Source organism: Solanum verrucosum, unplaced genomic scaffold (genome assembly GCF_900185275.1).
Source record: "Solanum verrucosum unplaced genomic scaffold, falcon-dt-bn FXZP01000101.1, whole genome shotgun sequence".
Lineage (NCBI taxonomy): Eukaryota > Viridiplantae > Streptophyta > Magnoliopsida > Solanales > Solanaceae > Solanum > Solanum verrucosum.
Window position 1 is genome coordinate 1046940 of NW_026020111.1, and position 72089 is coordinate 1119028.

At 33.6% G+C, this 72089-nt stretch overlaps 3 protein-coding genes and 1 non-coding gene across 4 annotated transcripts; 2 read left to right on the forward strand and 2 right to left on the reverse strand.

Annotated features, from left to right (window-relative positions):
* The first annotated feature begins 20054 nt into the window (after nt 1-20054).
* Nucleotides 20055-24451, forward strand: LOC125825418 (uncharacterized protein At4g13200, chloroplastic). The gene is made up of 3 exons (XM_049504760.1): nt 20055-20283; nt 23521-23675; nt 24050-24451. The coding sequence occupies exons 1-3, from the start codon at nt 20103-20105 to the stop codon at nt 24254-24256; spliced, it is 543 nt and encodes a 180-aa protein (XP_049360717.1). The 5' UTR covers nt 20055-20102; the 3' UTR covers nt 24257-24451.
* An 84-nt stretch (nt 24452-24535) lies between these two features.
* LOC125825419 (guanine nucleotide-binding protein-like NSN1) lies at nt 24536-31834 on the reverse strand. The gene is made up of 9 exons (XM_049504761.1): nt 31746-31834; nt 31428-31672; nt 28088-28217; nt 27792-27965; nt 27125-27348; nt 26076-26343; nt 25807-25986; nt 25472-25683; nt 24536-25176 (listed from the first exon to the last, which is right to left on the reverse strand). Exons 1-9 carry the CDS (start codon nt 31762-31764, stop codon nt 24802-24804), a joined length of 1827 nt encoding a protein of 608 aa, XP_049360718.1. The 5' UTR covers nt 31765-31834; the 3' UTR covers nt 24536-24801.
* Nucleotides 31835-31955: 121 nt separating this feature from the next.
* TRNAM-CAU (transfer RNA methionine (anticodon CAU)) lies at nt 31956-32041 on the reverse strand. The gene is given in 2 exon segments: nt 31956-31991; nt 32004-32041. It is a non-coding gene; the product is annotated as a tRNA-Met (tRNA).
* Nucleotides 32042-43804: 11763 nt separating this feature from the next.
* Nucleotides 43805-57647, forward strand: LOC125825528 (uncharacterized). Its single transcript, XM_049504853.1, has 9 exons — nt 43805-43896; nt 46371-46565; nt 46892-47215; nt 47375-47588; nt 48494-48640; nt 48735-48856; nt 52978-53182; nt 54568-54821; nt 57330-57647. The coding sequence occupies exons 2-9, from the start codon at nt 46459-46461 to the stop codon at nt 57496-57498; spliced, it is 1542 nt and encodes a 513-aa protein (XP_049360810.1). The 5' UTR covers nt 43805-43896; nt 46371-46458; the 3' UTR covers nt 57499-57647.
* The last annotated feature ends 14442 nt before the right edge of the window (nt 57648-72089 follow it).

Consider the following 72089-nt stretch of genomic DNA (forward strand, 5'->3'; position numbering starts at 1 on the left):
GTCATTGCATTCAGTTAGCTCAGTATTCAGTATCTATATCATGTTAAGATTATATCATTGCTTATTTGCTTTGTTCAGTTATATGTTATTTCAGCTTTATTCTATCATGCATGCTCAGTACTTTTCAAGTATTGACGGATACTTTGCGCTACATCTTCTTGTGATGTAGGTTCAGGTTCTCAGTATCTAGATCACGCTTAGATTGATTCCCGATTGTCAGTTCAGCAACATCAGTGGTGAGTCCTCATTCTTTGAGGACCAGTGACATGTTTATCTTTTCAGTACTTTTAGTCCTTTAGTTTCAGTTTTGCTAGATCTTGTTGGGGCATGTCCCAACATTTCTAGTTAGTTTAGAGGCTTATTTCAGAAATAGTTAGATTCAGCTTAGTATTGAGTTAATATCTTCTTTGTATTAAACTCATCAGTTTTCATTTATCTTAGTTATAGTATATGGGTATTCCCCGTCTTTTCATTTTATTTATGTTTTAGCTTCCGCATCAGTTTATTATCTTTAGTATGCTCGTGATCATGCCAGCAGGGTTAGCTTGGGATCACTTATGGTCCGAGGTCCCGTGTCCTCGTCTTGAGGGTAGTTCGGGGCGTGACAACCCGATCTATTCAACAAGCCACAATCACAATCACAAAGTACATTCTCATAATCATACAATCAAGTCATGATTCATCGCATTTATCATTCATCTATCATAATGTACAATTAGTGTGATCAATAGTACAATATTCGCATACATACACTTATTATAATGAAGCAAGAACAAACATACATCATACAATATGAAATCACAACCATTACCTACCTCGAAACAAGCTTGAATCCCCAAAGAAACTTGATTATTTCCTTTTCAGATTCGTTCTGCTTGTTCTTGGTCTACAAATAATTAATATAATACGGGAATCAATAAGCAATAACTAACTACCCGAATTACCATCAATCCTATCAACCCTAGATCAAACCCATAATTCCAATATCCAAATTAGGGGCTTTTCCACCATAATTATCATATCAAAACCCTTCATCATCGATAATTACCCATTAGATTACATTCTACGGATCGAAAAACGGATTTAAGGAGTTAAAATCCTACTTCTAGCCTTAAGAATGGTGGAAAACTATCAAGAATCGCCTAGGGTTTGTCTTCTTACTCTCAAGAATGAAAATTGCAGAATAAAGACTTTTTGGGGTTTATGTCTGACTTAAATCGCGATTGTCCCGCGACAGTGGTACCACCCCACTACAGCGGCCCTGCCCTGGGGCACAAATTCACATCATAGCGGCTTGCATAGAACAGTGAGCTAATTTAATAATTCCAATACCCCCATTTCACAACACACCTTCAACCAATGACACTCAGAAACTACCCGTTCACCCCAAGATCAATTTCGAGAGTTCTACTCACCCGAATTCAATTCCATAAAGTCGTACGGGTTCCTTAACATCTTAGATATATATTCATGTGATCAAAATCATAATTAAATCACCCAATTGTTACCAATTTCCCTAGACCTTATTGACTCCGATTTCATCTAAATTTGGACTAGGTTGGGAAATTCCAAGTTACTACGAAAAAGTTTTCCGGCCCAAAAAATTTCACCGTTGGCTTTTCTATAACGACGGGTACAGGTCATTATAATAGATACCAATTTACCCATCACTCGTCCCCGAGTGAAAAACTTAGGAAAAATAGGTTAAGGAAGGAATGGAGTAGTACCAAAATCGACGAACAATTGGGTATACTTGTCTCGCATGTCCTTCTCGGTTTCCCAAGTAGCTTCCTCAACTGGACGATGTTTCCATTGAACTTTCACGGACTTAATCTCCTTGGTCCTCAGTTTACGCACATCACGATCAAGAATTGCAACTGATTCCTCTTCATATTGGAGGTCTTTGTCTAACACAATTGAGTCCCATTTTATGATGTAATCCCCGTCACCATGATATCTCCTCAGCATGGACACATAAAATACCAGATGAAATTCTGATAGGTTAGGAGGTAAATCCAATCTATAAGCCACTGGCCCTACACATTCAAGAACCTCAAAAGGACCAATGTATCGCGGACTTAGTTTGCCCTTCTTGCCAAATCCCAGCACCCTTTTCATGGGTGATACCTTAAGAAGAACATTATCACCAGTCTGAAATGTCATATCTCTTACCTTATGATCTGCATACATTTTATGTCTACTCTGGGTTGCTAAAAGCTTAGCTTGAATACTCATCACCTTATCTTAAGCATTCTTTACTAAATCAACCCCCAAATTTTTCACATCTCCAGCCTCAAACCATCATATGGGTGATCTACATCCCCTCCCATAAAGTGCCTCAAACGGTGCCATATCTATGCTGGAGCGATAACTATTATTATAGGAGAACTCACACAAAGATAAGAATTTATCCCAATGCCCTCCAAAATCAATCACACATGCCTTCAACATGTCTTCTAACACTTGAATAGTCCTCTCTGATTGTCCATCCGTATGTGGATGGAAGGATGTACTAAAAGTGAGTTGTGTGCCCAATTTATCATGTAACTTCCTCTAAAACTTGGATGTGAATTGGGTACTACGGTCTGAGATGAAAGAAAGGGGAACCCCATGCAACTTCACTATCTCTTTCACATAAACCTTAGCCAATTGTTCAGCATTATAATTTATTCTTACCGGAATAAAATGGGCTGATTTAGTCAATCTGTCCACCACTACCCAAATAGAATCAAACTTCCCCAAAGTCAACCACAAAGTCCATAGCTATTATTTCCCACTTCCATTCCAGAATTGGCATTCTTTGAAGCAAATATGTAGGCCTTTGATGTTCATACTTTACTTGTTGGCAATTCTGACACATAACCACAAACTCCGCTATATCCTTCTTCATCCCCGGCCACCAATAATCCGCTTCAAATCTCGGTACATCTTGGTCACACCCGGATGAATGGAATATTGCGAACTATGAGATTCTGTCAACAGTTTCTGAATCAAGTCATCAACTCGAGGAACACAATTCCTTTCTTTAAAACTGAGCACACCTTCTGCATCAAGAGTAGTCTCTTGTGCCTTACCAATCACTGTCTTCATTCTAAGTCCATTCAAATTTTCATCCTCAAACTGTTTGGCATTGATCTCCTCAATGAACGTGGCCCTTATTTCAATGTTAAGTAACACCCCACCTCTTTCTGAGATGCCCAACTGCATGAACTTAGATTCCAAGGTCTAAATTTCATTAGTCAAGGGTCCCTTGGATACACTCAAGCAAGCTAAACTATCCATACTCACTGTTTTTTTACTCAAAACGTCTGCCACCACATTAGCCTTGCCCGGATGGTACTGAATGGTCACGTCATAATCCGTGAGTAACTCTATCCACCTTCGTTGTCTCAAATTAAGATCATTTTGATTGAACACATGTTGCAAACTACGATGATCAATAAACACCTCACACTTAACACCATAAAGGTAATGTCGTCAAATCTTAAGAGCAAATACTACTGTTGCCAACTCCAAATCATGTGTTGGATAGTTTCTCTCATACACCTTTAACTGACGCAATGCATAAGCCATAACATTCTTATCCTGCATCAACACAACATCCAAACCAGAATGTGAAGCATCACAATAAACAATAAAATATTTACCCTCAACCGGTAATGCTAGAATAGGTGCGGTGGTCAAAAGAGTCTTGAGCTTTTGGAAGCTCTTCTCACATTTTTTTAGTCCATTTAAATGGTATCTCTTTTTTGGTCAAATTTGTCAAGTGAGTGACAATAGAAGTAAAGTTTTTCATAAATCGACGATAATAGCTAACGAGCCCCACAAAACTCCTAACTTCTGTCACAAAGCTAGGTCGAACCCAATTCTTAACCGCCTCAATCTTTTGGGGATCTACCATTACCTCTTCTTTTGAAACTACATGCCCCAAAAATGCAACCGAAGTCAACCAAAATTCACATTTATAAAATTTAGCATACAACCTTTGTTTGCCAAGAACACCCAGAACAATACGAAGATGATCGGCATGCTCTTCCTCACTTTTTGAATAGACCAAAATGTTGTCAATAAAGACTATAACAAACGAATCAAGAAATGGCTTGAACACGCCATTCATTAAACTAATGAAAGTTGCAGGCGCATTAGTCAACCCAAAAGACATAACTAGGAACTCGTAGTGCCCATAACGGGTTCTAAACGCCGTCTTGGGCACATCCCCAGGCCTAATCTTTAACTGATGGTAACCAGACCTTAGATCAATCTTAGAGAAAATTGATGCACCTTGCAATTGGTCAAAAAGATCATCTATCCTCGGCAATGGGTACTTGCTTTGAATGGTGACCCTATTCAATTGTCGGTATTCTATACACATCCTTATACTACCATCATTTTTCTTAACAAACAAAACTGGAGAACCCCACGGGGAAGCACTCGGACAAATAAATCATTTATCAAGAAGTTCTTGGATTTGATCCTTAAGCTCTCATAATTCTGTAGGAGCCATGCAATATGGAGGGATAGAAATGGGACGAGTATCAGGTTCTAAATCAATGCAGAAATCTATCTCTATCCGGAGGCATACCAGGCAATTCATTAGGAAACACTTCTCTAAATTCTGACACCACAAGAATAGACTCAATAGATGGAGACTCAACCTCAACATCCCGAATATGAGCCAAATAAGCCAAACAACCCTACCTTACCAGTTTCCTAGCCCAAATTGAGGATATGATCTTAGTTTGCTTAGGCTTGTACACCCCTTCCCATTCTAATTTTCTCTTCCCAGAATTTCTAGAGTTACAGACTTAGTATTACAATTAAGCACAGCATAATTACAATTAAGCACAGCATAATAGGGGGACAACCAAGTCATGCCTAAGATTATATCAAAGTCAATCATCTCTAAAATCACCAAATCAGCCCAAGTCTGAAAACCCATAAATAAAATAGGACAAGCACGATGACATGGGTAACTATGACAGACTTTCCAACTGGGGTAGAAATATGGATGAGGGCATCAAGTATATCACAATGATAGCAAATTCTGAGGCAAACTGCACGGATACAAAAGAATAAGTAGAACCCGGATCAAATAACACATTAGCCATCCAGTCACAAACAAGAATAGTACATGTGATCACTGCGTCAAACGCCTCTACCTCGGTCTTGCCTGGAAAGGCATAACACTGAGCTCTGTCATCTTGACGGGAGACTTCACTGCCTGGATGCACAGCACCTCTGCCTGCGTTATCATTTCCCCTACCTTTGCGGCCTCGCTGATTTCCTCCTCGCCGACCTTGTGGACGCCCTCGACCATTATTATCATTTCTCGCGGGTACCACTGCTCTAGATTGTTGTTGCACAGATTCCAATATGCGCAGGTGGGGACAATCTTTCCTCATATGCCCAGGTTCTCCATAGTTGTAACATGTACAATCAAAAGATGGCTTGTTGCCCGCCAAAGGTGCAGCTCCCTAGCTATCATGAATCAAATTTTGAGGTGGAGTTCTGGAGTAATTACAAGTAGAGACGGGTATAGCGGACTGAATTGGATTGGTTGCAAGTGTCGGCCTTCCTGACCCCTTGGAGTAAGAACCTTGAAAGTTGCCCGAGTTATTGGCCCACTTTGCCAATGCCTTAGCATGACTGTCTCGCTTCACCCCCTCCACTTTCTTCACAAAGTCTGTTACCTCATTGAAGCTTTTCCCTGCAGAGGTCATATGAACAGATAATACTTGCAACTCAGAATTTAGTCCCTTAATAAATAAAAGGATCCTTTCCTCCTCCGTAGTCACCAATGGTGTAGCATATCTAGACAAAGCATGGAACTTGGCCTCGTAAGCAGCCACAGACATACCATCTTGTTCCAAAGCCATGAACTCATCCTTCTTGAGATCCGTCAAAGTTCGAGGCACATACTTCTCTAAGAACAGAGCATGAAACTGGGTCCAAGTAAGTGGGGGTAAAATTGAAAATCTGCATTCAACATAAGCTCTCCACCACTGCTTAGCCTCACCTTAAAGTTAAAAGGTCACAAACTCAACTCCATGATGATGGACAATTCTCAACTTATGAAGTCTCTCATAGCAATCTAGGATGAACTCATATGCATCCTCACTCTCAGAACCATGGAACACAAGTAGTTTCAACTTCAAGAACTTAATCAACATCTCATGCTTATTACCAGTCATAACATGATCTAACAACGGATGGAAGAAAGCACAATTACCTATATTTCCACTCACCTTGGGGACAGTGATAGCAATAGGGGGATTGGCGGGGGCTTTTTGCTTGAACAGAGGGAAGCACTACAGGACCAACCAATCCTTTCAAGAACGACATGATCTGTTGAGCTAACACTGGGTCTAGGGGAGGAATACATGTAGCTCAGCCTGCACCTCTTCCTTTTGTCCAACATTCTCCTCAACCTCCACATTCTCTTCTACCTCTTCATGGTGCACAGGAGGGGCCTTATTTCTGTGAGCATCTCAAACCAATGCTTCATCCCTAGTAGGCGTCACCTTTCCTCGACCTCTACCCCTAGCTCTTCTTCTACCCCTGCCTTGATCGCGACCTCTCACTGCAAATTCCACAGCTGGAGCATTGATGGGAGCTACGGGCTTGACGCCGTTGAACCTAGTGTTAACCATTTGCTGACAGAAGAGTGAAGGAGGTTAGATATCAATTTAAATCGTCAGACACCAATTGGAATCAAGCAATAGCACGAAATAAGACAAAATAAAGTAGAGAGATTTCCTAAAGTCCTACAGCCTCTCGAAGAAAAGTACAGACGTCTCCGTACCATTCCACAAGACTCTACTAGACTCATTTTGGTATATTGAGATCAATGAACCTAGGTTCTAATACCAACTTTGTCACGACCCAAATCGTCGTTATTGGCACCCACACTAACCCTCCGGTGGGAGAACTATTAATACTAATTAGCTAACCAAAGAACCAAACAAATAAGGCATTTAAAGTTACGAAAGCAAGTTTAAATGTTAAGGAAAAGATACGGACCTCCCATAAACTCCAACAAAGGACTAACAACCAAAACTAACATTGCGGAAGTAATACCTAGAACTTGAAAGTCAATATACCAAAATTCTAACAAGATCCATAAGTCTAAACAAGAAGGGTACAACCCCAACTAAATATAAGACTAACTAAAGTACTAGTCTAAGTCTGAAATGTGGACATAGACAGAAAGAGAACTTATGGAAGCCCGTAAGAACTGGCTCACCCTTGAATTCAAACGATCACAGATCTTCTAAGCACTATTTGTCAATGGCCGTCTGAAGATGCCATGTACTCAACAAAGAAAGAGCAAATACAGTATCAGTACACAACCACAGTGTACTGGTAGGATCACGCGGCTATCCCACTAAGTGCAACATACATAAGCCATTACAACATAAGAATAACATGCATACACCGAACATATATAATATCAATATCATTTAAGAATAACGATCAAGTTCACAATTCTCAATTACAAAGTTATGTCTAGTCAATGATCCTCTCATGGAACCCAAACCCAAACTGTTAGCATACCGGTACGTGGTATCCAATCCAATATTTATGTCGAAACGTGGCAACCGATCCCATAGTTATGTCGGAACGTGGCAATCAATCCAAGTTAGTGTGTCGAAACGCAACACCCAATCCATTCAAAAAGCCACAATCACAATCACAAAGTACATTCTCATAATCATACAATCAAGTCATGATTCATGGCATTCATCATTCATCTATCATCATGTACAATTAGTGTGATTAATAGTGTAACATTCGCATACATACACTTATTATAATGAAGCAAGCAAACATACATCACACAACATGAAATCACAACCATCACCTACCTCGAAACAAGCTTGAATCCCCTAAGAAACTTGATTCTTCCCTTTCCGGATTCGTTATGCTTTTTCTTGGTCTATAAACAATTAATATAATACGGGCATCAATAAACAATAACTAATTACCCGAATTACCAACAATCCTATCAACCCTAGATCAAACTCATGATCCCAATATCCAAATTATGGCTTTTTCTACCATAATTCCCAGATCAAAACCCTTTCTCATCGATAATTACCCATTAGATTACGTTCTACGGATCGAAAAATGAATTCGGAGAGTTAAAACCTTACCATTAGCCTTAAAAATGGTGGAAAACTGTTAAGAATCACCTGGGGTTTGTCTCCTTACTCTCAAGAACGAAAATTAAAGAATAAAGATGTTTTGGGTTTATTTTTGACTTAAATCGCGACTGTCCCACAATAGCGGTACCACCGCGCTACAGCCCCACTCTGGAAGCACAAATTCCCGTTGTAGCGTCTTGCACGGATAGTGAACTAATTTAATAATTCTAATACCCCCATTTCACAACACACCTTCAGCCAACGACACTCAGAAACTACCCGTCACGCTAAGATCAATTCTGGGAGTTCTACTCGCCCGAATTTAATTCCGTAAAGTCGTACGGGCTCCTTAACGTCTTAGTTATCTACGCATGTGATAAAAATCATAATTAAATCACCCAATTGTTACCATATTTCCCTAGACCTTACTAACTCCAATTTCATCCAAATCTGAATTAGATTGGAAAATTCCAAGTTACTATAAAAAAGTTTTTCGGCCCAACATTTTTCTCCGTTGGCTTTTCTATAACAACAGGAACAGATCGTTACAATACACTTAGTTACTCCGATGTATAATTGTTGATGGATGATTATTGGTGAATGTAATTATATTGCTCATCACAGTCACTTTAGGTTAATCAGTTAACGCATACATACACTTAGTTACTCTAATGTATAATTGTCGATGGAAGATTGATGATGAATGTATTTTCTCATCACACATGCAACAAAAAAGAGGTAAATCTATTTATGCTATTGTTAGTTATTGAGGAAGTTCCTTCATTCTTTTAAACTGGAATTGTTTCTCATTTTAATTTTTGTTATTCAAAAGTTTTAGAATTCATTAGCTATTTTATTGTTTTTAGTCTACTCTATTTCATCTCATTTTTCAAATATTTGTGGGATAAACATAATGTACATCTGGTATAATAATGTAATGGATAATTTTTTATATATTCTCTTCAAATATTATGTGACATCTTCACAACTAATAATTCATGTGAAATCTACATATCAAAATGATCTATAATTTCTTAAAATTATTTGATATGATTGTCAGATTGTCCATTTGGTGTTAAGTATTAATTTGGTGTTACACTTTGATTACTTAATTTTTTGAATAACTATTTATACATATTGTGATTGTATTTTAATTATTTACAAATATTTGTACTAAGTAGCGTGAAATACACGTATATTTTCTATTTTGAAATTCATTTTTAAAAAAAATAGAAATCTTATAGTAATTACAAGAAACAAACGCATATTCTCAAAAATTAGTTTGATGAAAGAAAGGAAAGCTTCATAAATTGAATAAGAGTGGATTGAATATGTAAAATCCTAGTCCTGACTTTAGAAAGGACCAGCAAATTATGTAGAAGGTAGAGAAAGAGTTATATATTTCATGGGTTCACTTTTACTTGTTACATTTTGACTTGGCACGCCTATTAAAAAAATAATTATTGATATAGCATTTTACCAAACATGACTAAAATTTCTCAATACTCACAAGAGATATCTTTGAACCTCCTTTGCAAGGTTACGGTAAGTTGCTTATTCGTAGCAACTCACCAGTGATGTACAGTTTGTGACTTTGTGCAGAAGACCTACTGGTATTGGGTTGTTATCCAAATATACATGTAATATATACATTGTAAAATGATAATTTGACTCAAACTTGCATGGTGTATAACGGTGAAAGAGAAATGCAAAACATGACTAAAATTTCTCAATATGCGCTCTAAGAATGAAAAAGATGGAAATTGTTGTCTAATAATAGATATTTTCCATATCAAGATCTGATCCTCTTATGTATATGAAGTCATGTATATGACATATACAAATTGTGGAACAAAATCACTTAAATCCCATGAAATATGAAATTATACATAATCATATATTTTATACAAGGAGAAAGAATAATAAATATGATATTCTAGATTACACAAGGAGAGAATCAGATCTTGATATGAAGAATATCTTCCTATCCTACAATATAAAGGAAAGAAATTTACTTCAAAAATAAAAGTTTATATTGTGGTTGTATTGAATTTATGGTATTTGTGTATGATACTTTGGTGGTGATGGTAACGGTTGGCGCAGCAGCCTCTATCGATAGAGGTTGGCCAACTACTGGCGTGGCCATCTTTTTTGACAAGTTAGACAAAATTAGATTTTCAATAGAAGAAATTGAAGATAAAAGATGGAGAAATTTTTTGTATATTTTTCCATTACTTTGTACACCTATTTATACATGAAAAAAGGAATCCTTTCGTAACAGAATATATTCTACCAGCTGTACATTCTAGAAACTAAATAATAAAAACATTATGTATAAAAAATATTGTAAATACAAAATTTAAATATTAGCTGGTCCCACTTGTATTTCTTGACATGTATCTCTTTTGCTTCATTTAGGCGGTGCTTTGCTTTGTTGATATCTGTTTGAAAATATCTTTACTTTCTTCATATGAGAGCTCTTTATTCCTCTTTTCTTATGTGAGAAAACTAAATTTTTTGGATGAAATTCCAACACCCCCCCCCTCAAGGTGGAGGGGAGACCGGCGACATCCAGCTTTCCCAAAATGGAGAGATTAGAAGGTCCAGATAAGGGCTTTGTGAAAAGGTAAGCCAACTGGGAAGAAGAAGGAACAAAACAGAGTGAAATGAGATCGGACAGGCACTGTTGACGGACAAAATGACAGTCCAGCTCAATATGTTTAGTCCGCTCAAGGAAAACAGATTTTTTGGCGATATGAAGGGCTGATTGGCTATCCAAGTGCACCCGAACTAGAAAAGACGGTGGAGCTAAAAGATCATTAAAAAAATGAACAAGCCCAGTGAGTTCACCAATAGCCCGACGCATGGATCGATATTCCGCTTCAGCGGAGGATAATGATATTGATGATTGTTTCTTCAATTTCCAACTAATCGAAAACCCACCAAGGGTGATGTAATAGCCACTAACAGAACGCTGAGAATTCAGGCAAGACCACCAGTCGGAGTCACAATAAACCAATAGTTCAAGAGAAGGATTAGTGGAGAAGAACAGGCCTTGTGTTGGAGCAAGTCGAAGATATCGAATGACTCGTAAAGCAGCCAAAAATTGGGCAACCGTGGCTACTGCTTAAATTGACTGAGATGTTGCACCGCAAATGAGAGATTAGGACAACTGTGAGTTAGGAAATTCAATTTTCCTAAGAGTCATCGATAAACAGTTGGGTTAGGAAGTAAATCACCCTCATCCGATTTGAGCTTGATAGAAGAATCCAAAGGGGAATTCACAGCAACTGAAGTTTTAGACCCAAATTCACTCAACAGTCCCAAGGTAAATTTCTTTGACTGAGAATGATCCCCTATTTTTCTCTGATGACTTCCATACCTAGAAAATAATGAACTTGTTGACACCCAATTTTGGCCCTCCACAATGTATATTAATCATCGAGTTTCTTCAATTACAAACGATTTGAAATAATTAATTTCATAAAATTAAAAATATTTCCCAAGTCATTTTTAAAGTGATTTTGTCATTTTTAATAATTTTAATAATAAACATGTATATATCTTTTATTATTATGTATATAATTATGTCATTTTATGAATATTCGAAAATCATCTCAAAAGATTTTATTTTATTAAATTAGTTTAGTCTAAATTATGATTTTAATTTTGAATTAATTAGTTTATAATTAAGTTAATTATTTTATTTTTTGTTAAGATTAAGAAGCTCATTAATTATATTAATTCATCTTACTTAATTTTTAGGCGAATCACCAACTAAACTCAAATTGACTAAATTCTTAATTTCAATTGGCTACAATTATAATTCATTTGGCCATCTTTTCAATTGTGAAATCTAACTACAATTTTACCCCTCTTAAAACTCTCTTTTCAACCCATTACCAGCCCATCATAATCTCAGCCCACAAAAACAACTATAAACCCAGTCTATTCCCAAAAGACCAATTCGGCCCACATACAACAAATACCCCAACCCCATTCTACAAAAGAAACCCAATTACAATATACACACACAATACATTCAAGGGAAAATTGTATATAATAGCAAACTATTAATTCAAATTATATGCTATAAATATACTTTGATTTAATTGTACCCTATAGAAAACTATTGCTATTTTCGCCACTCTCCCTGGTGGAATCTCGCTCGCCACTTTCGTTTGGTGGCAGTCTCGCTCGCCTCTCTCACTTTTATACAAACACAAATGTATAAAATATTATTGTGTTTGTATAAAGCGAGAGGAAATTGTATATATACATATATTTTTGTTCCCCTCTCCCAGATCTCGCTCGCCACTCTCCTAAATCTCGCTCGCCACCCTTGCCTCTCTCGCTTATACAAACAGAAACGAAATGTATAAATTGCGCTTTTGTTTATATAAAGCAAGAGAAAATTGTATATACACATGCAAATACATATATCTTCATCCTATACATTTATAATTATACAATACAAATATTTCCTTGCCCAGTTTTCTTTTGCCTTTCTCTCTTTCTCATTTTATACATACACAAATTATACAATTGATCTTTCGTATAAAACTGCTTTCTTTTGTATAAGTATAGCGAATTATACAGCTGCCTTCTCTGTATATGTATAGCGAATTATACAACTATTTTTTTTTGTATATGTATAGCGAATTATACATATATATGTTTGCTATGGAGCGCAATTATGCAAACTTTGCTATAGCATACAAATATGAATTTTGTGTTTGTTATATGTGAAAGTTGCTCTACATTCAATAGCAACCAGCAACTCGACACAAATCACGTACACACCCGACCCTGCCCCTGCACATCTTCTTCTTCCGACGAGAACAGCACACGACCCATATACGCGTCTTCTTCTTCTTCTTCTTTCCCGCTCAAGTATGCCCGAAAATCCAACAGCAAATCGCGGCTGACCAAACCCTTGTTACTCGTCCAACTAACCCATAACCTAGAGTCCTAGACAGTCACTTATCCATCCTTTTTTCCCCCTTTTTCAGAAGAAATCTCCATCCCTTCCACTGTTGTCTTGAAAAGGAGCAAAGGAATTCGAAATCCACCCGTTTTCCCGCTCAAAAATCAAGCCTATTCTTCATCTATTTAAGATCGTTTTCTCTATGTGTTTAAGGGAGAGGAGACACTAGTTTTGTTATCCAAAACATGGGGGATTTTTCTAATAAGGGGAGAAATTGATAGGGGATATACAGAAAAAACACAGCCTGAAAGAGTAAAAATAAATAAATAGAGAGTTTGAGCCTTTTCTATTCGAATTCAAAATTATTTTATTTTCTGGAGCTCATCGAAATCTGCTCACAGTGGTGGAAGTTCTTCGTGATTAAGCTCGTCGTCCTAGTCTCGCTTCTCCGAAGAAGGTAATGTCCTTATTCCAACCTCTCATTTTCCTTTCAAATGATGTATGCTCTATTTTGTTTTCCGCCTAATGGATCATTATTTTGGGATAGTTCATTGTTGGTTTGTTACATTTTTCAAATGATATAGTATTGTGAGTTGTTTGTTGACAATATATTACTAATTAAGATGGGCTTTATTTTTTCCTATCTATTGCTATAGCTCATGTATTGTGATTTGAAGCTAGTTCATCAAGCTATTTCTCACTGGTTCTTTCATAGTTCTTTCTTTTTTTTAAATAGAATTTTTGAACTTTGCGGCTTTGTGATTTAAGCTTTATCTTATTTTCATGTCGGCATGATCGATCGTTCTTGTCATCTTAGCATTCAAATGTAGTTAAAATAGTGTGAATCCTTCCAAATGTTTAGTCTCATAGCTTCATTTTTCTTGGTTTAAACTCGTTTCGATCTTAACAAGTTACTAGTATGTCTCTATTGTTGTACACCTGAATCTGCCGAGTCGAACATGTTATCGTGCTTGCGTTGTCCTACCCAAGTGTTTGTCCCTCTGTTGTTCGTTGTGGGCTATTACTTGTTATTGTCTTTAAAATCACTGGAATTTCAGAATCAGTAAATGTGGCAGTAGCATGTTGTTTATTATGTTTTTTGGATTTGATAATTTCCTTTCCTCTTCATTTAAGTCTTGTTACCATCTTATGGTCCAATGTGTCATGTTAGAATTGAGCTTGTGTCTCTGTTTCATTTAGATTCTCGTCAAAAATTATTTGCTACTTGTAGTGTACTTAAGGTCAAGGACGAGATTTTGTTTCCTTCCAAACCTTGGCCTGTTCCAGCACTCGCTCTCCTTTAACTGAATGCCTATCCGTGAGCTTTTAAATTAGATGTCCAGCATTTGGTTTAATTTAGATTATTAGGCTGCAATGCGATATTTTGATTAAATTTATGCTAAGTCTGTCATTGATCCATGTGCTTGATTGTTGGACTTAAAGTTCTCAATGTGGTTACCGCACCAATTTGTTTAAAACATGGATTTGTGAGTGATAAGCTTGCTATAATTCTGCCTCTCTTTTTGGCCTCTTCGTTTCTTTTTATTCCTTACTTTGGATAGTGTATGAAATGATAAAGTTGTTTTTCATTTCCGTATTTTAGCTTTAGCTTTTCATTGTAAGAAATGTCTCTCCATGCCAAGTTCTATTAAATCATTTATATGGTGTTAATTTTCTTTTAATATGCATTTGCCAATATCTGTAATCAAGGACAATCAATGTTGGATTGGCTACTGATACATTTTTAAATCCAAAAGCATTGCCTCAGTTGTAATTTTTTTTTTACCGTGGCATTATAGTTGAGTTTTGTTCTGTTTGAATTATTGTAGCTAGATATGCATTGGACTAATCCTTATTATCTTGCCTTGCATGAAACCCCCTTGGTTTGAGTCCACTTGACTCTCTTCTATCTTCTCCCTTTGCATTTCGGATGTGCCATGGAGTTTCAAACTCAGCACTATCGAGTTGACCTCATCATTCAGAGGAATTGAAAGTTGAGACAGGTCTCGGAAAGCAAAAAAATGGGATGTATACATTGGAAAAACGAGCTGATATATACTGTGATACTCTGGTATATACACTGTGATACAGGGACGAAAATGGGCTAAAAGTCCAAAATCGCAGCAGCAATTTTGGCCCAAAAAGAGGGTCCAAATTCATCTTCTCCTTTATTCCCTTAACTTACTTAATTGTGATTATTTATTGCTTTGTGTTTTTTGTTAACACTTAACTCTAACCTTAAATAACTTAATTAAATTCTCCAAAAGATTAACTATATTTTTTATGTTAGTTTATTTTAATAATTCATTTTTATCAACTCTTATACTTTTATCGAATATATTTAGTCATTTTTTTTATTTATTCTTCAATTAATTTAAAATAGTTTTCATGCTTTAATTAATCAAATTGGTTCAAATTATTATTTCAAAATGAATTAAATAAATTTCAATTAATCTAGTTTTGTTAAAATTTTATTTACTTATAAGGTTCAATTCAAATGTTTCAATTAAGGTTCAATTTTCTTATAAATTAAAATTTGTTCTTTTAACTATTTTCTCTAGTTAATTGAATATTGTAAATTAATATTATTATTTTTATATTAAATCATTTTCCTAAAAAATAGTCAAAAAATATTTTAACCAAGTCATAGGATAACCGCGTGTTAGCGGGCGCTTCAAATGCCTTAAAACCCTTCTTGAAGCGTAAATAAGAACCTCTTACCCATTTTCTCTAAGTTTAAAGACTTAATCTGTTAGAGTCTTTTTAAATTATAAGTTTTCTTAATATCTTTAAAAAAAAAATTAAGTGGCGTCTCTTTTCTAAGTATTTTTCTCAAATTGTTTTATACTTGGAACATTTCAAAAAGTGATTTTTCTAAAAGATAGTAAAATTACGGCATAACAAAACTGCCCCCAAATCTTTGACCTTGAATTCACTATCCAAGAACTGCTTTAGAGCATTCAACTCACTAAAGTTGTTTCCAGTTATTAGAATATCATCAACATATACTGCCACAATTGATATGAGATCCCTGTCCTTTTTATAAAATAAAGAGTAATCATTTAAAGAAGACACATACCCTTTAAAGTTGAGAGTTGTTGGTAGTCTGGCATACCATTGTCTGGATGCCTATTTTAAACTGTAAAGAGATTTTTTCAGTTTGCAAACTAGATTAGGAGAAGAGGGATGCATTCCCGAAGGAAACTTCATATAAACTTCTTCAAACATCATGGAGAAAAACGTTATTTATATCCAACTGGAAATTTTTTCAATTTCTCTTTACTTCAACAACAAAAAAAAGATCTGATAGTAGTCATTTTAACAACCGGGGAAAAAGTTTTATTATAGTCGATGCCTTCCCTTTGAGTATCCCCTCGTATCACAGTCAAGCTTTGAGTCTCTCAATACTTCCATCAGATTTATGTTTAACTTTGTAAACCCATTTGCATGGTAGAGCCTTGTGACCTGTTGGGAGTTCCATAACTTCCCAAGTCAGATTAGATATCAAAGCCTCAAACTCAGTTAGCATGGCTTGCTGCCAGTCGGCATGTAGTGAAGCTTGGGCATAACTAGTTGGTTCGGTGATAGAGGAAATGGAGTTTAACAAGTTCTAATTAGAAATAGAGAGGGCTGAAAAAGGTAGAATAAATGGCTAAACAGGTGGAATAAAACAAAAAGAAGTGAGTTGTGTGAAGCATATTGCATTACACACATAATCACTGAGATAAGAAGGTTTAGTAACAACTCTTTCAGTCCTGGTAGCAACTGTAGAAGTAGGAAGGGGAGGAGATACATAAGAAGTGATAGGATAGTGAGGATCCATTGTGTATGGAGATGAAGCAAAAGAATCGTCTGATGTTTGAGGAGATGAACATTCATCTGTCCATAAACTAGGATCAAATAATTATCAGGCTGTAAAAAATCAGAACTACTACAATCATGATCTTGAGGAAAAAATAGGAAGAGGGGGAATAGGAGTAGAGGAAGGAAAGACGGATTCATGAAAAATGACATTTCTAGAAAAAATAATTTTCGTTTGATTTACGATAGAAAAAAGAAGATTCTCCAGGATACTGATGGTTCACATAGACTTCTCTGTGTTTCTCATCCTGAATTAACAGAGAATAATCCACATTGACACTGGGCAAAGGAGTGATCATGAGAATGTTTCCCCTAACAGAGGCATAAGCTTCATTTAAATCCATAAGAAAATGAATAAGTCTCTCATCTTGCAAAGACTTAGTGAGTTTATCCTTTCCACCACAATTGCAATTACAACCACACCTCATATTTTCATTTAAAGTGTCGAGTTCATCCCATATTCTCTTTATCTTTGTAAAATAACCAGCTATGTCATTTGTATCCTGAACTAAATCATTCAGTTCTTTTTGTAGGTGGTATAATTGTGCTCCATTTGGTTGTCTAAACCTATCCTCTGGGTCTGTCCAGAGGTTCTTTGCAGTAACGGAGTATATGACACTAGCAGAAATCTCTTTTGAGAGAGAATTAAAAAGCCATGACAAAATCATATCATTACACCTACTCCAGAATTTGAACTCTAGAGAATTTGAAGCAACTGCAATACAAGTCCCATTGATGAAGGCTATTTTATTTTTGGTTGAAAGAGCAATGAGGACTGACCTACGCCAGCCTTCATACCCTATGCCATCGAAAATGGTATTGACCAAGTTCATCCCAGGATGATCTGAGGAATGCAGAAAATAAAGGTAACTGGGATCCATGGAAGGAGATCCAGCACCTTTAACTGCAGGGGTTTCTTCTTTTATAGCCATAAGGAAAGAAGAAAGAATGAACAGATTAAACAATGAGCAGTTTTATCAAACCTTGCTCTGGTACTATGAAGAAATTGAAGATAAAAGATGGAGAAATTTTCTGTGTATTTTTTCATTACTCTGTACACCTATTTATACATGAAAAAATGAACCCTTTCGTAACAGAATTCTACCAGCTATACATTCTAGAAACGAAATAATAAAAACATTGTGTATAAAAAATACTTTAAATACAAAAGATAAATATTAGCTTGTCCCACTTGTATTTCTTGAAACGTATCTCTTTTGCTTCATTTAGGTTGTGATATGCTTTGTTGATATCTATTTGAAAATATCTTTACTTTCTTCATATGAGAGCTCTTCATTGCTCTTTTCTTCTGTGAGCAAACTAGATTTTTTGGATGAAATTTCAACATCAACTGCGGCTATCTTGAGAACGGCTTTTTTTATCAATTGCAAATTCAAGTCAATGATTCTTTTTGCTTTAGATGTCACTATAGTTTTATCATTCTTATTATTGTTGCTTTAAATTTAAAAAAAAAAATTGTTATTTTCATTATGGTTGTTGCTCTAGTTTTGTTATTGTTGCTCCGTTCTTTGTTATCTTACTATGAAATTGTTATTATTTTTTTTGTAACATTCGTGTTTGGTTTTGTGCTTATCTATTTTCCACATTTTTAATATTATAATTCTTGGATATTAACTAATTTGAGCAAGATACTACGATACTTGGCCGATGAAGAAATTTAATTGATTTTCAAGGTCTCTCATGACACATACATAAATTGAATTTTATTTTTTTATTATCATTTCCTTACTTTAGTTTGATCAATATTTATTCATTACAAACACTTTTACTAAGTGTTTTCTAGGTACTCAAAGCTACTTTTCGAGGAACACACTCAAAAGGCATTTTGAATAATTTTCTAATTTCTTCTTATTGTTGATCTATGTTATTGACGATATGCAAATATTAGGTTGTCTTTCATTAATACTTTACTTTATTCTCTGTATATATTTTATGGTTATTATATTCGTGAAAAAACAAAAGAATTATCTCCTCAATCGAAAAAAATGAGTTCAATCGAGATCCATAGTTATGGTTTCTGAAGGGTGTTAATAACTTTTCTTTGGAATACCTTAGACTCTTATATAGAATCTAATTGATTTCGTAATACAATTTCTTGAATTTTTAATAGGGTTTTTAAATTTTTCTAAAATTAGGAGATAACTGTAATACTCCAAAATTTTAAATTAATTATTTTTGTTCAGCCCGACGAAGTTACGTCCTATTTGAAAAAATAGAATGTGACAAGATTAATTAGACACTATCACCTCCATCATTAAACACAATTATTATTATTTCTTAAAAACATAACTTTTTCTTGATAAAAATATTATAACACATCATTATTTTTTCTATATAAAAGAACATATTAATTGTTATTTAATGATAAAATTATTTTTCCTAATGAAATAGATAATAGTTTTATTTCTTAATATTCTTTTAATTGAAGAAGCATAAGCATATGCTAATATTAAAATTAAGATATAGCAATTATAATGTCATAAAACACAAAGATTTATTACATTTTTTAAATTATAAAATATCTTTAAAATATCAAGGAGTTATTGTTAACTCTTTTTCATATTAATTTTAAAATTTTAAAATATATTAGCAAATGTTTATCCTACTTCAATTTGAAAAATGTTAAGAAATACAAAATATTTTCTATCTTATTAGAATTTTCTTAAAATTATTATCTAAATAAGAATTTTAATATTGTTACCATATATATATATAATCAGCTTTTAAAGTATATAATGTAATTCTATTTTAATTGATAAAAAGAGCTTTAAAAGGAAAAAGATTCTTTAGAAATAATATTTTATTAAGAAAATAATGTATTCTAAAAATTAAAAAAAAAATATTCATTCAAAAAATGACACTTTTGACCTAAAAGTAACAAGATAAACATTTTTGAACTTAAATATTAATGACTCAAATATTTTTATTCAATTTCACGTAATTTAAAGATATTTTTTCCCTTTTCTTTAATTTATCTCCACCTACTCCTCTTACCAAAAGAAAAGAGTGGAAAGAATGAATAGAAATATTAGTACTATAAAGTTAAAAACAAATTTGAAGAATACGAGTAGAGCAGCCCACCACAGGTAAGAAAAAAAAATCCCATCGAAAATCAGTGAATCAATCAGATCTGAAATTCAAGTGAGATTATGAGTGGGGTATTCACAATTTCCTCACTGTATTCTCCTGCTCCTTCTCCTACTCATCGTCTCCAAAGTAATTGCATCATTCCCCCATGGAATTCCTCTTTTCCAACCACAAACAGAAGTGGAAATGTTGCACCACTCACTTTCACTTGTAATTTCAGTTCTAACCCTCCTCCTCCTCCTGGTATGTCCTATTTTTTTCAACAATCTTTTAAACATGTATTTATGTTTAGCCTTTTAAGGAAGTAGTGGTGTATATTACTGTCACCCAGTAATTGTTCTGGTAGTGGAAGGGTTTGAAGTTGATGAAAGGATGGAAAGGGTTTAGTCTTGGAAAAAAGTGTGTACAAAAGAGATAAGTTAATATGTAGTATACTAAACACAAATAATCATGTTTAATTAAGTACAATAACAGCGATAACATATCCGGTGTAATTTAACAAGTGGAGTCTGTGGAGTGGTGTGTATGTCGATTTATTCCTAACTTTGTGAAGGTAGTGAGGTTGTTTTCGATAAACCTTCAACTTAAGTAAGGCATATCAAAATCAAGTATGGAATGAAAATAGAATAATGAAGAAGTCATGTTAAAAGTAAATGAGAAGAGAATAATAGAAACAACAAAATGAACAATTATAAGGTAATTGACGCATAATGATTAGAATGTAGGAGAGGAATAATAAGAATATTAATAAGGAAAACTAGACAATGTTCGACTATCTACTCACTTTCTACCATAATACTCTACCTTCGTATCCTCCTATCTTGGGTCAAGTGAGCCATGTCATGTCTAAGCACCCCGACGCAGTATTTCTTTGGCCTACCTCAACATCTTCTCATACCCACCATAGCCAACCTTTCACACCTTCTCATTGGTGCATCTCCTCTTCATATGCCGGAACCATCTCAATTTTTACCTCCCTTATCCTGTCCACCACAAAAGTCACCTCCACCTTGTCTTGAATATCTTTATTTTTAATCTTATCTCTCCTAGTATGCTCACACATCCATCTCGACATTCTCATTTCCACTACTTTCACCTTCCGAATTTGCGAGTTTTTGATTGGCCAACAATCTGCCCTTTATAACATAGTTTGTCTCATAAACACTTTATAAAACTTACCTTCTAAGTCTTGTTGGGACATTCTTATCACACAACACACCGGATGTGAGCCTTCATTTCATCCACCCCGCTCTAATACGATGGCCAACATCATCATCAATCTCCACGTTTTCTTGGATTATTGACCCAAGGTACTTGAAACTTCCTCTACTTCCTCTACTGGGAATCACTTGTGTATTAATTCTCACTTTCACACTTGCCATGAGCAGTCTTTCGTATTAGAGTTCGAGTGCCAAATCGAAGTGACAAAAGGAAAAGAAAGAAAGAGCTTCTATGTGCAAGACATGAATTTAACTTGTGATTGATGTGCAATTAAAGAACAAAGGAGCAGCTTCTTGCCAGGGGCACCCATGAGTGCATTTTGAGGATGGACCTCCTTTTCCAGTATGACCTTTCTTATAGTTTCCTACCCACATTTCTGTTCTTGAGCCACCAATTATGGGTGAACGTGCACTCTGTAGTCATAATGTAGGTCTGCTGCTGTGTTGTGGTATTGCACATTTACTGACTTAAAACTTGTTGTTGATGTGGCATCAGTGACTGAAAACGTACTGACTGAAGATCTTGAATCCAGTCGCTTGCTTTTAGTATCCATGATGATAAGTTATGGTTTCTCCCTTATGCAAATTGTCTAACTGGTCGGTTGGGGCCTTGAGTCGCAAGGAGTAAGATACCAGATATACTTGGTAGTCATATCTACTTCAAAGGAAACTTGTCTAAAACTAGAATTACTATTGATCCCGGAGAATTAAGGGGAAAAAAAATCTTCACATGTCCATATTGATTAGTTTTAACTTTATGATTCTTGCGAGATGATAGGTTCGACCTTCTGCTTTGAGCCCGACCTAGAGTGAGCTTCCCAATAGTGACTTCCTTCCTAGAGATAGAACTCTAACTATTAAACGTGTCCCACCACCTTATTCAAGATGTCTGAGATATCTCCATAACTAATATTCCCTCCCCTGTGTTATATGTAGGTGTTTGACCGGATACGGAGTTTAATAAATTGAAGAAGATGTTTGACATGTAAGCCATACCCTAAGTACCCTAATTATCCTATTACATGAGTGCTCGGTGAGGATTTCACATGTCTTTCTTTTTCTCTCTCATTGTAAAAGAATGAACTTTATCAAGTGGGTCCACAAGTCGTGTCATTAAGTTTAAACTGGGAATGTTAATTTAAACAAATTCAAAAAAGAAAAAGATGTCATTCTTTTTAGATAGATTAAACAGGAAAGGGTGTCACGTAATATAAGTCAGAGGAGTAATTTATAATAGACTAATCCATTACACTTGTGTTTTGGACTTGCTTCTTGGTACAAAGGGAGGAGCAAAGAATTCTTGTTTCAGTTCTGTTTGTTTAAAAGCTGTATTGGCTAACTTGGATTGGTTTGCCATTTCTCCACTGCTATTTCATTTTAATTTTTTGTTATTCAGTAGGGAATATCACCCACTTCTCATATTTGTCTCTATTTGTTGTCCTTGGTACCATTATGGTATGGTGGTGTGCTGCTTGTATGCTAAAAAATATTGTTTAGCAAAGGTGATATGAAGGAGGTACAGTATATCCTGCCTAGTCATACGGTATACTTAAGCTACGGATGTTGGATAATAGTCGAAGCCTTTGGTTTGTATTATTAAATATGCCTTACCTTGTGTTAAAGTAGTTCCAGTTTGGTAGTTATGTGATTGGCCAGAGTGATATGGATAATTAAAACTTAGAAGCTATGACTGTGACTCTACAGCTAGGAGATCTAATTGTGACCACACGAAATAACCAAGTACAACGAATCATCAAGATGCTCAACAGAAAAAGAGAAGCATCTTGAGGGCTGTGTCTTCCTTGATATACAAGTTCTACATACTGATCAATTAGAATTAATAGAGTAGTTCTATCATTTTTGTGTCCAGAATGCAAACTTCTACTGACTGCAAAGTCATCTTCTGCCTTGGGAGTTCTTGTCTATTGTACAGTCCTTCTGACTTGGGACATCTCCCTTCATTTGGAATAAATTCTCTCTCTGCTCCATTTGAAGAGCCTGCAATTTTTTATGATTTGTAGTAGCGGTTCAAAGAGACTTGCTTTGTAACTTGAAACCGAGAATACACCTTCCATTAGTTCTTCCCATTTCTTTTTGGCTTCTCTAGACTTTCTTTTTCCTCTTGCTTTGGTTTGGTTGGGTGCACGGAGGGTGTCATCGAGTTTCCTTTATAATATGAGATTAGTCACTAATTTGTTGTTTCTTCAGTCTTGCTAGATTCCTGCATATCTTCCAATAACTAAAATCATCTCTCTTGCAGGTGAAAATGAGAGTAAGAATATCCTTGATGCGTTCTTTTTAGGTAAAGCTCTGGCGGAAGCAGTTACTGAGCGCATAGAGTCTACAGTAGGGGAGTTCCTAAGTACAGTTGGCAGATTGCAAGCAGAGCAACAAAAGCAAGTTCAGGACTTTCAGGTATTAAGTAGTTGAAGTTGCAAAACTAAATGCTATAAGTTACATTAATTAATATGAATGGTCTGAGCAATTTGTTTTATTTTCCTTTGGGAGGCCCTCATTCAATGATATTTAATAGTTTCGGATTGGCATTTACCAACAACTACAAGAAAACCTGTAAAATTAGAAAAAGCTAAAATTTTGCATAATGTTTCCTCTTGGTATACACACAATCAGCCTGTGTATCTTTACTATGTTATTCACAGGCTAAGCATCGTAACGATAATTCTTGTTTATGATTCCTGGATGTCCAGAGTTGTTTAAAATCCTTAGTAATAAAGATTATAGACTACTTCGCGAGAAATGTGTAACCTCAATGGTTTGTGCAAAAACAGGAGGAGGTTCTTGAAAGAGCCAAACAAGCCAAAGAGAAGGCAGCACGTGAAACGATGGAAACACAAGGACTTATTTCCAACTCGTTTGAAGCAGATACATCGACAGCAACTGCAGCCTCAGCTTCTGGGAACATAGCTAGTCCACGAACAAACATAAATTCCCAGCCTACCAAGGACTCTGAGTTAGGGATATCAAATGGAGACTGATACTGTAGTTGTATTACATTCATCCTTGTGATGAAACCTTGTTATACCTAGTTTAGATTTGTTCAATGGAACAGTATGATACTTGTGGAAGAGGAACAGAACTTTCTCTGTGAATATCATTTCACCATAAATATTGTACCTTTTCACTTTACATACATAGTTGATAAAACTTAATAAATTCTAGTACAATGTTGTAAGTCGTGTTGATGGTGCAAAAAATTGTATATAGATGATAAAGCTATCACCACATCAAGAAATTCTCTAATTTACAGAACAGAAAGACTAAATTTGTGACTTACAAATTAGTCGTGCAAATAACATGTCTGTGGACTCGTTTTTCATATTTCGTCTGTAGATTATGAGACAAACTAAACTGGGGAAAGAGACGAGATGCAATGGACAAAAATGTTTATCGTGATATATAATGGCCTCAATTTAGTACAACAGAAAAGATTTCTGGTATCAAATATATTTTACAAGGCAAACAAAAATTCAGCAACCACAAAAACTAATTTCAAGCATAGTTCCTAGCTGGGAGTTTATCGTCATTCATTATCCAACTCAACCCCAGATGGCAGCTCAAATCTGTTGTTCTTACTTTCATCAGTTGCTACAACTTCATCGGCATCATCCATAGCAGAATCTTTCTTGATATAATCTACCTTAAAGTCATAATCGCCATCCATATCACTGGCAGTTGAGGGCTTGTCTTTCTTCCTCCTTTTCTTCTCAGCTTTCTTCTGTTTAGTGTTCAACATGCCTTCCTCACCGTATAACTTCTCATTCTGTCTACTACTAGCACTTTTTCCCCTCATCTGGGCTCCATCTCCTTCTCCGGAATCCATTGGCTCATCTCCATTCTCACTAACAAGGTTTTCTGTGGCATTATCATTTTCAGCCAATGGCTGCTGCAAATAGTCCTGAAATGTAAATAGGAAACATAATTCAAGACTCTTTTGAAAAAGACTATAGTTGTGAGAATCATGCTCATAAATGGAGAACGCAAAAAAAATGGCCACGTATGATAATTGGGTTCAAAGAGCATTCAAAGATGACTTAATAGCCAAAGCAGCCTTTAAATACAAAACTAGATGCTATCATCTAAAACTGATAACATATGAAGTTCAGAAATGGTCAAAGGTACAGCAATTACAGAATACAACAGTAATTAAATACAAGTAGTGTTCCTAGAAGTATAACAGGGAAATCACTTACCTCGAGCATGTTATCATCAAAGCTAACAGGCCGATTTGATGGAACTTCAACTGGGTTAAAATCGTTGACAGATTTCAGACTTCCAATCATAGAGGACTCACTTCCATAAACTTCATCGATATTGAATTCTTTCCCAAGTTCTGAAACTATCTTGACCTCTGAATGCTCCCCCTTGTTCCTGGTTGGGGGCAAGGTGTAGTATGGAATTTTCCCTGGAATGTGTCCATGGGACATCAGATTTTAATAATATGGTGACTTCAGCTATGAGCGTGAAACTCCCTCATATTTTTGAAGTTTAATTCTTTAGAAGGGAACTAGATGGTATTCACACATACCCTCATTCCAGTCGTGCAGAACGATCCTTGCAGCAGCATCAACATCAACAATTCCTCCCTTTTTGAGCTTACCCCTAACCATAGCAACTTTCTGAAGAAAGTCATCCACGGAATCAAAGGTTGGAACCTTGTATATGGTAACCATCATTCTTTCTGGACAAAGTTTGAGAATCTCCTTCACTGTAAACCCACAGAACTAGCAATTAGATACATCAATACTATTGAAAGAGTAGAATCAGAAGCAAAAATGGGAAACAAAATCCAATTACCAGGACCAATTGGGTCGTCCAACTTCTCTATCCTCTTGCAATTTCGAAGAGCAATAGATGCATCATCTTCAGATGCAGACCTAAGCATCACAACCCCAGGGCAGTCCAGCAATTTAACATTCTTATCTAACTGGACTTCTTGCAGGGATCTCGTTAATCCTGGAGTAGCACCTACATTGACTACGTGAGATCTTTTCAAGCTATTAATCAGGCTACTTTTACCAACATTTGGTAGACCAATGACTCCTACAGTGATTGATTTCTTGATCTGCAAGAAATTATCATTAGTGGGTAACAAAGAATAACTCAAGCATACTGCAAAATGAAATAACATGATTGACTAAACTAGACAAAGAAAGGTCTATGAAGTATTTTAAATTTCTTCTTATTTTATTCCTCCAAAACCTTTCATCTTATGCATCTAAATGCACAAGAATTTTACCATAGAACGCACCCATGTCGATAGTGGTCAAGTATAATTGGGCATTTACATGTGACAAGATAGTCATTCCCAGGTGCACCCACCTAAATGCAGCTAAACAAGCTGCACATATGATGAGTTCCAAGTTTTTTTATCAAACGATAAGTTCAAGGTTTGAAAGAGCATGTAAAGTGCAAGTAACTTTGCCAGAGAAGCTCAAACAACTTCTCGATGTTGATGACGAAGTTTAATGTCTCCTAGTTCATCTTGATTCTTAGAAAGCAAAGTTCTCTTAATAACACATTCAGAGACACCCAACACACCCACAACTGACAGAGATAAGAGACTTGAAATGTCCAAAGTGTAAGAGAGGATTTGAGAAATGGGGATTATAATGTCAAGCTACTGTAGATTTTAAATTCCACCTGGCTTTATCCATTAGAATTTTGAAGTCCCAAAAGCATTCATTTGAAATTCAAATTATCTGAATGAGAAAGAAAACAATTAAACCCATTGGTTACTAGCACTTTGTGCAAAAAGTATCAAGTTGAAGTTCCAATGCATATTCCAAAACTCAACTGCAACACAAACTAGAGAGAGAACCCCATAAAGATGATCCTGGAAGTACCTCATGGCTTCGTGAGTAATTCTTCAGCAATTTTATCAGTGTCTCGGCTCCAAGACAATCACTGGTCTGCAGAAGATTGCTAGTCTTACTCTTACCAGCCTTTGAGGAAGGCTTCCAACCCAGGTTTGACTTCTGTTCTTGGGTGCTACACTTGAAAGCAACCGTTGGTAATTCCTCTCTTAGATACTTTAGCCACTTTTCTGCAGCTTCCCGAGGAATGAGATCTGGAGAAAATAGTTGAGAAGTAAAAGATCTAATCCAAGTAACAATGAAAAAGTAACCCTTCAAAGTTTCTCTACAGAACATTGTATGAACCATCAACAATCTAGGAATCTGATGCAACATTTCCAGAACAAAAAAAAAAACAGACCAGAATATAGGTTAGTGACCTATATCAAAAGGCTGAAAAGCTGAGACACGTACACATACATATTATATTTAGATATGGAAATTATTTTACATATATATATTTCACACATCATAACCAATATCCACTTCTTTGTGCTTCTATGATTAAAAACTTCAACCAACAGCCTTTTACTTTCTGAATGACATAGTATAAGACATGGGGTATATCACTGTAGCTATCTTCGATAAGTACTGTAAAAGAAAAGAAAACACAAGCAGATGCAGGATAATGCTAACAATAATAGAACAAAAAAAATACCAATTTTATTGAGGAGTAACACAAGATGTTTCTCAGGTCCTGCTCTCATCACCATCTTTTCCATGTCAAGACAGCGGGTACCAAGAGGATCTCGAGCATCAAGCACTTCCAGAATTACATCCGAAGCATCAATTACTTTGACCAACTCCTTGTAGAAAGCCCTTTCAGAGTTATCTACATCATAAAATCAAGCATCAAGATCAAAGAAAGAAAAAAGGAGTAAGCCCTCTAATTTCACTCCCACTTCCTTTGCCAACTACAAATAATGAACATAAAGAAAAAAAAACTCCACTTACCTCGTTGTTTAACAAAAGAAGCTGAGCCATCATTTACCCTTCCTCCTCCAACTTTTTCTTTCGTTGAAGTCAGATCTTCCAGTTTGGACACATCATCATCCTCAAGTAGTCCAAGCTTTCTCTTCTTAGCCTGGAAAACAATATCAGTGGGAGGTAAATATGTGGACAGAAAATGTCACCAGGAGGAAACTTAGGAAACCGGAAACCCAATAGCAAGAAACCTATATCAAACACGAGTTTTTTCCACCATTGACATATGAGTTGGTCTTCCAACTTCAAGGCTGAGATGGCCCAGGCTCAGTAGCCACCTATACCTTTGTAAAGGCCCTTAATAGAAATGCTTAAGTCATTGATTCCACTCGGTTAATGTTTTATTTTTATCTATATAACCCTCCCCGAGCACACAAAAAAGTAGTAAATCTTACCTGAAAATAAGTGAGACACATTCTTTTTTATTTCATAGACCCAGGAATTCAGATAATTCCCATCATTAAATGTTTATGATTTATCTCAAATTCATCGAAATTCCTAAACAAGTCCAAGTTCCTTTCTATTTCTTTGTATCAAGTAGAAAAATATAAAAACCAAGATATTTTCATATCAAAATCAACAGATGACAGTGAATATCAGAGAAACAGAGAACCACAATATCATTTCCATAAATTCCATTGAAAATTCCAGCACAAGTAGACAGCAATCAAACATTGTAAGGTAGCAAAAGCGCACCCTTTATTCATAAAATCAAGCCAATACAGAGCCTTTAAATACCTCTAAATCTATATATTTATTAGAAGGAGAGGAAGAAGCACCGCATTAAACCAAGTGGCAGCGCAATTAATAAGCTACTTGAAAGTTTTAGGACACTGCTCCAAAAATTTTGGAATTTGATCAGCTTGATAATAAGCATGAATTCCATATCATAGGTCCATGAAGTTTTCAATTTTGCTATCACGTAAATCTCCAGAAAAATGGATGCGAGTGAAAGAGACCTTTTGTAAAGGAAAAATTAAAAATAACCTTAATTGCAGTTCTTGAATGGTCGTTTATGAATTTACTGTTTATTATATAATTCCTTCAGAAATCACATGGTAATACCCATTGACACTTTATCAAAAGATCTTTTAGAAGATGCAAGGAAGTTGTTCGAGGAAATGTCCCTAAAGAATCTTTAGATTGAATACTCACATATACATTTCATCATTGATGGATGTAGCAACTTAGGTCAACTACATGAAGTATTGAAGCTTCACTATGATAACAAGCTAAAGGACTAACACCAGATGAATTCACTGTCGGTGGAGTACTTAACAGCTATTGTAAGAACGGAGACATAGGAAGGTGCTCTTGGGTTCTTTTCTGAGTTCAAAATGAAAGGTACGCAACCTGATTTTTTGGTTTTCATGTACTTGGTGAGAGGCTCATGTGATAAAGGAAGGATGGAAGAATCTCGATACATTTTGAGGGAGATGTTTCAATCAAAACCTGTCATTGATTTTCTTGGCAGAGTTGAAAACAAGATTGAAACAAAATCTATTATAAGTTCTCTTTCTTTATTGTGTGAGTGAGGAAGCATCCAAGAGGCAGTTAATATTCTCAATGAAGTGGTCCATGTTATTCCCTATCAGAAGAGGGTGTGTTGTTTGGACTTTATTAGAGCAGCCTTGTGATAGGAGAGAGAGAGAAGAGCCGATTCTATACACTTATTCTGCAGATAAAAAACAGATATAGACTCCAAATCGTGCAAGAGTAGGACAACATAGAAGGCATCAAACTACCACAATAACCAACGACACTCAAATAACCCAACTGCTCGACTTTAGTTCTTATGATTCATATATTGCTTTATTGTGTTCAGAAAGGGAGTACGATAAAGCTAATGAAGTGGGAAAAGCTATTATTGGTTCCACGTAGAGCGTATTGGATTTTAGAAAAGGAACTAGGCAAGATATTGCTAATGCTGCTCCAAATTCTTCCAATTTATGGGTCCATTGTGAAATCTAACAGCTAACGAGGAATATGAAATTGCAAAGAAATCAGTTAGGCACATATTAGGATGATTTAAGAAATTTTTCAGATTGAATTTTGACTGTCAGTGATTGAAGAATTGGAACCTCCGTAGATGGCATTGAGAAAATACAAATCCCCTATGATCTTCTCTTGGATTGGTTCTATGGCATTATGGCTTCTCTAGGTTTATGACAAAAGAAAGCTAAGATCCTGTTTCTTGATCTCGATAATTCCAGCAAGACCAGATGACATTAAAGTACCTTGTAGCAAGTAGATTCCATCAGAGCACAAGGATATCCCTATTAAGTATAATGAGTATGTTGGATATGATCCACCACAGGTACTTAATCTAACAATAGAATTGTCTTAATTGAATTCGAAGACAGTATATGGTATAACTGATCTTATGCATGATTCTTTTTTGCACAGTAAGCATAAGGTTCTTGGTGACTGTGAAATTAGAGGAACAGGACATAGAGTATGATACAGTAGATCACCAGATATGACGAAAAATAGTGAAGGACCAGAGGCTATACATGGATATTTTACCTATTCTCTTAGAAGACTTTTTATGGGATTTTATAGAATAGTGTACTTTTTGGGCCAAAGGATGGAAGTGGCTTTTCTAGGATTTTTCCAATCATTAGAGTGGTGTCATCCCCTTTCATTCATGTCTGATGGATAAAAGCCCTTGGGCCTTTGTTCATTTTGTTTAAGAAGGCTGCAACAGATACAGCATCTTTCCATAGATGGTTTGGCAAAAAAATTTGTGAACTTTGGGAGACATGAGTAATAAACCAATTAAAGATCATCTTTGGGACAACCAAGATTACTCTTAAATCTCTGCTACCAAGGTTTCCTTGGTTTGGCATAAGTTGTTTCACAGTTAGCAGGTAAAATAAGTTCATACTCAATAACTGTTCAGAAGAAATTTAATAGCCTCTTTCCTTTTCTTTTTCAAGTGAACTTCTTTTTTTTCTAATAGAATACTGTTATAATTAATGTAATATCATTATACTTTGATATGTGTTTTGATGTTAGAATTCCCCTACTTCTCCTTTTGCGACTTTGCAAAATACCGTAGATTTGCTTCTTAATATCTAATTACACATGCACACCTACATTTCTCTTCAACTGTTAACGTTTCCAGATTGAATTAATCAAGTGTTTCTAGCTTATCTATTAATTTGATGTAAACATCAGTGCGGATAAGTTATTACTATCTTTGATTTCATGATTTTACAGAAAGCAAAATTACATGTGCTCATACTAGTAACGTATAAAGTTCAAATAAATCTGGCAAAGCATAGATAGCATGGGAACAAGAGATTACCCTCTCTTTACGGGCAGCTTTCTTCTGCTCCAACTCATCGAGAGCACGAGCACGACGAGCCTCAAGAGCCTTGAGTTCCTGTTCCTTAAAAGGCCAGTCATTAGGAATTCCTGGATCTTTCTCTACCTTAGGTTTCTTATTAAGTCCAAGCTTTTTTGCCTCTTTGGCCTTCTTCTTATGGTGCTCCTTCACTTTCCTTATAATCTTATGTTTCTGCTTCAAAGACACCCTCTTACTCTTACTCTCTGCAAAACATCTGCATATTATTAACCAAAACTCAAAGGAAAACTGAATCAAAACTTCAATTCAGTTACTTACTTTTGCTTTTCTTCACCATTTTTGCTTTGCTGATAGGCTGTCTCTCTCTGCTCTTTCAGAGATTTAACAGGGAAGGAAGGGTTTTAGGGTTTTGGAGGTGGCTGCGGAAATAATAATACTAACAAAAAAGGATCCAGATCAATTATTCGGGTCGGGTTTCCGGTTGGTGTGGTAAGCCCGACCCGGATGTACGTATCAAAAAAAAAGTAATGGGGTGAGAGAGGCTCGAACTCTCGACCTCAGGATTACTCGTTAAGCTATGAGACCTACGCGCTAGCCAACTGCGCCACCACCCCAATGTTGCTACTATTTGTCCCTTAATGTTATTCATAACTTGAAGTACTTTCAAATATTGTGAGCTGTACTCGAACGTTAATTTTCACAATAGTGGAATCGTGGCATGTATACTTCAAAAAGGGATTGCGTTTGGCAATAGATTCTTAAATATTTTTGGACAATTAAATTTGGGTGAAATTTCAACATGTTTTTTGGCATCGACTAAATTTGAGTTTGCGATGAAAAGTTCATATTAAAGGTAAAACGCTTCATAACAAAGTCGACTCATACCCCAAGAGCACTTAAAATATGTTTGATCAAATACCATATTTATAGCCGACTATATATAAATATAGTAGTATAAGGTAATTAGACTCCAAATGTATTTTACCAAGTTCATCCAGATCTGTCTTGACTTATCGAAAATAGGAATAGTTCATCGTTCTTGTTTCTTCAATACCATTGACGCGAATCACCGACATTCAAGGTTGAAGTAATTTAAAAGTTTCATCAACGAATTCATGAAAAATACTTATTCATTATTTTTTTCTATTTCAGATTTTAAAAAGATGTGTAGAAGAAACATAATTCAACTTACAAAGACATAATTACGTTTATTATGTTCATTATACTTGATATACTCGAATATGAAAATACTTGAACTTAATAGCAGTTTAAGATAAATTATTTTTAAAGAGTTTCTTCTTGAATAACATAATTTGAAATTTTAATTTACACTTATTTTGTTAATCTAACATCCATTAACTACATATTATAGAACAACCTGAAATTCTCTAACTTACTAGAGCAAAGTGCAGAATATGTTAGATCTTCACATAATGAAATATATAGTAACACAAATGCCAATTGTATCGTTTATTTTTTTTTATTTTGGTGATGAAAAATCAAAAGTATCGTATATCGATGTGGAGTTTCAATCACTTTTTATTGCATTTTAGTTTTATCTTGATCATGCTCATAATAGTGATTTTAATGTGCGTAAAAATCAAATCAGTAGATCAAGAAAAAATAAATCAATAATAGGTCAAGAATTTGTTTGTTAAAAAAAAATTACTCAAAAAAGTTTATAAAATAATTTATTACGAGATCAAACTAGAGAAGCGTGCAAAATGATAACATATTTGTCAAAGAAAGTGAGATCAAACTAGCTCACGTTGATTTCCATGTTAACTAGTTTGATATTTTCTATATTCATTTTTATTTGTTAAATATTGACCAAAACACACCAAGTAATAAATAAATGAAAATTATATTATAATATTATTTAATTTAAAAAAAATGAGAAAAGACATAAAGTACCACTGAAGTTATTTCGGATTTTCAAAAAGACACCTTAACTTTGCAAGTGTCTTGTTACCCTCACAAAAGTTTTAAATATCGTTGAGTCATTTTTTCCCATTGTTTGCGAACACGCAGATGACGCGCGTGACTGTATCAGCTTCCATAACCAATTAAAAATGTCGCATTTCAGTTAATTTTTCTATTAACTACTTAAATTATTAAATGTCCCATCTTATTTAACGATCTTAGAATCTGTTTCAAATTTCAATTACTTCCTTCAAATCTTCCGAAATAATCTCAATTACACGAGAGGAATCAGACATCATCTAAAGCTAAAGAAACAAAAGCACTTATTAGCTTCAAAAATCTTTTGTTCTTTCTAACCATAAAGGGTGAACAATAAGCCCTATAAACGCCATAACCAATATCACCAAGAGCTCCTAATTAAAGCAACAACCCAATTCCTCTTTCTCCAAGTATAGTCTAAACCCTTCCCTAATAGCTTATAAGTCTGCATGATTCAAAGTCATGTATCTCTTAAATCTTGGATTCTGAACTTCAATTCTCGAAAAGGGTTTGAGAAAATGTTCAATAGATTCAAAATTAAATTTGTTTATAGAGTTAAGGTGGAAAGATGTATACCAACTTGAAAATACTCAAGGCTGACATAGAAGTAGTTTTTTTACTATCTAGATTCTGGTGCAGGCCATCAACAATAGAGAAAAGGGAGAAGAAAAATGGGAAAACAAAAAAAGAAACAAGTTGATTCACTATAGAAATATTATTGTATAAATTATGCATATTATATTGATGAAGAACGACTTAAAATAGGACAACTACTACTGTTAGCTGCAAGAAAAATGATATTGAGAAGGATATAGATGATGAAGAGTGAGTGACGTCCAAATGGAAGGATTTTTGTTAAGATTCGGATCGATTATTCTTATTTTTATTTAATTAAAATGGGTGAGAATCACACGTGTCTTCACAGATGAGAAAATGGGTCAAAATGACCCTTTTAATTACAACGATATTCAAAACTTTTTTGAGGTAATAGGACGCTTGCAAAGTTAAGGTGTCTTTTTGAAAATTCGAAACAATTTCAATGGTGACTTTATGTTTTTTTCTCTTTTAAAACTCAACAAGTAAAAGTAAATTGTTACAAATCCATTTAATTGTGGATGTTTCTCTTAATATATCCCCAACGTAATGTATTTATTTATTGTATTAATTAAATATTTTACTAACGTATTTGTCAAAAGTTGTGAAAGGATGGTTTGTGTGTCCTATAAAAGGGTAGTCTTCACCCTTTTGAAATACACACTTGAGAGATCAAATAATACTCTCTACTATACTTAATACTTTCCATTGCCATTTGTGTTCCTTTCTTGTTTAGTATTATTGTATTTTTCTCTCTCATTTTATAACACATTATCAAAATGAGTCTCTAACCAATTGAGATCTACTTAATTTGAGATTATCTCTTTTCCTAAAAGTTAATAATCAATTTTCTTTCCGAGTCAGGTCTACATTTATATGATTATAACATCTCTAATAGGATTTACGTAAATCTTTGATCTACAATTTAATTACTGCATACATAACTTACTTTAGGTATTATTATGATACTTTACTAGGCATAATAATCAATACGTTTCAGGTTTATATTTTTATGTTATTTATATGCTACTAACTTATAACTCTAAATTAAATACTAGGCAATATGATAACATGCTAGTTAGAATACTCGTAAAAAATTTCTTGTCATAAATTTATGATAAATATTTGTGTATCATAAAGAAGAATAGTATTGCATTAAATATGACTTGAATTTTTTACAAAACTTTGGCGATAATATCTATTGAAACTAATAATAAATATTATTGTATTAAATATGACTTGAATTTGTTGTTTCAATATTTCATGAGCTTACATGTTTTTGTAACATTCCATGTTCATGCATTTAATATATTTTATACTCATATGATGTTTTATTATTTAAAATATTAATTTGCCACTTATTATAAAGAAACAAACATCATGATATTAACTCAATTATTTTATGATAATTTTCATCATGTCGAAATTGTCAAAGCTTGAATTTGTGGCACTTGACATTTCTGAAAAGAACTATTTGTCATGGGTACTTGATGTTGAAATTTACCTTACTGTTAAGGGTCATGGTGATAATATAATCGAAGGAAATAAAACATCAATTCAAGATAAAGCAAAGACTATGATTTTTCCTTTGTCATCATCTTGATGAAAGCCTAAAGGTCGTTTACTTGACAGTAAAGATCCACTTGAATTGTAGATAGATTTGAAAGGGATGTATGTCCACCTCAAGGCTACGGTATTGCCAAGGGATCGTTATGAGTGGATGCACTTACAGTTTCAAGATTATAAAATCGTAATTGAGTATAACTCTGTTGTATTTAGAATCACTTCCCAATTGAAATTATGTGGGGAAACTATAAAAGATGAGACAATGTTGGAAAAGACACTTACTACTTTTCATGCCTCTAATATGATAGTACAACAACAATACCGTGGAAACGGTTTTTAGAAATACTTTGAATTGATCTCATGTCTTCCAGGGGCGGATCTATATATGGGTGCTCGTGGGGGTGCCACGGCACCCACTGATCTCGAAAAAAACTTTATATATATATATATATATATATATATATATAAGAAATTGAATATATATTTTCTTTGTCACCCACTGAACAATATGGTGAACAGTCCCAATTGGCAAAGCAGGCAATTTGCCACGGGCAGTGCAGGTTCGAACCTCGTCTGCAACATAATTTTTGGAAGCTTTTTTTTTTTGTCATTTTTATTAATGTGTGAAGTTTTTTTATTATTATTTTTACTTTCCATTCATTCTTATTTATTTACTAGTATTCTTTATTAATTCAAATTGAGTCCTATTCACCATAATTGATTCTTAAGTTCTTTTACTTTCTCTTCACTAATTATTAATCTCTTGATATGAGTGTCACATGTTTCTTCTTTATCAATTAATGAGTACTGAATTATGAACGTGACATAAATATTATTAAGAATATATTTAAACAGTAGTTTTAAAAAATATATAAGTTTTAAAAACGATGAATATTATTATTAGAGTTCTTTTAATTTGAAGGTTCTTTCGATCTTCACCAACATTCTTGCTAAGTAGGATGACTAGATTGAAACTAAAATTTGCATTCTCTTTGTTATATATTTGCAACAACACATAAAGTTAATGGAATATGAATATATTAAGTTAACACTATTAGATAGTTTATACAAGCTCAAATTTTAGAGTGAAAAATCTCTTTTTTTTCCTCAAAGTTTCAGCGAATAAGGCCACTAATTCCTAAAAAGAAATAAAAATTAAATTGTATAGTTAGCTCTAATCTCATAATATCTAAAAGAAAATATTACTAACATGCATGTTTAATCGATTTGTTTATAAAAATTGAAAAAAGATAAATAACTCGATTGTAACCCAAAATTAAAGCAACTGATCCGCTTATCTTACTTGAACAATGCGGCACCCAGGACCTCCAAATCCTAGATCCGCCTCTGATGTCTTCTGGTGGTTGAGCAACATAATAACTTTTTTAATGAGAAATCATGAAGTTTGTTCCATTGGAACTGCTCCATTACCGTAAGCAAATGGGGTAGAAGCACACGACCAGTCTGAAATAAGATAAAATAATTGGGGTCATCATAATATGTGTGGACGTGGAAAAATTAAAAGACGATATAATAATAGTCGAGGTGGTCATAACAAAAAGGAGAACAATATGAGTTCTCAAAATAATCCTTCAAAAGGCAAGGGCGATCACTGTCATCGGTGTGGCCTTAAAGGTCATTGAAAAAATGAATGTCGGGCACCTGAGTATTTTGTCAGGCTATATCAAAATTTCTTTTAAAAAAAAAGGAAATAAAAGTGGTGCCTCTTCTTCTAATGCCCAGGTGAAGTCAAATTTGACTCTCAAAGATAATGTTTAGGCAGGGTCTTCTCATAAATATGATAAGAATGTTGAGGCAAATTTAACACTAAAAGATGATGCTTTTGATGGGCTCGATTATATTACTCAGAAGCTGAGAACTTCTTTGGAGATTGCAACGGAAGATTGATCATTGAACTGGAAGTACTTAAATTTTCTTTTGTTAGTTTGTTTCGTACTTTTTATTATGTATTTTTATTTTATGAAAAGTTGGATCCAAAATGAGTGATGACGATATGTGCCTTCTGAACAGTACCACAACGCATATAATACTAAGAGAAAAGAAATATTTCTCTCATTTGATTATGGAAAAGGCATATGTTAATACAATATCTGGTAATACAAAATTGATTGAGGGTTCTGAAAGAGCGGACTTATTACTACAAAATTGACAATTGAGAATGCATTGTATGTAGTAAGTTTCAAGATAATTCGTCAAAATAGCTATCATGTTGAGATTGCGAATGATGAAAATGTTGAATACTTTTATATTACTACAATAAATGCGGAGAAGAAAATTGTGCTTTAAAAATTGTCTGCACTTTCTTCTGGATTATACAATACAAATATTGATACAGTTGAATTACATGTCATAGTAAACAAAAGATTTACTGGTTCTAATGATTTTATCATTTGACATGATCTATTGGACCATTCCGATTATAATATGATGCGTAAAATAATTGAGAATTAACATGAGCATACTTTGAAGAACCAAAATGTTCTTCAGTCGAAGAAATTCTCTTGTGCTGCTTGTTCTCAAGGAAAGTTTGTTATCAAACCATCAGCAGCTAAGGTTGGGTGGAATCCCCTGCATTTTGGAACGAATATAGGGTGATATATGTGGATCTATTCACCCTTGGACCATTTAAATTTTATATGATCTTGATACAAGATAAGCATACGTGGGCTTATTATCAACTCGCAATATGACTTTTGCGAGGTTGTTGGCTCAAATAATAAGGTTAAAAACACAATTTACAGATTATGCAATAAAAATAATTTTTCTTGATAATGTTGGTGAGTTAACATCTGATTATTGTTTGTCCACTGTAATAACAGTTGAACATCATGTTGCACATGTTCATACATAAAATGGTCTAGCAGAGTCATTGATTAAACGTCTTCAATTGATAGTTAGATCATTGTTGATAAGGACAAAGTTTCTTGTTTCAATATGGGGCACATGTTATTTTGCATGCAGCAACACTTGTGCGCATAAGGTCAATCAATTATCATGATATATCCCAATTGCAATTAGTTTTTGATGAGGAGCCAAACATTTCTCATCTTAGAATCTTTGATTGTGCAGTTTATGTTCTAATTGCTCCACCATAACGCACAAAGATGGGTCTCCAAAGAAGGTTGAGGATATATGTTGGGTATGAATCTTGTTCTATTATAAAATATTTGGAATCTAGAACTGGAGATTTATTTACGATAAAATTTGATGATTGCCATTTTGATGAATCAGTATACCCAACATTAGGTGGAGAGCAAAATCAGTTGGGAAATGAGATAGACTGAAATTCACTTTCAGTATCTCGTTTAGTTCCTCGAACAAATCAATGTGACCAAAAAGTTCAAAAGACGATTTATTTGCATTTACTAACCTTCCATGAGTTACTAAATCATATATCCCAGTTGTTATTGCTCAAGTTCGAGTTGATATCCCGATAGAACAAAATATTAAGGCAAATGAGTTTGGACCACACTTAAAACGTGGTAGGCCAATTGATTTCAAGGATAATATTCCTCGAAAAAAGAAAGAAATAAATTATCAAGATGATCATAATATGGAGGAAATTACTCATGAAGAGCTCCGAGGCATAATAAATGATGACACCACTTAGGAGGTCCATGTATCAAAAAATAATGAGAATAAAGAAATCTCAATAAATTATGTTTCGATAAGAAAAATGTGAAACCGAAAGAATATTTTGGTGGATAATATTTTTGCCTATAATATTGCAGTTGAAATAATGCAACAAGATGAGGATTTGGAACCAAGATCTGTCTATGGATGTAGACATAGAGATGATTGGTCAAAATGAAAGGAAGCAATTCACACAGAACTGGCTTTACTCGAAAAACGTGAAGTTTTCGGACCAATAGTCCGAACTTGAAGGTGTCAAACCAGTGGGGTACAAGTGAATTTTTGTGCAAAAACGCAATGAAAATGATAAAGTTGTAAGATATAAAGCATGACTTGTGACACAAAGATTTTCACAAAAGACCTAACATTGATAATGAGGAGACATATTCTCCTGTGGTAGATGAATTACCTTCAGGTATCTAATAAATATGACAGTTAATGAAAAGATTAAAATACATCTAATGGACGTTGTCACAGTCTATTTATAAGGCTCACTAAACAACAATATTTTTATGAAAATCCCTGAAGCACTAAGTGCTTGAAGCATATAAAAATTCAAAAGAAACTTGTTCAATAAATCTTCAATTTTTTTTATATGGATTGAAACAATTAGGGCGAATGTGGTATAATTGTCTTAAAGAATATTTGCTAAAGGAAGGATATAAGAATGACCCTATTTGTCCTTGTATTTTTATACGAATGTCAAAATCTGAATTTATAATAATATTTATTTATGTTGATGACTTGAACATCATTGAAACTCCTAAAGAATTTTCAAAAGTTATTGAGTGTTTGAAGAAAGATCTTGATAAGACAAAATTTTGTCTTGAACTTCAGATTGGACATCTAGAAAATGAGATATTTATCTATCAATCAACATATACTAAAAAGGTTTTGAAATGACTTTACATGGATAAATCACACTCATTGAGTACCCCAATGGTTGTGAGATCCCTTGATATAAATAAAGATCCATTTCGACTCAAGAAAATGATGAAGAACTTCTTGCTGATGAAACTCCATATCTCAGTGTTATTGGGGCACTAATGTACCTTGCCAATAATATCAGATAAGATATTTATTTCGCAGTAAGTTTATTGGCGAGATTCAACTTATGTCCAACAAGAAGACATTGGAAAGATGTTAAGCATATATTCAGATGTTTTCAAGGAACAATTGATATGTGATTGTTGTATTCTAATATTAATGCATCAAAGTCATAATTGATCGGTTACGCAGATGTAAAATATTTGTCTAACCCATATAAAGCATGATCTCAGACAGACTATTTATTCACATATGGAGGTACATCTATGTAGCGATCCTTTCAAAACGATAGCACTACTTAAACAAGAAATCTAATTAAATACTTGCGACATTTAAAACCAATTAATAAGGACATACTGATTTTAATCTAGTAGAGGGATTAGATTCATAACGATCTCCAAAAAAAATAATATAACATTTAAGCAATTAACCGACCAGATCTTCATGCATATGCTAACCTCACACTCGAGGGTGAAATAACAAGAATATTACAAGCTTCCGAGTATCGAAATCAGCCGATTCATGCTTCACACAACTTTCAAGACATATATCAAATTAGTATATTACAAGACTAGGGTTTACACACCCCAAAAAGATAAAAACGTATAATCATACTTATATTACAACCCATGGTGACATGACTAAATCAGCCCTCAAAATCTCCTGTAAATATACAGCACAAAGAACATGTACAAGTCCCAAGGTTATACAAAATATATATGCCTATATGCAAATGTGATCTTCCTTAAGGCTTTCAAAATCTCCATCATCAATGGCCAGCTTCAAGCATCATCGCGAACAACCCCTACGATAGAAACAACTATCGCTAAGCATATAGCATAGTGGTGTACAAACTATAGGTTTGGAGCCCTTAAATTCACCAAGTTATCATTCTCAAGTCAAGGGCAGCACGATCGAAACAAAATCAGTAAATCAAGTAAACAATATACAAGGAGTATCAAGTTCAATATTTAAAGGTTCAAATGTCAAGAATGCTCATAGCACAACTTTTCAAGAGATTCAATAACAAGGCTCACCCAATATATACATCATGTCGTCACACCGAGCATGAGCATGTATCAAGAAGGGTTAAAACCCAATAATCAAGAGAACCAAGAACCATATTAAAAAATGGCTTTCTAGTTCGTACTTAAAATGGACAACTTCCATTCTTAAGACGAACTAAAAATCCAGAGTCAAGATGACAAATGATCCGAACCAAGAGGCATGCCAAGAGTGACAAAGTCACAGCCACAAGAAGGACAAGGTCCCAACAAGAGTGCTAAGTGATCAAACAATCCGTACAAGTGGGCGAGTTACATAAGCGTCTTTAATGTATTAAAGAATACCAATACGACAATGCAAAATGACAAGAGGTAACCAAGGTACCAAGATAACTTTCAGATATACCAGTAGGTAAAAAGAGTACAAGTATAAGTTTATACACAAACCTCAGTTCTTTAGCACAAAAACAGTCCAACAAAACTCCACGAGTCAAATCGTAGACCTAGCAGCGTATCAAAGTCTTCAACTTGTACACGAGGATATGTAACCTTAAAAAAATGAATTCAATAACTTATTTACTTTCTAGCAGCTCAATAATTATGACGTAAAATAGGGTTATCATCACAAGTAAGCTAGCCTGTACAAATACGACTATGCTTCCAAACAGTAAATTCTGGCCATCCTAGTGCATCATGTCGCAACTAAGATTTGAAATGGCAAACGGCAAAACTGAACTGTATACTCTTCATGAAAGATGTAGGTACCTCTCTTAAGGTTGCAAACAACCAAGAATTACCGCAAAATGTATTTTGGATAAAAAGATATATTCAAAACACTAACAGTTATCCATACAGGATTTCAAACTTCAAAATCTGGACAGAACTTGTCCTATGATGCGTCCCATATTTCGAATCCATAACAACTAAATTAGAGTTTAACATAAACATAAGAGTTGTACATATACGAATTATCTTTCCAAATCATATTTATTCACAGTAAACAAAGTTCTATAGAACGAGATATGCTTAATCTACTAAATGCTACCCAACTCAAAAACAAGTTTTACCACTTACTAAAGAGAAGAGTGTAACTCGATTTCCATCCAAAAGGACCAAGATTTTCTCTTGTGATTTTGAAGAACAACAGGTTAGATAATGTTCTAAGGGACTTATACTTTAGGTGAGACGAATTTCCTAAGAGGAGGTGTCAAAATATAGTAACACAAGAGGTGCTTATAATATACACAACTGTCCATAAAAGTTGGTTGCCCAAATACTTGTGTGCTGCCCAAATGCATACATATACACCTATATATATATCCTTCACCTCCTTTTAAAGCTATACATATTTCTAATTAAAACCATTACGCAAATACCCCCATACAATACATTAAATTACGATGACAATTATTTTAAGCAAGGTTGCAAATATAACATTATTTCAAGTTCCCAAAATGAGAATTAAACATATTGTAATAATTAAGCAGTGGTTTATCGACATGCGACTCTTGTTAGCATTTTCGGGGTGTTACAAACTATATCATGGCGTTCAATGAAGCAAACAATAGTTGCTACTTCTTCAAATCATGCAGAGATAATAGTCGTTCATGAAGCCAGTCGAAAGTGTGTATGATTGAAATCAATGACTCGACACATTTTGCAATTATGTGGTCTTTCTGTGCAAACAAAAATTCCAAAATATTGTTTGAAGATAATGCTACTTGCACAACTCAATTAAAGGAAGGATATATCAAAGGAGACCAAACAAAGCATATTTCACCCAAGTTATTTTTCACACATGATCTTCAACAAAATAGTGAGATAAATGTTCAATATTTGTTCGAGTGATAATCTTGCAAATTTATTCACTAAGACATTGCCAACGTCAATATTTGAGAAACCAAGATATAAGATTGAAATACTCCATCTCCAAGATATCAAATAAATTTTTAATCAAGGGTAGTAAAATACGTGCTGTACTCTTTTTTCCTTAACCAAGGTTTTGTCCTATTGAATTTTCCTAGTAAGGTTTTTAATGAGACATCACTCAAGACGTATTACAAAATATGTGTAATCTTTTTCCTTCACTAGGCCTTTTTCCATTGAATTTTTTCTAGTAAGGTTTTAACAAGACACATTATCTATAAACATCTAAGGGGGAGTATTACAAATCCATTTAATTGTGGGTATTTCTCTTAATCTATTTCTAACGTAATGTATCTATTTATTGTATTAATTAACTATTTTACAAAACGTATTTAACAAAGGTTGTAAAAGCATTATTTGTATCTTCACCCTTGTGAAATACACACTTAAAAAGAGATTAAATAATACTCTCTACCTAATATTTCCCATTACTATTTGTTTTCCTTTTTTGTATAGTACCATTATTATATATTTTGTTCTCAGTTTACCACATAAATATGTATTTTCAATTGGATGGATCAAGAGAGCATAAAATAGAATCAGCAGCCGCTCCAACTAAAGCAAACCAAATAAATAAGCAGAAAAAAAAGGAAACACAAATAAAGGGAGTGTGCGGTATTTGACTTTTGGTATTCATGTGTATATCATTGTGGTGGTTATCCTCCTGTGCGGTATTTGGTCCATCCATCACTCCAGGTACGCACATTTCCAATCCAGTAAGCTTCGTTCCCACCACTGCTTTCACAATCGCTTTCTCCGTTTTGCTCCTCTCCCTCTATGATATCTAGGGTTTTATTCTGCTCGCATGGATTGAGCTTTTAGACATTTAAGTAATGAGTTTTTAGAGTTCTAAGGATTCTGCATTCCGCTAGAAAATCATTGATATGTGTATCGCTGTTGCTGATGAGAGTATATGTTCTTCAATGCTCTGTCTGATTGTATAAATGTTGTGCATTTTGTTTGTTGAGGTGAATATGATACGTGAGGAGGTTTATTAATATGGTGAAGTAAATTTTTTGTTGGTATAGTAGATGCTATGGTGAAGTGTAATATACTTTGTGAACAGTACAACCCAAACATGCGGGGAACTAGAATGCTACTTCTTTTTATGCATACATTTGTATTGTATTTTGATATCCTATGATAGTTCATTTGTTTTAAGTATGCAAGTGGTCGTTTAGCCTTTCTAAGCTTCATTTACAATTTGTACAGGTCATATTTAGGCCGGACAAATGTAATTTGATACAAGTTTCATTTGTCTAATGCTTTGGAATTGTACGGAAGTTTGATTAACTCTATTGTCACAGGAATTTCACGAAGAGGGTCCAAAAATTAAACAACGAAAGCTCTCTTTAAAAAGGGAAAAATATTGTTGCAAGTGAGATTTGAACACGCAAGCACTAACTCATTAAAGATGTCTAAACACACATTCAAGACATCATAAACCACTAGGCTATAACAACCTATTATGCCAAGGGTGTCCAAAATATGTTATTTAATCACTTCGTGTATCATTTTACTTGTATATGCGGTATTTTTTTCCGATGAAGGGTGTCCAATTGGACACCCTAGCATACAGTGGCGTATAAAAGAAGACAAAACTCATTGTTTTTTTCTTCTTGTTGGAATTCATATGTATGGTGAGGACATGCTTCATTCATACACTATGAAAGTTGCATAGTCATGTTTTTGCTTTCTGCAAATTAGGAGCAACAATGCACTTACTCTCATATGTTAAGCTGCCTTGTAATTTAATCCAAATACAAAAGAAAAAAAGTGTCTTAGTGATAGGCAGATTAACGTACCATATTCAAGGGGAGGTACCATGTTGTATGTTATTCACATATGGCATAGTATTGATTGACGGGACTCGTGATGGAGTTAGCAATAGGCTAGAAGTTTGGAAACAATCTCTAGAATCTAAAGATTTCAAGTTAAGCAAGACTAAAATCGAGTATCTAAAGTGCAAGTTTCAAGGATGTAAACACATGAAGCGAAGGTGGAAGTGAAGATAGATACACAAGTCATACCCCAAGACAGGAAGTTTCAAGTATCTTGGGTCTATGATCCAATTAACAGGGAGATTGATAATGATGTCACATATCATATTGGAGCGGAGTGGGTGAAATGGAGGTTCACATTTGGGTTATTTTGTGATAAGAATGTGTAACCAAGGTTAAAGGTAAGTTCTACAGTGTAGTGGTTAGACTTATATTATCATATTGGGGCAGAATGTTGGTTAGTCAAGAACACATACGATCAGAAGATGAAGGTAGCAAAGATGAGAATGCTCAGATGGATGTGTGGGCATACTAGAGGAGATAAGATTATGATCCAGGTTATAAAAGATAAGGTGGGAGTGACCTTCGTGGTAGACAAGACGAGGGAAGCAGTGCTGAGATAGTTCGTGCATGTGAAGAGGAGGTGCACGGATGCACCAGTAAGGCGGTGTGAGAAGTTGACTATAATAGGTTTTAGGAAAGGTAGAGATAGGCAAGAAGAACTTGAGGGAGGTGATTAGATAGGACATGACACATTTTAAGTTATCGAGGATCATAGATAGAATGATATGGAGGTCGAGAATAAGGGTAGAAGGGTGGTAGGTAGTAAGTGTTGTCGTACTTTATTTGGGAGAGGCAAGGTGTCAATCTCCTCTTCTCCTTATTTAGAGCCCGTTTGGCTTAACTTAAAAAAGTAGCTTTTTAAAAGTAGTTTTTAAAAGTCAAACTTTAGTAACTTTTACGTTAAAAAAATGAAAAGTAGGGGAGTATCTACTTTTAACTTTTAACTTTTAACTTTTTTAAAGTCGTTTTAAACTTTGTCAAACACTCCTAAAAGCTAACAATGACTTAAAAGTAGGTTTGACCAACTTTTAGGCCAATCCAAACAGGCTCTTAGTAGTATTAGTTAGTATTCATGTAGTATCTTATTCTTCATTTTTCCTGTTGCGCCAAGGGTCTATCGGAAACAACCTCTCTACCCTACAAAAGTAGGGTAAGGTCTGGTACATCCTACCCTCCCCATACCTCACTTGTGGGATAACACTAGTTATGTCATTGTTGTACAAAAGAAAAAAGGTAAAACATGTAACATAGCACACCACGTGGAAAAGGAATGAAAATATTAGGATACCTTTTTGTAGTGACTGGATGTTCATCGTTGTAATTGATTATCATTTATTGTTATGCAGTTGTTGCTTTGGAAGTCAAGGTCATGTGAGCATCTTGCAGTATGTGAAAAATCAATTGAATCTTTTTACTAAGAAAACAAAATTACAGATGGCAGGACAGGTGGCTTTCACATCAAGTTTTAAGCTGCTGGACAGTGGACAGCTCTTGAAACAACAACTCTTCATGCCGAAAAGCTCACCTATGTTGATGAACAGGTCTTGTTTCCTGATCTGACCACTTAGATTTCTCTGGATATTTATTTTTTGAGATAAAGGTAACCAGATTTCTATGGATATAGTTGCAAAAGAAGATAAAATTATAAAACATAGCCCAAAGACCGTGTCACTCTAAAGCTTCTTTTTCCCTTAGAGTTAGTTATGGAGTTTAAATTTCGGCTTCTATGTTTGAATAGACAGGCTTTCCTCTTATTTCCTGTTGCATAGCCATCAATATAATAAGGTCATTCCCATTTTTTTTTTAAAAAGAAAGAAATTTTATTTCAGTAATCAGTAATGTCTGATACTCACAATCTATGGCTCAGGGGTTTTTTCTTTGGGAGTTGTAAAATATCTCACTTTCCATCATCGAGCATTTGGAAGGTCATTACTCCGTACTTAATGAAGTTGGAGAGAAGATCAAAAATGCAAAGTTGCAAGAGTTGCTTTTGCCTCGCTTCTCTTGTTGATGCTGATGCTATAGTAACTTCTGAATGGGTTCCTACCATTGACCATATGCTTCTCATGAGCAGCATAGTCCTTACATATATAGCTGGAATAATACCTACTGAAAAAAATTCTCCTTTAGATACTGGAGGAAAGATCCAAAATGGAGATGTGGACCCTGACAGGATGTCCTCTTTGGGTAGGTAAGAATGGTTATTAGACCAGTGCATTTTTTAAGTGGTATTGTTAGTTAAGTGAAGGTGCTTTGCAGTCTTTCGACAATGTTTGATCCATGTAACATTTTAATTGTTAGATCTATGTATCACTTTTCATTGTTAATTCTTTTCCATGTTTAACTGCAGTGTGAGGAGAAACAATGATCGCATCAGCATAGAATTTGCATGGGATGTCGTAAAAGAAAAAATGATGAATTCTCTGTCTTCCATAAAACAAGTGGATCTTGGTGCTATTGAATTTGAACAGAACCGTGGAAAACAACCTTCAAATTTGTCCACCCTTGCCCAAGGTCCAAGGTTAAGGCTGTTGTGGGCGTCTTTTCAGTTGCTCAAGAAAGAGGCAGGCACTGTCTCTATCATTGCCTTATTAGATAAAATATCTTGGTGATACTTTAAACTAGAGTCATTCACTCATGAAACAAGTGGAGCATAGTGAAACAATTTAGGTACATATGAATTTGTCTCGTGAAGAAAACAGCATGCACTAGATCCTTCATAATCTTACTGAAAGTACACTTAGGATTCAACCATTCTTAAAAGTGGAGTGGTATACCGGTTTTACTATTCCTCGCAAGCTCCACGATGGACACTTGGAGTGCGGATAACATAACATGGGGGTTGAAAATAGGGTAATACAACATGAATGGGTTTGAGCATTTGGCTTTCATACCTTGTTAAAAAAACACACGTACAGTTGACTCATGAGTCCTACATTGGTTGGGGTATGAGCTAGTCTCTTTACTTTGTATTGGACAATTCTCATCCCATAAGCTAGCTTTTTGGATTAAGGTCTAATGTTCATTTTTCTTAACATGGTAGCAAAGTCTTGTGCATCCCTGTTGTTGGGTTTCCATTGTTGTGCTCCCATGTAATATCATCCACTCTCCAGATGTGGTGTTACAATCTCACATTGATTGAGGATATGAGTTATAGCCTCATGAGCCATCTCCTAAGGTCCATTTTTTTTTCTGGTTGTCAGGACTTAAGACCAAGGTTAATTTCTTAATATATGGCATTGATGTATAGTTTTGCACTCCTATTGGATGAAGCTTTTTTCTTTTTTATCAATATTTTTGAGTCAGTATTTTGGTGTCCATGATAAGATTTCTGTGGTACTGGGACATTAGTATTTTAATGTTTCACATCAGCGTAAGAGAAGATGGAAGAGCAGAAGTGTTGGCTTTATAGTTCACTTTTGTTTTTCCTTTCCTTTTCTGTCTTTAATAATGGTCTACACCTTAACAGGTAGATAATATTTCTGCGAATGCTGTTACCTTCGGCAAAGATGACTCTCTGGGCATTTTTAATGATGTCATTCAGAAGTTGTGCCAGCCTTTATGTGTTACTTGGCTTGAAGAGGAACTCGCTCTGCAAAATGGCAAAACTAACACGGTATGACTTGAAATATGTATTTATATTTTGGGAAAGAACATAAGGCTGCAAGTCTGTATTATTTAGATCTTTCTTCTTTCTATTACATTGTCAGGAATGTCTTTCTTCAGCAGTTAATAACTTAAATGGATATGGAGTCCTGACGAACATCATAAAGTCAGGGAAGGAGCATCTATTTGCTGAATTTATTTGTGTTCTTAGCTTTGGTTCTCTCAGGTAAGAAAATCAGCCCTTGTTTCTCTTAGTCGTGAATGTACAATGAACAATGTAGTTCTTGTTCTTATTTTTTTTGTTTGTTTACCTTTTCTTTGGGCTAAGAGCTAGTCGTCACTAACCCTGCTGCCAACAATATTCCTGCTATATTCATGTATGTGTACTTTTAGCAGAATGAGTTGCCTGTATGATTCTTTCATTTCGAACTGTCTGTTGGAGCTTTTGATGTCTTGAAAAAGCTTATGAGGTGTTCCTAAATCTCTTTGAACAAATGGCTTGTTGAACTTTGCTTAAAAAAAAGAATTTTACTAGATTCAACAAAGCCATGAATGATTTTTCTGAATGCATAGAAGATACGGCATTACTGGATGTACAATTAGCAGGCGCCAGGCAGTAATTTCACTTGGAGGAAAGGGGAAGGCCATGATATAGCTGCTAGACTTGATAGATTCCTGATATCTGAAGAGTGGGAAATCTCTTTTAGAAACATTAAACAATCAGTCCTGCACAAATTCACTTCTGATCACTGTCCTATAGTCCTTGAATGTGGCAACTGGGAGAGGACTAATTCTTTTTTCAAATTTGAGAATTGGTGATGGTTACAGACCAAAAATTTCAACGAAAGAGTTAAAGCTTGGTGGGATCTTGTGCTTGTGTTGGTAAAACAGATACATCTTAGCTTTCAAAATAAAAGCTCTGAAAGTGAAACTTAAAGAATGGAGGAGAACTATCCAGGGTAATTTGGGGTTACAAAAACAAAATATCCTTAGTCAACTGACTGAGTTAGAGGAAATTCAAGATCAAAGGCTAATAGGCTATTAGCTGGTGATGAGGCATAGCCTTTCTTCTGAGAGAGTATTTAGGCAAGTGGATCCTTTGTCCCCTTTCCCTTTTGTTTTGGCAATGGAGGGTCTTAATGGCAAGTTAAGGACGACCCAAACAAACATGTGGATAAGGGGTTTTCATGCTAAGAGCCGAAGATTGGTGATAGTCAAGGTTTGGCCATCCCATTTTCGATATGCTGATGACACTCTATTTCCCATTCTCAGTACTTCACATCAACTGGGGTAAAAGCTTTTACCCAGTAAAAGTAAATGAGATACCTGATATCATCAGTTTAGCCAATATTTTGGGGGGTAACGTAGGAGAGCTACCAACTGTATATCTTGTTATGCCTTTGGGATCTAAGAGTAAATCAAAAGGTATCTGTGTTTTTTAGGATCTTCAAACAGTTTTAAAAAAGAGAGTAGATCAAAGGGAACACTGTTTTGGAGAAATGTGAGAAGAAGCTTGTCAACTGGAAGAGCCAATACCTGTCCCTAGGAGGTAGAGTGACACATGTCAACAATGTTTTAGATGCTTTACTTACTTACATGATGTCCCTGTTCTCCATGCCAGTCAATGATAATGAACAAAGAATTTTCTCTGGCAAGGTGATACAATATTGAATGTGGAAGAAACCCTAAACTAAGAACAATAAAACAAAAGAAAGATAGAATGACACAAGAAAGAAAATTAATTGACAACAATAGCTATAGAAACTAAAACCGTCAATTATGAATCCAAAACAAACACCAATTCTCTTAGACACCCTTAAGAGAAAAATTCCTCAAACAAGTAATCTTCCTCTAAGATGACCCTCAAGAGGAATGATTCCCAAGAAAGCAATCCCATCAGTATTGTTTAGCAACAAAGGACATAGCCTCAACTCTCACAAGAGTCTCACACAGTTCATCAATCAACATAATCTACCTAATAAAATGACATTATGTAGTATTTATTAGACTAGACTAGGACTAAAGAGTAAAGACTAATAATGGTTATTACAAAAATACCTTTAATGAAATAAGGGCCTTAGTTTTCTTAGTCACGAGGGCATGTGTTATAAGAATAACCTCTTTGTATACATAGCCCCTTTCTCCCTTCTCCCTTGCACTTCCACTTTAGCCTGTTATTAAGCTTCATGCCTTCATTCCAAGCACCCTCTAAGCCTCTAAAGTAGCAACTCGACGAAAAGCCTACGAACTCCTTAGCTCGACTTTGATGAAGCTTGCTTGCATCATTCTCCCTTTTTGAAAAAGATTCATCCTCAAATCCAAACCTTGCAAAACCATAGAAAAGATAAACAACAACTAGGATCTCATAGCATGAGGGTTAGCATAAGATACCACAAACCTACCAACATGCCAAGGATGTGATATAACCAAGTATCAACTATTCTAAAAAAAAAGGCCTCACATAAAGCGCACACACAGAACTTGGCTATCCCTTAGATCATGAAATAAGATCATAAAAGCACCAATGGTACAACCTCATTAGTTCTAGTAGACATGAAGCACATACGATCCTCAATTTCAAGACAATACCATTTCCAAGGTGGTACGATACTAACTCACACACTTTAAAAGTGTCACCGGGGGTAAAAGGAAAGCATAGCCTCACATCTTGGTCCAAAATACCCAATCACCCCATTTAATTCCCTCCTCACATAAGATATACCCTCAAACAAATACGAACATAATCATATGCTAATAGATAATAAAGAAAGGTGTCACACAAAATAACTTCATTCTGAGTGTCCTCATTTGTAATATCACTATTAGATTCAAGAACATCATCAATCACATTATAAGAATTGGAACACTCAAAGAAGTAACCATTTGAAAACAAGCATCATCTTCTTTCTCAACATATCATAGTGGGTTATCATACAAGTTATAGCCCTCAAGACGAGCTACATTACCATCACATATCACACCATTAGAATGATCTCATCAACTTCAAATAAGATATTGTACTTCAAGAGAGAATGATCAATCAATGATGAAGAATTAAAACATGTAATCCCATTCTCAAAAAGACAAATGTCATCTTCCAAGGCAGTTTCAATCATATGACCTCTGTGAGAAGAACGAGTAATAGGATCTTCCACAAGAGATAGGCTCAAAGAGTCCCTCCTTTTCAAATGATCAACTTTATGATATCATCACTAATTTGAGGCTCATTAATCACATGACTAAATTCCTCAATTAGTGGACTAGAATCACAAACAAGTTGATCAAACAAGTTTTACATTACAATGCAATATCATCCAAAACACAAGTATCAACACTAGGTGGACACAAGTCGATCTTGCAAGAAGAATCAATTCGGTCATGATAAGATCAACTAGTGTATGAACTCTCTCAACAAGGACATTATCAACACGTGGAAAAGAATCATTAAGCTCGCATAAAGACAAGCTACCGCTCGCACTTTGTTCATTCAATATGTGTAAGTGTTAAGTTAAACTATTGTACCTTGAAGTTTCAGAAGAAGCATTTTCTTTACCTTGGGGTGAAATTCCCCTCAATATGTTGGAAAACACTTCAAGCTGGCTGCTCAATGAGACTATCATAATCTTCTCATTATTAAGAGTAGGCTCCTTGATTAATGCTTGCGTTCCTCCATCCGAGGGTCTTGTACCTACACAAGAATCCATACTATGAGAAGGATAAACAAGAAGGTTAGATTGGGTCTGTGGCAACTCGCTCACTGAAGTAGGTGAACGAGAAGTTTCCCCATTTGTCGACGACATACTTGTACCATTCTCGCTCCTTCAGAACCCAATGCTCGCCAAACCAATTAGCTCCCAGACATAATTGACTTATCTTTATGTAGACGGGGAGGTACACCCAAAAGTTCATCGGGTGTGGTCTCTAAAATAGTGTGAATAACTTGTCAAGAAGAAAAAAAGTATAGTAGAATGAATAACTTTTACTTTGGCAGACATTATTGCAGTGGATTTCAAGTAAGACAGTAGGATCTATGCAGAATTGCATTCCAGTTGCCAAGTGGTTGACTAAAAATATGTTGTCTTTATTGACTGATGAGACACTTAACAGATTGAATATTCATGATCATAATTGAAGTATGTGCAGACTTTATTAGTCCTTCCAACTTGTCACCTTAGCAGCAGTAAAGTGTAGCTTAAACTGAAACAGAACCAAAGTTGTGGCCTATTACTGCTTCGTATGTTCTCCTTGCAGTTGGTATTGTTTGATGTCCCTGTGGAGTTTGGATTCCCAACCAAAATAAATTTATCCCAAAAATGTCTTAATGTTCTCTATTGTCTATCATGGCAGGAAACCTGGCTTTTATAATGATAGCTTGTTTATGGAGCACGGAGTTTCTGTACTGGAGGATTTGGTTATAATGTTGGCAGATGGGATTGCAAGTATGTATTTGGAGCTTATATCTGTTGATAGTAGTATGTCAAATGAAATGAACAACCTTGGGTTGAGTTTATGTACATTGTCAACCCGAGCACTTCAGAAATTACGCAATGAGGTATTAAACTTCTCCCTGGCTACAAACACATTCTTTTATTTGTTAATCATTGACCCTCTTTGTATATATACACAATTTATCTTCACTTGGAATTGTATTTTCTCTTTCTTATATATTCTTCTCCATCTGCACCTAAAGGGTGTGCCTAGTGGTCAAGGAAGTGAGTTGTAAATCTATGATATCAGGGCTTAAATTCCAGCAGATACAAAAAACTAGATGATTTCTCCTATTTGCATAACCCTTGGTAGGTAGAATTACGTGGTACCTATGTTGGTGGGAGGTAGCAGGAGTTCGGTGGATGAAAATAAGGATTAATTAAAGTTTCACATGTCACCTCCAATTCTTCTTCTTCTTCTTAAAAAAAAAAACATATCAACTCCAGTTACTTTCACTGCTTGAATTTCTGGGATTTTCGACGGAGGAAGTGGTAGAAAAGCCTTCGGAAATAAGATTTTTTTGACAGCTTGGAAATCAACTCGCCTGAATGAATTTTCAGTGGAAATAAGATGCCGTTGGTACTTCCCTAAGGCCTTCCATCGGTAAATATTCCCGACGAATTTTGATGCCCTGCTCATCAGTCTATTAAAATATTATTTTCCATTCGATAGCAAGTGGTCCAAAAAAACAAAAAATAATACTTCCTTTGTTTCAATTTGTTTGTTTGGTTTTGACTTGACATTGAGTTAAAATAAAGTAGGCTTTTGAATCTTGTGGTCTTAAACTAAAGATACATAGAATGTAGCAAAGTTTCCTTTAATCTCGTGGTCGTAAACATGTCATGTGGAAAGTTGAAAATAAAGAGTAGCAAAAAAGGAAAAAGACATTCTTTTTGAAACGGACTAAAAAGAAAAGTAAAACAAATTGAACCTGAGGAAGTAATATTGTTCTACCTTTTCGATTGACAGGCTATCTCAAAGTTAATTGAACAATGTTAGACGTGCTTTGGGTGTGTTTTATGTCATGCTTGTTTATTGAAATTTACAGGTTGTATGGTAGCCTTCAAAATAATAATTGTGTACTACAATGCAATTTCTGGATTTTCCAGTTAAAGCCGTTGAAAAAGGTAAAATAAAATTCCAAAATTGATTCTTTTTTACGGTGTAGCCATCAGAAGTGCATAACTTTTTTCCGGAACGCAACACTTCCAGCGCCCCTGTCGTCAGACAAGCAAAATATTACTCCCTCCATTTAGCTTACATGTTTTGTTATTTGGGTTTGTGTGATGTTTTTATTTTATTTTCTATATCAAATGATACTCTTGTAAAATCACAATTGTTTTGAAGTCTAAAGCTATAAGCCAGCGGCTGTATCAGAGGACATGCATTTTGCAATTGATAACATATTGATCTAGTGATGAATAATTGCATTTTGAAATGTTTTAACAGGCAGCTATGAACCAATGGTTGCATCAAAACATGGAAGCAGTTGTCTCCATGTATGAAGATCGGTTTGACTTGTACACATTTCAACACCAGCTTATCGAGGAATCTAGCAAGAGCAAAGTTCAAAATGATAATTGGTGGAAGAAGCTTAGAGTGATGAGTACTCAGCCTGTTTTATCTCAATTAAGTACTATTTTGATCAACCAAATCTCCATTCCTGTTAAACGCACCAAGGAACTTAGGGCCTTGACTGGATGGTAAGTAGAAGCCTTCATTCTCATGCTTTTTTTTTAATTATGTATTTCAATTTTGGTTTTCTTCTTGTGATGCCCTGGTACTTGGGATCTTCTTGGGTGATTGTCAAGGTTCGTAGTTGTGGGTGATTTAGGTAATTTTTGGACTTTAGTCCATTAATTGTGATACTTGAGTCACGATGTTAGAACTGTAATTCTACAACTAACCTTTAAAGTTTTTGATTAAGTAGAATATTAACTTAATTCCCAATGTTGGAACTGCTATACAACAACAACATACCCTTGTGGGGTCTGGGGAGGATAGAGTGTACGCTGACCTTACCCCTTCATGGATGATGGAACTGAGATGTCTTTAATAAATACAAATCTATAAGATAATGTAGTGACAGTATATAGGGGAAATGCATGATTGTGTACCTAGAGAGTACATTGATAATTGGGGACACTAAGTGGACAGAATTGCAATGATAATCTAAGGACATGACATGATAGTAAGGTTCAGGACACTTGCTCTACTGCTGACCAGTTGGGGAATTGTTGGTAAAAATAATGGCTGTTGTTTGTTTTTATTTTCTTAAGAGATGTTGATAAGAATCAACTTACTTTAAAAAAGAAGGAAATAATGCGAAAACAAAAATATGAAGATCAAAGATGAGCAAAATTCGAGAAATAAATTCCTACATCTCGAAAGTAATTACTAAGAACCCTATTGTTTGTGGTAGACCTAATTAGTGGATCAGGGCCAATCATGTTTACTAGCAGCTTCAATTCAAGAACTTAGATGAAAGTGATCTAGACCCTTAATTGAGACAATAATTAGTATAGGAAAATTACTTTCTTCAATTAATTGCGTAAGAACCATAGATATCATGCACAAATTAATCTTACCTCTCAAAATAAATACTCCCTCCGTGCACTTTTAATTGTCATGGTTTCCTTTTTTAAAGTCAAACAATAACTTTGACTAATATTTTATGATGTATTTTTTCATCATATTGATATGCAAAAAATTACAATTTATAGTACTTTTCGTATAGTTTTTGAATATCTAAATTTTTTGTTTAAATTATCGAATTAATGTAATATAATTTAACTTTGAAAATTAGTCAAATTAACAAGTGGACGGAGGGAGTAGTTCTTATAAGGTTGGATGATAAACTCCAAGTAGCCAATATACAAACATGTAAAGAAAATAACTCTCAATAATATTAATAAGGGAAAAAGGACAAATATACCCCTGAACTATCGTAAATGGTATGCAGATACCTCCGTCATATTTTTGAGACATTGGTGCCCCTGCCGTCCAAAAACTAGAGTATATATGCCCTTCACTCTAACGGAAACGGAAGACTAAATAGGGACACATGACTCAATCTTATCCGTCGATAAATGTCAGATCGGTGGATAAGATTTTGACACGTGTATGTCCGTTAGTATAAAGGGTATATATGCTTAGTTTTTGACGGAGGGTATTTGCATACCATTTACGATAGTTCGGGGGTATATTTGTCCTTTTTCCCTATTAATAATAATGTTGTGCTTAAAAAACAAAGGTAATGCCCCTATATATAGGGCCCAATGTGTACCTCTCTCGCAGACACCATGAAATTCAAATTCTACTTTTACGGAAATAAGTAGTAAAATCTAACTAGGAAACTTTAAACTAAGAAACATAAAACTAGGAAAACAAGTAGAAACTAATGTCACACTTCTTCCTAAAACTACCTAACAAAATAAGGGAAGTGTCAATTTTAGAACCCAAAAACCACACTCCTAAGCAGCCCCTTTTGGGCGTGATTCTCAGCCCATTTTTCGGAAGAATTTTCAGCTCTTTTGGAGCTCCATGTGGGCCCCAATCTTCCTCCTCTTGGACTTAGGCTTGGATCATAAAATATGTAAAACACTTGGCCCACTCTTCGCCATAATTCTTGGGCTCTTCTTCCACGATAAGTATCTTAAATCATTGAAGGCCAGCAACCTTGATGACGGTCTTTTTAGGGCTTCTATAGCTTCACCCTTTTCCGTGGAGCTATCAGATGTGGTGTCCAGATTTATATTGTTGAGCCCCATGAAATAATGAGAATCTTTGTTATTAGACAAATATATGTTTGTTGATGCTTTTATGTTTCAAATATCATATGCAGTTCGAATTGCCTGAAAGATTGGAAGTTCTAATGCTGTTTATTGAGATTTGGTCTTGTATTGCGAGAAGTTGTCTCACATATTCTGGTTTTTGGATGGGTATAGTTAGTTGGTTTTATTACACAACTGATTATATTGGCACCTCAAGCCTCTGAAGCCTTAACAGTTAATGGACTTTTAAGTCTTATAACTTGTACAAAAATACGCCGTATAACCATTATCATTAGATTCTCTTGTTACTGATGACCACATCATACACCAAAACATGTTTGAATGATCTTGTCAGTGCACTTTGTCTTTGTATGTGTTGGCATTCGCAAGCCCTGAATATAATTTACTTACTGTCGTTGTCTTGCTTTACCCTTTCAGGAGATATTACTACAGTCTTCTCCTTGAATTGGCTGATATTGCAATGCCGTTGGTAAGAACTGTCATTTCTAGGCTGAGCGATGCTATCTCATTTTTTCTGGTTAGCTTGATAGGGCGGTCTTTGGGACTTATCTATACTGGGATAAGGCAATCCCTGCGATGGAAGTAGGAACTAGTAGTAGTCAGTTCCTTTTTCCATTCACTACAAAATTTTCTTCATTGTTTATAGATGCATGAGAGAATGCTTCAATTCTTTTTAGGTGCCTATTTAAACATTCCCTTGTTAATTTCTTACTTTTTGTTTCCCAGTACTAGTTACTGTTGAAGGAACGTCCTAAAAGTTACTCTTTCTTTTTGAAGTTTATTTTGTGATTGTTATCTTGTAGTACATTATTGTATGAACCCAAAGTATTCAAAGCGAATTCCTGTAAAACTACTATTAGTAATAATTACGGAAAGTAGAGTCAAGTGATAGACCAGACGCCCATATTTTTTCTATTATATAGAAGAGCCATGGAAGGACGATCATGGCTATGAAGAGTTGTACAATGTGCGTTATCAATTATAGTATTGTATTATGTACGTAGCCTTATCTTATTCCCTCACCAATAGCCTCTAAACATGTGTAACAATGTGGACTCAATTCTCTTTATATCATTACAATTTTACTATCTATAATAAATTTTAAATGCTTAAACATTATCAACTTCATTCATATTTTATGCACCCCATTTATTATTCAATCTTCACTATATTTTTTACATGCCCTATATTCAATCCTCACAATTTAAAATCAAGTTAGCTTTTCCAATAGTACAATTTTAAAAATGTTTTTAACTAAAGAAATCAATTTTTTAGTAATTTTAGAACTCAAATTTTCATTTTTTTTAAAACAGTAAAATGCGATTTTTATTACTCTCATTATTCTTAAATACTTGTCATAATTTTCTTTTTGAAAGTCAAACTATGCAAATTTTGATAAATTTACCAATTAATTCTCAATACTACTATCCTCTTGTCTCAATTAAGAAGGGAAAATTAACTTCTTTTTAAGCAAATTATCTTTTTTTTTCTGAAATATTAATAAATTTCATGAACAAATTATATTGAAAAATTTAAATTTCAAAATTATTTTATATGTAGCTGTAATTCATAAAAAGAAAAAGATTATTAAAATACTTATCAATTGAATCAAGATAGAAAACTTACAAACGTAACTTATGCTTTAAAACTATACATAATATCTTTCACTAGAGACATAAATGACACAAATACTCAATTTTTTATCATACTAAAAAAGTAAAAATATTGTTAAAAAAATATTATTTTCTTCTTTAAGATGGACAAAATAAATGTAATTTTACCCGAATTTTTGTTATTTTGTTATATACAAAAAAAAACTGAATGGAACTGTGGTTGTGCGAGTTAGATATAATATTTTAATATTATTTAATAAAATAAATTTATGACTTGACTTTATATATTAATAGCCCATTAAACTTGTCACTATCAAACTACGGCTTGTTCCGATGGAGCATCTAAACACATGGTATTCATTTCACATATTTTTGTTCAAATTTTGGAAAAAAAAAATTGTGTGTGTGGTTACAAACGCTTATTAGATAGTTATGTTAACCACATAAAACATGTCATCTCATTTGATTATCTACATCCATCTAATAAGAACATGCTTGAGATTTACCCTTTTTGATATGAGTCGAATACATAAAATTAAAGGAGATGACATATTTTATATCCAACATATGTTTGTTATTTAATTTAATGTATATTTCTAACTTAATGTTGAAATGAATATTAGATTACGTATTCTTTTAATATTAGTCGGGATAACTTATATAAGTTATAAGTTATTTTTTAATTTTATAAAAAAAAGTACTTTCAAAGTGTAATGCCCATTATTACTCTTTAATTTATTTACATGAAAATACCAAAAAATAATTTATTGTTTAAACATATGATTGATTACGTATAAATACAACTTTAAACCGTAATGTTGGTCCCGTTAACGGGCCTGTTCATATCTAGTATATATATATATAGTACTAAGAATGGCCATGCACCACCATCATAGAATCAAGAAAGAGCTCTCAATCTGTCAATTCTTACTATGTTTGGATCTGATAAGTTTATCCGTGATCGTGTTGAGTCAAATTAAGCCTCCTAGATGAAAAGAAAAAAATCCAAAAGATGTAAAAGCAAAAGTTGTGAAAGATAGTCTTTGTGCTGTGTCCCTACCATGTTTTACTCTTGCAATTTCTTTTCCTAAGAATCTTCTTATACCTTAATTAATTCACACAATAGTTCATAGTGTTTTTACTTTGCATAAAGTAACCTTTCCCACTTTCCCTTCCCGGGTGAGGGTGGGGGTGAGGGGGTTAGTTGTAAGAGGAAAGTGGAAATACTGGATGGGGAAGTTGGGTGGTCAAATAATTACTTTTAAACATTCTTATTTAGAGGGAGAGGAACTCCACAAATGTTTTAATTAAGTGTTTGGTAGGGATTTTTTTACTTTTCTATGTTTGGTTAGGGAAAAAAGTTCTTTAAAAATGAGGAAAATGATTTCTCTAATGGAAGTATATGAAAAATAAGTTGCATAAGTGACATTCTAAGTTTATTGTCTCCATCCAATCTCTCCATCCCCGACCCTAACCGGCTAACCCCTTTACCATCCCACCCCTTGCCAGCCAAGAATCTCCATTTTTGCGCCTTCATAGTGTTTTACTAGATAACATAAAAATGTTCTTCGAATAATATTTACTGCTTACTTATCAAACACTAGAAAATAAGTAAGAATCCACTTATTTTTCAAGATAATATTTTCTAGGAAATTATTTTCCAAGATTCATGCACTTAAAATCACAGTCTATATTTTTACCCGTTACTATGAGTTTATAATCTATCGCGGTATCTTTTGGTGTGGATAAGTTAATGTGATTATCTTGATTCATGGTGGCCAAACACATTTAAAATGGTTAAAAAACTTAAACTGGGATATATTTTACCCTTCTTTCTCAGAGCATGTGAAATGATTGAAAGACTTTTATATGTTATTTCACCTTTTTATACAAATAAAAAATGTGTGGTGGTTAAGTTGTGGCTATCAATCAACTTCAATTGATTGTTATTACTTTTACAAATCCTTCTGATCGCATTATGTGTTGTGACATAAGATTTGTGAATAATATGAGAATACTTACAAGAAAACTCATTTCCCTACTCCTCTGAATTTGCTTAATATGTGTCAGTATCACATTAGGGAGGGAGAAGTCGACAAAATTAAAAGTAGGATCCTAATTTGAGATACAAAAACAGAAAATTAGGCATGTTTTGGGGAAGTTGATGAGGCATCATTATCCAAGAAATGGATATGCAATATGTTTGAAAACACTCCTAAACTTGACGTGAATTATTAGTTTTATCTCCGAGTCATTGACATACTTGACTAACTAAACTTAAATATACCCCGATCTTGCAACATGAGTGAAATACACCCCTAAATTCTCGTCAAGTTTAGTGGTGTTTTCAACACTTCACTTAGCTTTTTATTAAGAGTCAATATGCTGCTACTACAAGAATTTGAGACTACCTGCTATGTTATCTAAGTTTAATTGGTCAAGTAAAATGACATTTTTAATATTGTCAATAGTTTAAGGACAAAACTAATAATTCACGCCAAGTTCAGAGGTGTTTTCAATATTTTTCTCTAAATTGGAATTTTTATGAAGGACTAATTATTAAGCAATTAGGATGTGATGATATAAGAATTCAATTATATGTTGGTGAAGTATGGACCACGATATGAGTAATAATTAGTGTTGTGGTGCATGCAGCTTTGACAAGGATAGATTTGAGGCCGCGTGCTGGATTGCTCAGCCTCATATCCCTACACATAAAGGCCTCTATCTATGATCATCAACCTCATAAGCATGCATGCAAGATTTGAAAGAATAGGCACGGAAATCTTTTTATGGATTCTTAATATTATAAGTGTACGATCCATCGACATAACTAAAGTTTAAGATATTAGACAAAATACGTTTCCAATCACTTTATTACTCAATCTTTTGATTCCTTTTTTAAGAGCTAATTAATCACGTGAAGATTATTTTTGATGCAATGGATGGTGGAAAGCCTTGAAATCAGAACTTCTAGTTGCTATAATACCATATGGAATTTTGAGATCACTTATTTAAAAGCTTAAGCTAAAAGAGATAGCTCACTTTTATTCGATTATTTATATCTCTAATATTTATTCGTGAGATATGTTTATGACTTTATGTTATACTTAAAATAAAAAGGGAAAAAAATCCCAAACTTTTCCAAGCGGATGACCTAATAAAACATTTTACGAACCTCCTTTGGCAACATGTTGGAAGCTTTCCTTGTGTTAATCAATTAGTAGACTAATTAATAGGATTCAACTAAACATGCATATTTCACATATGCATAACTTTTATATATATGATTGATCAACCCTTGGTCCAACTAAAGAAGAAAGAAACTCAAGATGAGCTCCTTTAAATGTGACTAATATTGCATATGTGTGGCCTATTGCTATGGATATGTAGTCCCCCAACAACACACACATGCACTAAAACAACAAACAAAAGAGAAAAAGAAAAAGGAAAAGAAAAAGATAAGTGATGAAGCTTTAGATCATGAAGTGCCATTATCATCTTTATGGGGACAGACAAAATGGTTCCCCTCTACACCCCCACGAACTCCCCCAGTTTTGAGTCGACACGAATCTAGGATTTCTAGAATACTGAACTCTAATATGTTAGGTAAATAATTCAAATATTCAATCAAGTATATCATTTAACTTATTTATAGCATGAGTGTCAACAAATAATATTATGTCAACTTTTAGAATATATATACATAAAATATCTAGTTTTACATAGCGAATTCACATCTCTATAGTTTAGCCTATAAATTCGCCCCTGAATTCTTAGGACTTATACCTTTACGTAGTGTAAATATTTTAGTACCATCAAGTCATTTTTATACAGTATGTTGTAATTCGGTAACTTGTCTTAATTTAAAATTACAAATTCCACATTATTATTTTTTTGTTGCTGATATTCTTCAAATGATATGATAGTGTATTTTTCTTAAAATATATTTGTAGAACTGAAATTCTTAGTAAAAAATAATGGACTATTGCATATTATCTTACTTATAAGGAAGTCAAGTGAGAGATGTTACTTAAAATATCAATACTAACAAAAAAATTAAAATTAACTATAAACTTTATCGCTAGTTCGTTGATGTTTCGCTCGTAGATAAAGTCATCTAATCTAACACCATTGAAACATTATGAGAATAAAAAAAAAACTCAGGTTTGACTAATCATAATACAATTGTCTTTAACCCCATTTTTATAAATTTAATTGTTGTTGCATTGTATCAATCTTTTCGGTAAACAGTGCAATTCATTTGGTGTGAATGATATTTTTCTTATCAATACTATAGAAATCTAACACTTAAAAATATTCTTATGCTTTATTCTTTCGAAGGTAAGAAAAAAGATAAAACTTAATAAGCGGATTATTCATTTAGATTTTTCAGGTAGACACGTTAAAAATGTTGAAGAAGAGATATGAAGAAAATCTTGTTGAGAGCGCCACTTCCAAATAAGTCCTCCAGTGCGCGATCTGAATTTAGTTGAAGCTCCAATATAATGCAGGCATCAAACACCGTGTGGAAAACCAATATTTATACATGTACCATGTTTATATATATTCACTCTCCAAGATAGTTGTATCAGCATAACGAAAATCAAGTGTGTAACCATAGGAATAAATATTAATTTTTTGAAAAGGATGGCCCAAGGTACGTAGCAACCTAAATATAAATATGTTAAGCTTTTTCCTATCTTTAGGAAAGATAACTAAATTTCTAATTGGAATGAAAGTAAGGAAGATAAAAAGTGGTATCATGCATTAAGGAAAGAATTGTTTGACCATGTTTATATGTGTGGATATTAGAAAATCACGATTGTCTAATTATTTGTCATATGATCCTGGTTACCGCCCAATTAAGCTAGCGTTTGGCCTTAAGTTTCCAAATATTCTTGACAAATAATATTTTAGGTGAAGTATCACCATGTGCTTGGCTCCAAATTTTCCCAAAAATATTTGACTATTTTAAAAAATATGATTTATACCCACAAGTTTTAAAAACTATTAAAAATACTCATAAGTTTGTATTGTCATAATTTATAATGAATATGTTCCGTTAAAAAATAACCTTATAACATAATTGATAACAATTAACAACAACAAATAACAATATAGGCAAGAGCAATACATTAATCGCATATTCAAACTCGTCATTATTCAGCTATGATTATAACCCATTAAAAACACAAGTTATATGGCCAAACATCACTTCCTAATGTTTTTTCCAAATTTTCCCAATTTTTTTTTGGGCCAAACGGGTCCTAAGTCCTTAATCTTTTAGTTTTTTTTTTAAAAAATATGAGTGCTAATTATATTTCAAATATTTATCCTTTTATTTAAGTTTGTAATAACAATAAAAATAATCGGTATGTTTCATTAATTGAAAAAAAAGAAAAAGAAGCAAAGACGTCAAAGTAATTAGTAAGCATTGTGATTTGAAAAACACCTCAATACGACTTGGTTTTACACCACTCTTCTTTGCCATTTGTATAGCAAGAGATTGTTAGATCGGGTCGCCTTGACGATGATGTACTTATAGTAGTCTTCGAATAAAAAATGTTGGCAACTTTCTACCTCCTCCTAAATTGTCTGTAGTATTTAAATTATCTTTGAAAATCCATCTTGACCACTTATTTTCTCTTTTTTCAAGTGTTATGTTTTAAATTAATAAATAAACCCAAAGAAAGGAAGATATTTTTTTCGCTCAACATATAAATCACACTATACTCTATTTCAATAAATGAGAGTTTTCAGTAAAACTCGTGGACCACACGAGCTAGTTAGATACTAGACAAATACTAGTTAACAGTACCTGTTAGCGTGACTACACAAGAAAAAGGAAGGAGCCTAAATCATCCGCAAAACATAATTCATTTTTAGATTAAATACTTATAAAGCACCTTTTTTCATACTTTTCACATTCAATTTTAGCTATTTCTATTTTACTCGTTCGATATTTTTAATATATCTATTCGTGGTTTGACATCACACGTCAAAAATATCTCCATTCATCATGACCTGTGAGCTTCCCATCCCATTATTTTTTGTCTCCATGATCACCCCTCCCCTCCAAAAAATAAAATAAAGAGGGAAGACATTAAAAAAGGAATGTCAAGGTATACTAAATACAAAATATAATTATTTTTTGTCAAGTAGCTTAGACACTGCCATTAAAATTCTTATTGAAGTCAAAAACAAATTAAACCAACTATTCATATAGTATATGAATATCACAATAAACTAAATAAAAAGTAAGGGGATAAAATTCCAGCTTGATTAAATTGACTATGGAAAATCATGTAACACAACTCCACGATCACGAACCATCACCATTAAAACCAAACATATCTAGCTAGCCCATCTTGCATGCGCACTTTAGAGTAAGACGAAATGATTGAGATTTTGTCATCTTTAATTAAAAGTTTAAGATTTCAACCTTGAATATACGAGAGACACGACTCTTAGAGTACTATACCCTCTCATCTCACAAATCAAATATTATGAGTTTAGATTGTGATAAAGGAGGTTGCTCCGATATATCATAACAATTATCATCGATCAGTACTATAAATCACAATTCCTCCAATTTTCCATACACGAAAAACACATAAGTTTTTGTTTTACGATAATGGGTTATCTAATTAATTGATGGGTTATCTAATTAATTGAGATTAATGTGTTATGCGTGTCAATTGGGCGTATAACATATGGTTAAAAAGAAACTCTTGGCCTTGGCTATGAGGTATCTAGGTAGTACTCTCTCTGTCCAGCAATACTTGTTCACTATTGACTCTGCACACTTCTTAAGAAACTATAACTAGAAAGGCAATTTTGTTATATCATCCTTTGAATATAATACTCCCTTTGTTCAACAATAGTTGTCCACAATTGACTTGGTACACCCCTTAAGAAACTATAAATAGAAGGGTGATTTTACTATATCATTCTTTGAATATAATAAATACAATGTCTTGAAAAATGTAATAGGGAAATGATTATAATTAGTAATAAGGGTAAATTAAGAACTAAGTGTAAAATTATCCATGGATTTCATAAAGTGAACAAGTATTGTTGGACATTTATTTTTAGTATAGTGGACAAGTATTGTTGGACGGAGGGAGTAAGTACAATGTCTTGAAAAATGTAATAGAGAAATGACTGTAATTAATGATAGGGGTAAATTAAGAACTAAGTGTAAAATTATCCATTAATTTTATAAAGTGAATAAGTATTGTTGGACATCCTAAAATAGTACAATGGACAAGTGGACAACTATTGCTGAACGAAGGAAAAATATAATTAATCAAATGAAAGAGATTGGTGGGGGGTATGGGTTGGAGAACATGATATTCAAATAATTAATGTCAGTAAGATATGGATGGTGTCACTTGCTTATCTAAGGTTGTTGACATTTTAGGACACAAATAGTAGTAATTGAGAGGGGCACAGATACGGTTGTGTTTTCTTGGAAAAAGTTGGAAATGATTTCTGACTTTTTTGGTACTAATTAATTTACAAATCATATACTAGTAATAATCTTGTCAATGCTTCATTCTTATTGACTTTGCTATGCTAATTAGGCAAACCGTCACATGTGATGGCTTTCTCTATTGTACCCTATTTTTGGTACTCATCATTTTAGAATTATTGATGTGTTTTTCATTTGGTTTTTGATATTCATATTAGAGTTTGATTAAATTTGGATTTGTGTCAGAAAGTTTCATATTGGAGTAAAACGCTCTCTAACAAAGGTAATTCTATACTTAGATGGACTCAAATTCGAAATCTCTGATTAAAGATAAAAGAGTACTTACTAAACCACCACAATCCTCATTTGTGGCTTTATTAGCTTTAATTTGCTCCCTTCTCCTTTCTTTTGTTTACCATATCCACTTTATTATATTATTTCTTCAAGTTTGTAATTATTGGTGTGTCATGCTTACGACATTCATTTTCCATCCAAAATAATGGATTACTCTCTATGATCCGTTCATGAAAAATGAATAAGTCGAAACATGCTATCATATAATTCTTTAAGCTATTTATTATTTAAAGAGAATGTAAAATTGCATCTAAGAATGTATGTTTGATCATAATTTCAGAATTTAAACTTTGATGAGTTCGACTAGTAACAAAGTTACAAATTTGAATAGAGATTTGAAAAAAGCAAGAGTATCTGAACCTATATTAAGGAGTATCAACAATTACTATATATTGTTCTACTTATACAATGCAATTTCTCAATAAGAAGTACTATTATACCCCGACTTTTAGCAAAAGGTGGCTACGCCCTTAGATTTGACCTTCATAATAATTTAGAAGTATGGAATTAGACCTATTATGTATTCAAATTTTAAATAGGATTTAGCATATATATTTATTTTTGCATTAAAAAATACCGAATTTAAATGTACCGATGAATAAAGAGCTAATGATCAGTAGCTGAATTTAACATTGCATCTAAATGATGCAATATAGAAAGGTTTCTTTTTTGTTTTGTTTTGAAAAAAAATAGAGCCAAATTATTGGGGAGAAAAAAATGAAATGATTATGTTGATGACAAAACTATCCTTCAACGTAGTAGTAATTAAAGATCTTGTAGTTTAGTACTCCCTATGTCTTAATTTATGTGACACTTTTCGTTTTTCGAGAGTCAAACTGTTTAAGTTTGACAGGAAATTTGCACATGGAATCTTCAATTTTTTTGCAATGAAATTTATATATTTGTAAACTATGTAAAAAGTACTATAAGTCTCAATAATTGATAAAATCCAAGATGTTTAAAAGATCTATAAAAGACTTATGTTCAAAGATAGAGTTGTTTGAATCTCAAAATCCAAAAAATGCCACATAAAATGAAACGGATGGAGTAGTAATAAGCAATTTTTTTCAGAATAAATAAAATAAAAATAGAGGGGGTTGGGACCCAGCCATGCATGGGAACATTATGGAGACAAGACGAAAGCCTATATATTCAATCGTTTTTGGTGCCGGTGGTGGTGTGCGATCAATCGAATACGATACTTTTCTTTTTCTCCTTTTTAATCTTTATACAATTCACACCCACAATTTTAGTTTTATACATCATTACCATATAATCTTCAGGTCAAGTCAAATTTATCCTACCAGTTAGTTTGTCTTGACACGAAGTTTAAAAAAGAAAGAAAGACTTTTGGAACTTATGGTCTGAAATAAGATAAATATTTCTGTGGCTATAAATCATTTTATTTAGGGTAAAATGGTCATTGTAAGTTAAATTATTACGTAATACTTAATAATCATATACCAAAAAGGAAAATAAATCATATAAATTGAGACAAAGAGACTAATATTTGTATCAAAATTGATATGTTAAGTTGAAAATTAGAATAACCATGTGCAACATTTCGCTTACGAGGTTTGGGTGAATCTAAGACATATCTTATATTCGTGTTAGGAAATCTACTTACTATGATAAATAATTTATAAAAGAATACTATAATTTTTTTAAAGAAATTAAAATTTATCAATTTAAAATTCTAATTTCGCCTCTGATTATCTGTTATCATAACCAGTAAAGTTAGGTCGATATATAGTCTAAAAATTCTTACAACATTTAGTGTTGTAACTTGAGATCCTTTTTCTTTTCAGTAACATGAAAGAAATAATAATTAACAATTAGTAGAGAGGCCACTACGTACCTTTTCAGTAACATGAAAAAAAGAAATATAAAGTTGAACATGATAAAGAAATGCTAACAAATAGAGATAAATTAATTAATAATTACTCCAAAGGGATCACCAAGTCTTTTGAACATTCCACTAATTAAATGATATATGTAAACTAGTACTAATATTTTTCAGAGCTATATTTCGAGTTAATTACGACATATATAGGCGTATAACTAATTTAATTTGTACTTAAAAACGCATTATGATTTGATATTTTCAACATATATAAAACATAATTATAAACCGTGTAAATCTTAATAGCTTGATCTTGTGTTATAAAGTTTATCATTAGAATATTAGTCATAACTAACAACATGAACATTACTTAAATCAAATATTAAGCTCTAATAGAATAATTCAAAACCAATTAGTGATAAAATTATTTGTGATTATGGCTGCCCATTTTGTGTTTTCAAATTAACTATGAAAAACGTCGAATGTTAACAGGTTAAAATGTGCCGCTTTTTAACAAATATCTATTTTCAAACAATATATATCCACTTCGAATATACGATGTCTGAAATTGTAAAGTTTTTATAGTTTTTTTTTTTAAGTTTAGACAAAAATAGTTGGACTTCAATTTTGTCTGAACTTCACTGTCTTAACGTAAGACAAACGCGATTGAATTTCAACCATATATATGCTTAAAATTCAGACAAAAATTATTGAACTTTAGTCATATGCGTCTAAATTTCAATGATATAAAATGTGAAAGCGCTCCCTTTTGTTTGGAATAGTAATGAGAACGGCATATATATTTGAAAGAAAAGAGAAGTGTAAATATTCCGAATAAGCGTTTCTTAATTATGCTAACGAAAAGTAATTAAGATATGGTTCTGCTTTAATAAAGAGGTGTACGTACATTATAATTTTTTTATTTAAAATAAGATCCCCCACCATTGTGATATTAGTTAAGTAGCACCTTTTTACCTGAATTATTGCTCTATTGACCATGTTATATTGCCTATAATTTTGCCATTTTGGTCAATGGGTGGCGGAACTTTATCTTTAACCTGGAGTTTTAAAATTAAAAAGATTTTGTAAATTGAGTTTAACTTCTTTTTTTATAAAGAGGGAACAAAAGAATTCACACCATAGAAATAAAAATAAATTAAAAATTTATTCCTAAAATATAATTATTCCTAGAAGGTGAGACTTATAATATAATCTTCAAAAATAAGCAAGTTATTACTTATAACGTATTAAATTATATTATAGTTTTTTTTAAACAATATCAGGGTGTATATATATATATATATACATGTAACCCTATATTCTTTTTATTATTATATATGTCGATTTTTAACTACACAAATATAATATTATGGCTACAAAATAAAACCAAGAGTGTATGCAGGTTTTTTGTCTTTTCAGGGGAAAAGGAAATGGAAAGGAGATTATAATGTGAAAAATTGAACCCTTATCAATAAGGTGAAAATTCAGGTAATTAACTAATTAGCTACTAAGATTCCTCACCGTACTTAGGTTAAATTAAAATTGAGTATACTTTTGAATTCCCAAGATTGATGCAAGGAGAGTCAAAAGGGAACATTATATTATAAAAATTGATAAAGGGAAGTAAAGGAAAACATAAGAAAGAAACATTAGTTTTCCAAACTTGAGGCAATATATTGGAGTCCGGAGCCAAAAGGGCAAAAAAAATTATCAAAAATTTCAAAAGAACACATCAAATTTTTTTAAAATCAAAAGGGCAAATTCGCTCCTGACGAAGCGATTTCCCTCTAGCAGCGATTTTGTCCAAAAACTTTTATTCTTTTTTTTTTTTAATTAAAATTTGTCCAAAAACTTTTTCTTTTTTTTATTAAAAATCACAACAGCGATTTTAAGTCGATTTTTTTTCCTTACACATCGCTGCAGGGACAACATTTTTCATGCCTAGTGCTATTATTTTCATGCCTATTGTTAATTATTAATAATATAAAAATGCCTATTCATGCCTATTGTTAATTATTAATAATATAAAATGTCTATTCATGCCTATTGTTAATTATTAATAATATAAAAATGTCTATTCATGCCTATTGTTAACCAAAATCGCTGCTATAGCAGCGATTTTGAAAAAGAAAAGATTTTTTTTAACGGACGATGTCAACTTTTGTCAAAAGAAAATCGCTCCTAACAAAGCGATTTTGCCCTTTTGATTTTTTTTTTTTGATGTGCCGTTTTAGTTTTTTGAAAGAAAAAAATTACCCTTTTAGCTCCAGACTCCAATATATTGCCCAAGTCAAACAAATATTTCATTTAGTATTATTTTTCTTTTACTTTTGCTAGTGTAAATTGTCTTCTCTTTCTTTCTAAGATTCTTTCTTGGCCCGACAAGTTAACCAAATCAATCAACTACCTTATATTGGGTTTGGAAAATTTACAAATAATGTCATCTCCAACTATATACTTTATTTTTTGCTTTAAATATAGTAGCGCTTTTTATGGGTCAGAGCTAGGTATGACTAAAGAATTTCATCGCAATGTTTTTTGGCGGAAAATTTCACTTTTATACCCGACTAAAACTATATATTTTCATATTTTGAATCTCCTTAATGAAAATTTCTACATCATGTTTTGAGATTAATTTTTGTGTTATATATATGGTGCATGAACTTATAACACTCTGGAAATATTAATTAAAGCACTAAACAAATTGAACATCAAGAAAAATGAAATTATGTTATGCGCGTTGGTGAAAGAGGGTTTATTTTTATTAAGACACGACATTTTTGTCCATTTGAGTCTTGTCAAAATCTTTTTTCTATATAGCCAACTCATAATGTTGAATATGAATTATTGATTACACTGCACCTATAATATAAGATCACTATATATTATACAAATTATTTTATCATCTCACCAGTTTTTTTGTACAATTTGGTCACATAGATAAAGTCACTATTGATAGAAAGATATACTGTTATTAATTAGTACTCCCTTAGTCTCACATGTGGTTCTTAATAATTTTTATGGGCACAAAGTTCAGCAAAAAATTGAATATTGTGATCTTAATTTAATTTAAATTTTTTCATATTCAAATAATTTTTTTTGATATTCAAATTGAATTAATTTTGATCAACATTTTAAGATATATTTTTTTCATCAATTAATATGAGAATAATTGTAACTTTACGTTCTTTTCGTATAATTTTGAATCTCAAAATTATAATGTTGAAATATCATATTAACTAGTTAATTCAATTTAGCTCCAAAGATTAATCAAATTGGCACTTGAGAAACGAAACATGATAACAACATGAGACAAAGGGAATATAATATACCAAAATGTCATTTGAATCTTATCGTTTTAAAAACGCCACATAAAAATATGTTTGAATTAAAGAGTTACTCAATATAGGCAATAAAATTCTTTTTAAAGTAGATTAAAAAGAAATAAGACACAAATTGAATTGAAATGAATGGAGCACTAATACTACGTTTAAATATCTACCACGCACAAAAAAAATCAAGATACTTCCCTAGCGTATAAGGACTAAAGGTTGTAAAGTGTGTAATGTAGAAAAACTTGTTAGAGTCCTCGTTAAAACAGAGGAAGGGACTGAATGAGAAAGATCCAAAGAGCATTCAATCCCTAATTGTCACTCTTGTCGTCTCATTTTATATGAGTTAATTAATTAATTTGACTTGACAAGAAGTTCAAGAAAGAAAAACTTTTAAAACTTATGGCCTAAAATAAGTGATAGATGTTTGTGTGACTATATATAAAATATAAATCATTTCATTAAGGGTAAAATGAGTAGTTTAAAGTTAAATTGTTACTTAATATGCTTCCGGATTATGTATATATCCATGTTTATTGCTTGTAGTGTCATATTGTG

What these genes read in the sequence shown, in the direction of transcription:
- LOC125825528 (XM_049504853.1), top strand. Translation starts at nt 46,459, where the DNA reads ATGGCAGGACAGGTGGCTTTCACATCAAGTTTTAAGCTGCTGGACAGT. An exon ending in TCACCTATGTTGATGAACAG is followed by an intron (nt 46,566 to 46,891) that starts GTCTTGTTTCCT and finishes TCTATGGCTCAG; the next exon opens with GGGTTTTTTCTTTGGGAGTT. An exon ending in AAAATGGCAAAACTAACACG is followed by an intron (nt 48,641 to 48,734) that starts GTATGACTTGAA and finishes TTACATTGTCAG; the next exon opens with GAATGTCTTTCTTCAGCAGT.
- LOC125825418 (XM_049504760.1), top strand. Translation starts at nt 20,103, where the DNA reads ATGAGTGGGGTATTCACAATTTCCTCACTGTATTCTCCTGCTCCTTCT. An exon ending in TAACCCTCCTCCTCCTCCTG is followed by an intron (nt 20,284 to 23,520) that starts GTATGTCCTATT and finishes TCTCTCTTGCAG; the next exon opens with GTGAAAATGAGAGTAAGAAT. An exon ending in AGCAAGTTCAGGACTTTCAG is followed by an intron (nt 23,676 to 24,049) that starts GTATTAAGTAGT and finishes GTGCAAAAACAG; the next exon opens with GAGGAGGTTCTTGAAAGAGC.
- LOC125825419 (XM_049504761.1), bottom strand. An exon ending in TTCTTTTGTTAAACAACGAG is followed by an intron (nt 27,966 to 28,087) that starts GTAAGTGGAGTT and finishes TTTATGATGTAG; the next exon opens with ATAACTCTGAAAGGGCTTTC. An exon ending in GGACGACCCAATTGGTCCTG is followed by an intron (nt 25,987 to 26,075) that starts GTAATTGGATTT and finishes GTGGGTTTACAG; the next exon opens with TGAAGGAGATTCTCAAACTT.